This window comes from Sinohyriopsis cumingii, chromosome 11, assembly GCF_028554795.1.
Source record: "Sinohyriopsis cumingii isolate HCF-2022 chromosome 11, ASM2855479v2, whole genome shotgun sequence".
Classification (NCBI taxonomy): Eukaryota; Metazoa; Mollusca; class Bivalvia; order Unionida; family Unionidae; genus Sinohyriopsis; species Sinohyriopsis cumingii.
This window is the reverse complement of record NC_142971.1, coordinates 53,196,325-53,268,413: the sequence shown is the minus strand read 5'-3', so window position 1 is coordinate 53,268,413 and position 72,089 is coordinate 53,196,325. Positions and strand designations below refer to the sequence as shown.

Here is a 72,089-nt window from a genome sequence, read left to right as displayed (position 1 = left end):
TTCGTACAGGGACAAGTACGATCTCAAGTAATTCTTCTTGGTAAAGTCAGGTTCGAAAGGTCGGGTACACAAGGTCTTGCCATCGCGACTGACTTCGATTTTGGACACGCCAAAGTGTTGAAAGTAGAAAGGATTTTTTTCGGCAGCTCCGTTGAAGGCTGTATTCTCGACGATACCAACGATCAAACGTTTGGGTAACTGTCCTTGGAACAGATGATCTTCGATCATGGATCGCTGTCCCTTGGGAATGGTGAAGGTTTTCACTTCCACGCGTCGTATGGGATACTTGGCGGTCGTTCTACTCAACGTCTGACTGATGTCGTTTCCCACTTTAGGTAACACTTCCACACGGCGTACGTAGAGTCTGGCTTCTAGGATTTTGGTTTTGTAACCGTCACTATCAGCCATCAAATGGAAAGCGGCACTGCTACGATTCAGTCTCAGGCGGACATCCACCCCGTTCAGCAAATACTTTTCTTGCAACCACATGTCCAAATGCAAACGATCCATCAGTTCTAAACTTGTGTCGGCTCCCGTGATTCCCTTTCTTCGTTCTAGAAATCCATCATTGTTGTCTTTCTTTTCATCAGTTTCCAATATTTCAAACTTGGTAGGTTCGTCAGCTTCCCATACCACACAGGCATTGAGATGAGTGTTCTTGGCATCTATTCCGTACGTTAAGAGATTTTCCAGGTAGGCACGATAAGGGTAAGTATCCATGCTGCTACTGACCAGTTTGTTATTCAAGTACAAGTCCACTCCACTGAACAAGGAATGCATGAAATTGTTGACGGGAGCTACTGCTTCATCGTCTATAGCACCTCCAGTCTTATATAGAATTTTGACTTTCAGGTACAAGTAACTGCTATTCAGATCGATGTAATCTTCGGGCTGTCCTTTGATTTCAAACTCGATGAGAGCGGAATCGGTCAGTGAGGAGACGGGGTGAAATTCCACCCACTGGGATTCTTGCATGGTCATCATGGTAGGGGGCATGGCAAACAGATCCAGTTCCGTCTTGGAACAAGCGCAAGATTCTCGGTGCATCATTTTTTTGTCTCTTTTCTCAATAATCGAAAACGTCTAAGTCTCGAACGGTTCTTCTTTTCTTGGCCTTTCTCGCTTGAAGTCTGGTGAAAGGGTGTTTTCTTCGTCGTCTCTTTCTGCCTTGTCCTTGCTGAATGCCTGACTCGGTAGCGTGCAGGGCATTTATAGGTGTTTCTCGTTGGCCTAAAATGTCTTTGCCCGTTTGCAGCAAGACATTTTTGCCTGCCCTCATGAAGGCTTCTTTAGGGTTTTGTTTGTCGATGATGACATTTTGGAGAAATTCTTTGCCTTGCGTCAGTGCCGCATCTTTCAAGGCGTGCAATCCGCGTGTCACCATCGGTTTCAACACCGTGGCCACTGAACGAAAGGCCGATTTTAACATGTCTCCTAAGCCGTGTCCTCGCTGTCGAGCAACCCCTCGGTACACTGGATACATGACTTACTTACGAGTCGTGAGAGAACCGTTTTCGAAAATGGAGTTTCACCGTGACTTTTCCTTTGGTGAATGGAATATTTTGTCCCAGATCTCCTTTTATAGCAATGTTGACCGTGTCCAAATACGACTTACTGACAGGCAAATAGTGAGGATGTACAAATTCGCGGTGGACGTGGTAAGTGTTTCCACCTTCCTCGTCAGCGTTCGTGGCAGAATCTACTTTGAAAGGAATGACACGCAGTAACGGTACGGAGGTGTGTCCCACCACGTTGTACTCCACCACATCGGAATACACGAACATCAAATTCAGTCCTTGGTTCAGTTCTACCGGGGCACGAAATAACTTGCTAAAAGACTCGTTGTCGTAAACGATGGGTAATTCGTTTTTCTTGAGCATGGCCTTTCTCATGTCCATGTCTCCGCCCAACATGTCAAACAATTCAGGACAAAATAAAATGGACACGATTTTACTTCGTTCAAATTTCATCAAGAAGCGACGAGCTGTTTTGTGGTACTCCATGGTGACACTTTTGTTGACATGCTCCAAATCTTTCAGAAACACGACATTAAACCTGGAGGCTATGGTGCTGACCAAATGTTGACCACTAAAATAATAGCCTGGGGGAATGAACAAGTGATAGGTGGTGTACTTTTGTGTACGGGTTTTCTTGTCATATTTGACATTGCTATCCATCCACTGTTGCATTTGCTCGTCATGAACTTCCACATCAAAAAAATTTTGATTGGGAAGGACATTGAGGACTTGGGTCGGGTGAATCATTTCTACTAAAGCCACTTCCCAATTGGCTTCGTGATCTAACTGAATGGCTTGAGGTAATTTGGCCGTGTAACAGCACAACGTGTTCTTGGGAAACACCTCCATGGAACTGTCACTGGGTAAAGTTAAGTAAAATTGGTTTTGGTGACTCATAATTCCAGAGTTCTGTGGCTGTCCGAGGGGATATTACTGGACGTCAGAGGCGTGTCTCCGTCTAAAATGGGGTTCTGATTGTGGTTGAAGTGGTGACTGGCACTGGCACTGGACACAAGGTTCCCGGGGTTCCCGTTCGAGGAGAATTTCAGGGAGGAATTAGGAAGCAGGTAACCGATGCAACTGCTCAATAAAATGGTTCACAATTGTTTGTCTCCTTGTTGCAAACTCAAATTGGCGATGGCTGCCCCGATGACACAATACACCACGAAGATTTGGCAGAAAAAGACGATTTGCGTTTTAGGCACACGTTCTCCACACCACACCCACAAGGGTTGTTTTTGTAAATCTTGCACAGAAGAACTAGGTGAAGGAGGAGTGGTCGACGTAGCTGCGTCTGCTGTGTGAAAGGGCATGATGGTCACTTCTTTTTATAGTCGATGACTTGCGAAGCGTCGATCCAAGAATCAAAACTGGGTGGATATCCTTTCCAACGTTCTTTGACTTCTTTGACACGTCGTTTGCCCACTTTACGGGTTCTGCGTTAAAGAATGTTTTCGATGTCGTACACGTCGTCTTCTTTTTTGGTGACACGTTGTAACTCGGGCAAATAAAACGTTCCTTTGAGCACTTCTCCGTTCATGTCTTCCAATTTATAGACGGCAGGATGACGGCCATGCACTCGTCCAGTGACGCGAAACAATTCGGTCGTCCAGTTAGGTAAGTAACCTTTGTCGAAAGTGCGTTTGGTTTTGCCAATGCGCACCCAATCTCTTACGGCCAACATTCCACTTTTCTCGGGGACAGCCCTCGTCGGGGACGTACCAAACAGACGCTCAAACACCAACACTTCGTTGTCGGGAGTCACGTCTTGCGGGGCACGTCGAATGCTTCGATGGTAAGATTGGCTGTACGCTTGCACCAGGTGCGGTAAGATGTCGATGTACTTCAGAGTGTGGTGATGCGTAAAATATGTCCACATGCGTTCTTTCAAAGTGCGTTGAAAACGTTCCACGATGCTGGCTTTGGTTTCGGGATTCTCGGTGGTAAAAAAATGAATGTCACGTTTCTTTAATTCTTTTTGGAAAGCTTGGTTCAGAAATTCGGTGCCTTTGTCCGTTTGCCATCGAAGAGGGTGACGACCGCTTTGTTTCAACACCCGTTGCAGGGCTCGCACTAACTCGCTGCTCGATTTGGAAGTCAAGGGCACGACCCAGGCAAATTTGGAAAAGACGTCGATGACACAAAACAAATATTTGTAGCCACGATTGTAGCTGGCCAAATGAGAGACATCGGCTAAATCGGCTTGCCATTGATGATCGATGCCTTCCACTCGGGTGCGACTTCTGGCAAACTTGCGTCGAATGGGTTTGTGTAAAGTGTAGGTAGCTTGTTCTTGTAACCATCGTTGCACTTGAGGTAAACGGAGACTTTTCAGTCGCGTTTTGGCAGCACGATACAATTTTTGAACTCCTGCGTAACCTGCAGGATGGGAGGGATCGTAGTAAATGCTGGCTAAGACTTTTTCCATTTTTTTGTGTTGGTTGGTGTGTTAATAAGACACTCACTCTTGGAGGATGCTACTCTTGTTCTCTTGGGGTATTTTCTTGGATTGCAATGCTTTGCGTGTGCGGCCAGCAATAGGTGTCGAAGAGGAGAAGGATGTCTGAGCGGGGGATATCGGTTCTTGTTTCACTTCTGTCTTCACTTCTGTCTTCACTTTCTTTTTCTCTTGTGAGGAAGAAGGGGTGGCCATCATCTTTTTAATCCATCCAATTCTGGAGGTAGGTGGTGTTGTTAACTTGCGTACTTTTTCTGGTGGAGTTTGAAACCCTTCCTCTTCTTCTCCTTTTTCTGTCTTGGTCACGGGTACTGGTGGTACTGGTACTGGTGATGGTGCTGGACTTTTCATCAAGGTCTTAAAATCTTTCAGAGTGGGTAGAGCTGTTTCGTCTAAAGCTTTCTGGTGAAAGAGTTGCAGTCGTTGCAAGAGTTGACCGTACTTTTGCGATTTTTCTGTTTCGGACAAATCTTGGCGATCCATCAAGGACTGCAATTCGTGTTGTAACTGGGACATCTCGCTCAAATGGGGATTGGGAGGTAAATGCGGGGTGCGTTGTTCTTGCCAACGATGGTATTCCATCCATCGTTTGTAAGGCACTAAAGCTAGTTTTCGTCCTTCCATGGGGTTGTCAGGGGTCGATTCTGAGATCTTGGGACTTCCGAAGGCCTTTTTATCTTGCTCCCACCAGTCCTCCCAACATGGTTCCCAAGACTCCTTTCAGTATGGGGCCTAACAAGAGAGGTAAAATACCTCCACGTTGCACTAACATCTTCTTTTTTTGATGAATGGGAATTTTCTTTCGAACCATTTGGCGAAGAACGTGACGATGTTTGCTTAAGCATTGTTTCTGGTGTTTGGACAAAGGGATCGTGCCTTTCAAAACGTTCAAACAACATTCGCACACGGTATCGATGACCTCTTTGGAGGCCGTTTGAATGAGTTTTTTTCGTAGGGGTGGAGAAGCTTTGGACAGGACAGATAACATGTCCCCATGTTTGGCTAAACGTGGTGGCAGTCCTTTCCTTTTCTTTCCTTGGGGTTTTCTGGAGGGTGACATCTTTGAGTCTTCAGGAGCACCGAAAAAACACTGATACCCGACTTGGTCACAGGCCTTTTTTATACTGGAACGCGTCGCCACTGATTGTCTTTACGTCGTATCAGTTTGAGGACAGGCATGACACGTCGTGCAGGGGTACGCAACGGACTAAATCGAGCCAGTTCTTGCTTGGACAAATCCAGTAAACTTTGTAACATGCCCGATCTTTCTTGAACTTTGATTTTGGGAGAAGGTAGTTTGTGGGCAGCAGCCACTGCCACTAAATTGGAAGGTCCTGCCACTGGGGAAGTTCTTTTGGGGGTCATCAACGGAGAAGTTCTTGGTGTGATCAACGTCTCCAAGTACTCTTCAGTTCTGGGTGTCATTAACGGAGAAGTGGACAAACGTGAAGCTGCCGGAGACGCAGTCACCGCTGTTGCAGGTCGTGGTTTGCGAGTGTAAGGTTGCGTCCTGGCCGAAGTGCCTCTCTTGCGACTAGTTTTCTGTGGACTTTTCTTTTTCTGGGGGCTTCTTTTCTTTTTACGGGGTGGTGGTGGTGTCTGGTCAGAGGAGGGTCCTGCCACTGGAGAAGTTCTCCTTGGGGACCTGGTCTTTTTCTTCTTGGGGCTTCGTTGGACTTTTGTCTTGGGTATAACTTTGGGGGCATTAGGATCCCATCTTAAGAGTGAGCGAATGATGACCCCTCCTAGAGTACCGCTCCCTCCAGGTTTCAAAATGATTTGTTTTTTGGTTTGAATGTCGATGCGGGGATCGGCCAGTTGGACCAAAGCGACTTTGTTTCGATCGAAAAAGCGTTTGGTTTGATGAGGAATCTGAATGATTCCTTGGAGTAATTGACGTGCCGTCACCGTGAACCATCGTAAGACTTCTTTGAGACTAGCTTCTAAGACACGAGCTCGTGTTTGTGGATCTTTTTCTCGACTGATGCCATACAAGGCACGAATCAATTTGACGGGAAGATGCGACTGAAGGGACGTCATGTTCGCACTGAGAGTGAGACAGACGAAAAAGGGTCTGAGGTTTTTATAGATTTTTTTTATGGGGAGTGAAATTAAGTCGAGGACGGAGACGTGTACAGGACAGGCCCTCCGTCTTGGCACCAGTGGTGAAACAAGTGGGTACGAAATCGCAAATCCTCGGGAGTCGTAGGTTTCAAATCGACGAGTAAATAGGCGTGTGGAGTTTGAGTGGCATCGTCGTACGCCTGAGTCAGCCAAGGCGTTCCTAACTGTTTGGCTAAGACTTGCACTTGCGATTTATCTCGAGGGCTTTTAAACAAGACCACGTAATGCGCATTGAGACTGATGGTGCGATGGGCTTTACTTTGTTGAAACAAATTTTGGGTGATGTAAACGACACTGGCATTACGGTGATGCCCTTTGCGCGTGAACCACAGTTTAATTTCTTCTTCGTCTTCTCCTAACATGTCGTCGAAAATGACCAAATGGGTTAGACGGGAGTCAGAGACGATGCCATCGTCTTCTTTAGGAATGCCTTCCACAAACACGATGGAATCGCCTTGACTTTCTCGCAAGAGGCTGTACGCCGATTGCCACTCTTTGTAACACCACACGATTCGTTGAGGGGGCCGATCGATCAAATGATGTTTATGTTCGATCAAACGTTTGACGAATTCGGTTTTGCCTGAACCGCTAGGTCCAGCAATGAGCATGTTAAAGGGATGGCGAAGATACAAAGCCTCCCAACTGGCACGATCTAAGTGTTCGTCGATGACTTTGACAGTAGAGGAAGAGGGAGCAGAGACAGCAGAGGTAGCCATGGTGTGAGAAATGTCACTTGTGACAGGAAAAACAAACAAGACAAGAGTTTATATACTTTTTCAGAACACGTTTATTGAATGTTTCAAACATGAATACGAAAGACAAAAATGCATAAAAGCCAAAGGCTTAAGTACAAGAATAAAAGGCACATGATAACAATGAACGTGGAATAAACACAAGTGTCTGTACAACATGTTTTGGGTAAAGTTCTAACCAGTTCTATAGTAGGGGTAAGGTCACACAAGTGTCCTCCCGAAAGGGTCTTTCAGGCCTGTCCACGACAGTCCTGTCCTGGGTGACGGGTTCTTCTGGCACCGTCACTAACACAGGTTGAAAAGTAACTTTTTTCCTTGAATAACTCTCGTGCATACTGGGCCACCTCTTGTGTCCAATCCTCAAAACCCTGGTCTCGGTGATGTCCAACATTTGACTCCTAACCAATTTGGTTTCTTCTTCGTCAACGACATGGTAAGTTACTTCAATGAACAATGAACTATCGATCTTGCCTAGGGTTCTTTTTCATATACAGACCAATACCGACGTGACCGTACGGTAAGGTGAAGTGATTGGGAAGTCGCACTCGCTTCTGGTATACAATTTGATAGACTTTTTCCAAGGGTCGACTGACGATGTGGTGAGTGGGTAAACGTACAATCTTGTTCGGTTGATAGGTGGTCACTTTAAAGTTTCCATCCTCTCCCGATTGCAAGGCTTCTTTCAATACCCCAAAGTTGACCACTCGACTGGTACGATGATTCAGAGTCAGTCCTTTCACTTTGCACGTCGTGTGCACTTCTCCTTGTTTGTCCCGGTATTCGTAGCCGTAATTTTTATGACCACCACTGACGAAACTTAGAATCTTGTCGTCGGGATGCTCGTCTGTCCAGGCTCCTAAACGGTCTCCTTCGATGTCAGGGTGCTGTTGAATCGGGTGATGGATGTAAATGCAACTGTCCGTGTCAAAGTACAGGACGCGTTCTTCTAACAGTTCTAAAGCTTCGTACAATTTTAAGCGAGCATGAGCTGTCACGTAAGCCGCAATGATGACATTTCCAAAAGGGTCGTCTTGTACAAAGTCCAGATCTTCTTCGTAATTGACCAAGATCAAATTCTCTCGAACGACGTCCACGTGTTTCATGTATTTGGTTTTGTCGTGAATCATCTGGAAGTAGCGGGAAGGTTCTGTCAAATATTCCGTCTTGGGTAAACACGGTCGTTGTGCCATTTTACCCCACAAGCAATTTAACATCACTTTGGCAAACGATCGCCTGCCTTCGTTTTTTTCGATGTGGTCTAAAGAGATGCCTTCTTGTGCATAATATTTCTCTTTGAATTGTATTTGGTCTTCGGGAGTGTGACACCAGGAAGGATAGCCGCTGGCTTCTTGTTTCAGTTTCAAAAAGGCATCCACGTAGTCGGCGAAAATGCCTTTCTGAGTAGGGTCACCCTTGTGGTACTGTTGTGTCTTGGGAAAGTGGCAAATTTCGTACACTTCTAACAGTTGGTATCCCATGTCCAGAGCTTTGAACAATTCTACGCTGACCCAGGTTCCCGTCAAGGCACGTTCTTCCTGGCTGTGATGGCAAGGTTGGTCCTGGTTGCACGTTTCGGCACAAGTACGGCACAAGGGAAACATCAGTTTGCCTTGACAATGGTGAGGTAAGACGGGATGGTATAGGTTCGTGGGAGGCAAAACTTTACACTTGATCAAGCCTTCGTATTGTCGAATGTTTTTCAGGTCGATGTGTTCCGTCAGCAATTGTGGGTGCCCTACAGGAAAGCGACAATATTTGCACACGTAGGGATACAGCGAACACACGTCCAAGTATTTGATTTCTTCTCCTTTCTCTTCGTCGGCTTGGTACAGCAAACAGGTGGCATTGGTCCTTCCTCCGTACAAACTATCCCTCGGGTTCAGCGGGTCCATGAACTGGTAACTTTCCACGAGGCGTTTAAACTCGGGATCGGTTTTCAAACGGTGATCGTACTCGTGTTCCCACATTTCCACCACTCGGTATCCTTGCTGTTCCAACTTTAGGCGTCGCTGACAAGTGTCCTGGTACAAGTCTTCCATGGTTCGTTGCAAAAACTGATTTTTAGTGTCACGGTCAGGGTAGCAGACGGGACATCCGTGAAATAAGCAACCGTTAAACTCGTACACGATCTTGGGGTTTTCTAAGTCCCAGCCATCGACAGAATACGTTCCGATGGTCTTTTCGCCTCCTCCGTTGCGGGCATGCTGAATCCATTTGTCTTCCTTGTCGCACAAGTAATGTAACCAACGTAGGGCTTTGACCGAGTATTGACGCTTGACATAGTGGGTCGTTTGAGGACTGATGACAGCCACGGTGTTTTCAGGCATGAATCGTTGTCGATACACTAAGGAACACGCTTTGGCAATGGTGCAAGCTTCTTTCAAAGGATCGACCCCTCCGTGTTCCATGAACAGTTCTCGAAATTTTCCACAGCAACGCCGTAAAATGTCCACGTCGGAACGACAATACTTTAACATTTCTTCCTGAAAGTCGAAAGGGTCCGAGGCGTGAGCCTGGTACCAAGCGTAGAAAGCTTCTCGTTGTTCGGTACGCATGTTGTCGGGGTCGTAATAGTGAGCCTCAGGCAAATGGGGTAGAACGGCATGTTGATTGGCTTCCGTATTGAAAAAGTGTGGAAAGTACCCTTTAGCCATTTCTGTCATTCCAAACGTTTTAGGCATTCGGCTCAAAGGCATGGCCAAGTAACTCATCGAATCTTTAAACTGTACTTGTCCCACTTGCATGAAAATGATTTTGGCTCCGTTCAAAGTGACTTTAGGACGTTCGGTGCCATGTTCCGTATAGTATCTGAGAAGAAACTGTCCATCGTATCCGGAGAAATTGTGAGCCATCACCGTGGCATGACGATGACAATCTCCGTAACGTTCGATGTCCTCTTGGCTCCACGTCTTGTCGATGGGGTCTAAGACCCATTGGGCAAAATCGGCTAACGTGTTTGGTCCCCGAAAGATTTTTTCACGTCCTCCAGGAATCTTGCTGCAGTGAGGGCAATGACTGAAGATAGGTTCTTGAATGCACTTCTCGCACGCTCGATGAGCCACGCAGAAATTAGGAATGTGAATGCCAGTCTCTTGCATGCATTCGAAATCGAAAAGATGAAATTGCCTTTCTTCTTGTGACCGTCCTCTTTCTCTGGTGGGGGTTGGTATTTTTGCACGTAGCATTGGTGTTCCAAGTCCACGATGTGATGACAAATGTGACATTTTTTTTTCCTGAACATACGTGTGCCTTGGTACTATTGGTACGTATGCCTTGTCTACACGTAGGGCACAATCTCAAGAGTTGACAAGCACATTTCTGCTGTGAACCTTGCGTCTTCAGATGTTGCTGGTAACAGGTAGGACTGACAAACGTGCGCAAACAAGTGGAACAAGGCACTGGTCCTTCGCTCAGACAGGGTGGAGAGGCCAAACATCCTGGGCATTTCATTCCACAATGCTTGTGTTGCTCTCGATTGTTATAACCATAGTCACATTTCTCACAATAATAACTGTATCCCAGGAATCCATTGATACTGGTAATGGTATCGAAATGGTCATCGTGATGATAGACATGAATGTATTTTCCGTCCTTAAAATCTTGGCCTCGAAACAACAGAGTTCCACGCATTTCTTGAGGGTGCACTTTCAAGGTGTAGCGTGGAGCTAGGGCATCTTGCAATTTTTGCATCTCAGAAATGCCACAGGGTGTGTCTTTGGACAGTCCGGCTTGTTGCAACAGGAGTTCTGCTTCGTTTCGTTGTTTGGCTCGATCGCATCGTTGAATAGTTTTCCAGGTTCTTTTCCATTCTACCGTGTCGTTCTTGTTGGCATAGGTTCGTCCCACCACGATGGCACGGGCTAAACACATCTGGTCTTGAGGGTTGTTAATTCGGACGAGACTCTTTTTGGTGTTGCGAAGGTCGTCCACCAATAACATCTTTTTGCATCCAGTTCCTTGAGGAGGAGAGACGTGGGCCATTTTCAGTGTGGCTTTACCATCGGTGATGTCAAACTGGTCATTAGATTGTTGCACCTGTTGTATCTTGTCCATGACTTTGGAAGGGTTCAGTTCTGCGGGTCTGCTAAACTCGATCCAAGCAGGGGATTTCAAACCGTCGTGATCTATGGATAGTGTCAAGCGATCGTCTTCTTTGGCTTGACATTGTCGCTTGAGTGCGGTGAGCAAAGAATCCCACATCTCGGTGATAAACCCTTCTGCTTTCTCCAAGGGTACGTCGGCCTTGAAATCTTTAAACTTCACCGTGTAGGTGTAAGCCGTGGTTCTAAATTTTCTAGAGGAGCGCTTTTCCGTCTCTCGAATGGAATAGTACTTTTCAGGGTTGACTAAGGGTGGTGAACTTGGTTTAGAGGGTTCGGATTCTGGTTCACTCATGTCCTCTTCAAAATCACTGGCATGAATTTGTGCCAAGATTTCGGCCCTGGTACGAGGCGATAGATCACGTTTCTGCCTCTTACTTTCTTCTTCTTCTTCTTTCTTCTCGAATGAATGGGATCGTTTCATCTTGAGTATAAAACGTCAAATGACTCAAGTTTAAACACCACAGACTAATTTATAGTCTTGGCAAACCAGCGTATATAAAAAGGGTGTGTCTTGTCCTTTCACTATTCATTTCACTCTCAAACCGAGGAGAACGATGGAAAAGACTACCCAGATGGAACGTTTCGTCAGAGCTTTGCGAGGGGTCATTAGAAAATTCTCTTCAGACCAGCCGACGGACTACTCTCCTTCCTTTCGAGATAAGAGTCAGGATACTTGCTATATCTGTCAGAAGAAAGGGCATTGGTCTTCAAAGTGTCCAGACCGTCAAAAAAGAAAAAAAACAGGGGCTAAAAAAGACAAAAGTCAAGATACCTGTTATTATTGTAAAGAAAAAGGACATTGGTCTCCAGATTGCCCAAAAAAGAAACAAGAGGAGTCAGAAGAAAAGAAGGATTCTTCAGAAGAAGAGAGGGATTCTTCGGAAGAAGAGAGGGATTCTTCGAAAGAAGAGAGGGATTCTTCAGAGGAAGAAGAGGAAGAAAGAAGACAATTCTATTTAAAAGAAGCAAAGAAACAGGAGAAGAAAAGAAGAAGGGAAGAAAATGAGGAAAAAACGGTGAAGAAATTCAAAAAACAGAGAGACTAAACAAGGAGAAAGAAGAAGTCAATGAACTTTTAAGTAAAGTGTTCTGTGGTGAATTGTGAATTGGATTGTAAAAAATGGATAAAAGAATACATGAATGATATAAGGTAAGTGTCTTTGAGTTTTGATTTTAAAATAAGAAGCTACACTCACGCACTCATACACAGACACGTACTATAAGGGTAAAATGGGTGGGGTTTATTTTTGAGTTATTGGCAAATTGAAATTGTATTTCTTTTCGAGAAATGTGGGTGGCCCTGAAAAGGGCCTTTTTATTTTGGTGTAGGGGTGAGTTTAACCAATCAACTTTAACTGCCTTAAGCCTTTGCCACGGCCAAGGCCTACTTCTGATGATTGGGTTGAAATCACTAAGGGTGGTACGATAGGCTTAGTCACAGGGTTGGCGTGTTTAGCTCGGGAAGGTCGTATTCTCTTCGGTCGTGATAAAGAGGTCTGATACATTTGTTTCAGACTTCTTAACTCCGCTAAAATGTCCAACAGTACCGTGACCGTTTGATTTTCACCCTCTTGTTTCTTTGCTGCTACTTCTTCTTGCTGTTGTTGCTGTTGTTTTTTTCTTACCTCTTCTTGTTGCTGTTGCTGTTGCTGTAGGAGAAAAGCTTGTTCCGCTTCCTTTTGTCGTTGCATAAATTTCTCCAATTCTTCTTTCTGTCTCTGTCTAAAATTCTCCATTTGCGGTAATGAAGAAGGTAACGAAGGTTCCGGAACAAATTCTTGCGAGGTAAAAAAATCCACAAAATCCCAATGTACCTCTTCTGAAAGTAAGTCCGGGTTCCCTTGGGCAGTCTCCCCTGCTGGTGCACCCCAATGGATCGTTTTCTGAGTTTCCGTCATGTTGAATCACTGTCGCATAGATTGACTGCACACAAGCGCTAGCGAATCTATATAGACCAACTGACGTCACAGACTACTCTCTTCGGATTGGATGCGGGCTGACTGAATTTTGTAACGCGTGTTTGGATTGGTGAATAAACTCAATCCGTTTCAATCCTGCCTCTACCTATAAATAAGCGCAGTTCAGTGCACTGATTCACTTGTTCTCGTCGCTTCAAGATGTGGACCGATGTGCAATCTTCTACGCTTGTGTCTTCCATGATGTTCCGGACGGACATACCCATGTATGTCCGATCCAAGTGGACCGTTGTCCACAGGACAAACACCAGCCTGTGGATACGTAGGATCTACGTAGAAAGACAAGGATGCCTGAAAAGAGTGCTGATTTACGGACCAACAGTGAGACGTAGCCTAAGGACAAGAAGAAGACCAATGCGGTACCATTTATGTTAATGAATACATTAACATAAACCCAAAGGCCCTTTTCAGGGCCAGCCATATTTCTCGAAAAGAGATAGCCTTTCCATTGCCTACCCCTTTTTTTAAATTTAAATTTAAATTTAAATTTAAAAAAACTTTTTAAAAAAAAAAAAAAAAAATCCCAAAAGCCCAAACTCTATTCCCCATGTTAATTTCCCTTGTCCCTAGACAGACCCAAACTCTGTGTTAAATTCCCATTGTCCCTAAAGTGGCCCAGCGTTTTTCTCCATGTTAATTTCCCTTGTCGCTAATCTGACCCACGATTTTTCGCCATGTTAAATTTCCCTTGTCGCTAATCTGACCCAGGGGTCTCTGTAATGCTAATTCCCATTGTCGCTAATCTCACCCCATTTACTACTTCTGCTTCCTTGTATCTTCTGGCAATTTCTGCAATTGTTAATACGTATTAATATGTGCGTGCTTGCGCACAATCATATGCAAGAAACAAAAAGTTAACATTGTCAGTCATTTGGACATCAAGCTAATCAACGGAAATATGTATTGGTGTACGCTGGTAAATTTGCCATAGCCTGTGCTTTCCCAGCCGAGTAAGAGCAACGCTATGGACAACTTTTGATACGCTTGCTAGTTTTTCTATAGCTTCGTCTTTCTAATAACCACGAGGACTATATTATATTTTAGATACTGTCCACTCGGAAACCATTTTATCAATATATTTTACCTACAGTGAATGGACTTTTCCACTGGAGGTAGAGCATTTCACTGCAATATTGGCCTCCATGCATCCGTTGATGATGTATCTGTCGATTAGTTGTCCTAGTGTAGGATTAATTGCATTCAGGTAATGGACGAGATCTATAATTACACGTAGACGTGCACGGATATCATTTTATGCTTTTAAAACAAGATCATGTCGATAACATGCATTATCAACACAATTATATTGGATTCACCAGGCTTTGGTTGGTTGTTAGAATCAAGTCATATATCAAGCTGTATAACAATCCCACAGTAATTGAGTCTATTAATGTATTTTTCACCATGATATTTATCCACGGTGTAGTTTCGTGTACATCACAGCTGACTATTTTTTGTTTCCACCTGGAAGGTCCGATCAAGGTGAATGTCTTTGCTCCACATTTAAAACATATTCCCGAGATTGCGACTTTAATATTAAATGCTTGAACTCGAGTGGATTTGTAGCACCAATCTGCATGTGACATCGCACAAACATTGAAGACATGATTGTAATATACAACAATTTTATTATTCATATACAACAATTTTATTATTCAATAACTGACCAGACCAATGCTGAGGATATTAAATAGTCTGCAGGAGCAGCCATGGAACAGGTAGCAGAGCTAACGGGTTCAGTTCTTAAGATAGTAAATACACACAAAGGATATTAATAAAGCCACGAGTGCATTCGCGGAAACTGACGAACATTTACCAGAGGCGATTTCAGAAATCAAACAAGATGTCGGCAAAAATGGAGAGGGTCTTGGTGTGAACTCAAAAGGTACCCGTGTACTTGATGAAGACGTTAAAGAGGTATTTGCTACGACGCCGTCAGTACCATCCGAGTAGAACTCGCACAAGCTAACGTCTCAACATATTAAAGATTAACTTCGCAAGTCTATCTTAACAAATCCATATTTATGTTCCCCTTGACAGCTCCCTCCAATGGAAAAATTAAATATTAAGTATATCATCAAAGATACACGATAAGCGTATGGATATTGAATGCCTATGATAGTATTCATCGAATTTGCTTGTAACAAAATGACACCTATCATCGATGTAAATATTGTGTTAAAACTCTTAATACATTTCCGAGCGGAACAAGTAAAAACGGTATAATTCCTATAGCCACAACATATGAGAGAGAAATTATCTCATTGCCACGACGATTGTTGGTCTTGCCTGATACATTGATAATTATGCAAGATTCAGTGACCCAACCGCAATGCCAACCAAAGCTTCTTCCGATAATACTGAATCTCATCCGTATACGTATAGTGAAATAAACCACAAAGCACCCCTTCTAATGGTGCAGGTACAGAAGACGTAGCCATGGGCACTATCAATGATTGCACTGGTAGATCACGTGCATGGTTAAGTTCAACTTCGTGGAGGCTCGTGCAGGTCTTCGTTCCTATTCCTCTTGGTCACATATTTGGCGTGATGGAGCTGCCGCTGCTGATAATGTTGAGTTGTCTGTATTAACGTCATGTGTTAACCCCTTCGTTAACGACAAAAGACGGATGTCGTTTATGAATTCTTTAACCGCATTGTTTGTCGCGGATACCACAGACGTGCACCCGGAAAACTATATTGTGGGAGAGTTTACATGGCCAGTAAGTATTTAGCATGGTCTTACAGCACCAAAATACATATTCCTGGCGTTTCAGGATATAAATAAATAGTATGGCCAAACCTGTAATATGATTATATTTGACGAATCAGAAGTGACCGAAGTATCTTTCTGGTCAAACGGTCATCAGGAAATGTCCTGAAGAAAGTTTTCTTTACTAAACAAACAATTATATTGCAGGTGCATATCATAATCTGTGTTCTTATCTTGACCGGCATCAAAACGATGGCACAGAGATGCAAATTCCCCAGCACGACTTTATGCGATGTATCTGATATATTACTTTGCACTGGAAAACATAGAGTTTTTAGGCAGTCTGCGATCGACATGTACTGTGATGCACGTGTAGGTGCTGAAGGTACCGACGCTTACAGATCTAATGCTATGATTCTCTCCGACAAGCCTCTTTTGTTGGAGGGTGTGGGTGGACAACTTACGCTTTTTAAATAGTAGTGACCTACCTCAAATGTAATGTTGGCCTTAGCAAATACTAGCTTACGAGAATAAAAACGCAATAAAACAAGGACTGTGGGATTAGTGACACTTCTGGAAAGATTAACTGGAATAGTCATAGTGTGCTTAATCCAAACACAACTTAATCAGTTTTGTGCGGCCAAATGAAACAATATCTCGATGACACTAAAATTAACAAAGTCAGAGTTTATGCAAATACAAAAGGCCAGTGGCGATTCCAGTCTTGTTAGCGGCTGACCCTCCAGTGGCTGCAAAAGCGGATGCCCTAGGAACTGCATGCGGGATGGCTTTTAGAAATAATGTTGGATGAAAAATCTTAGATTTGTCATCTCGTAAAAAGAAAACAAAATGAACAGGTCTTCGATCGCAATGGAAACCAAACTCACACAATACTCCCAGGTAGAGGTCTTCGACTACTCTGTACAGCTTGCAGAAGGCTTCAACGGCAACGAGTTTTGATTTACTCGCGATGGTAAAGTCAGTCAAACACTTACTAGATGTCTTTACGCGTTTTAAACAAGTAGCAAAAGGTTCAAAGGCAATGATTAATAACACAAAGGAAGCCGGCATCATTAACCTGAATTCATCAACAGGACCAGCATACATAATAGCATCTCAATATCATTTACATTTTTATTTGCATTGGCTTGTATTACCACTCGATGTTATTGATTCCGTTGACGACATACATCTGTAGTCGTCTACCAATGTTTTATTCTACTCTACCGTTATCAACTTGGTTGAAAGGAGCAATATGCATTCATCCTGTTTTTGAAGAGTTGCATGCACCATGTGGTATCAAAGCTTTCTCATGTCAGTACCTTGAAGAGCTCGTTGATTAAATCACATCTAAGTACTCTTAAAATTATAACACGTTTCTGATGTGGTTTTTGGTAGCTTTGCCACCAAAGCTGTTTTGGCTACGTTTGCCAGCTGACTCCGGCGAGCTTGTGATTTTTGAAGATCAAAGTGCAAAGCAAAATTTAAAACTTCTAACGATGGCCTTTCAAGAAATTCTCGGCTACGAGGCGCTGTCCCCCTAAACTCTCCCCCCCCCACCCCCACCCGAAACATGGCGTGATCAGTGAAATCAAGGGAATCTAAGACATCTACGTGTTGGTTGCTTTTACCCGATACCAGCTCTACATAAAAACACGTCTGAAGAAGTGATGTTACAACAGAAACACAAGGAATAAGAATGACTCCAAAAATAAGAATGAATCTGTTTGCAGAATTCTCTCCTTTAATAATAATAATAATAATAATAATAATAATAATAATAATGATAATAATAATGAGGACTTTGTATAGCGCCTAATCTTATACATTAGACAACACCTATAAGATAAAAAACAATAATATTATTACAAAAACAAACAAAATGAAATTAGAAAAACATTAAAAAATAAAAAACATGCTGAGAATATTTAAGGTAGGAAACATTATGAGGTCTTTAAGTTTGTTCTTGCAGTCGAAATAAGTGAGCTTTGAGAGCCCTCTTGAATGTGATCACTGTGTTTTTGTGTCTAAGTTCAGTGGGCAATTGTTGCTTGGCCCTGGTATGCAAAAGAACGCTGTCCATATGACTTTGTTTTCATAGTGGGAATAATGAGTATACGATTGTCAGAAGAGGAGCGTAAGTATCTTGCTGGTGTGTACACATGGGTGAGGTCAGATAGGTATGTTGGACTAGAGTCCGACAGCGAAATGTAGCACCGAGAACAAATTTTGTGTTTGATTCTGGATCGAATGGATAGCCAGTGTATGGTACAGACCTTCAAGATTCTATTGCGAGTATATTTCGCAATATACCCCACGTGACGGATTTTACTGCTCAATCTAATATTTCAAAATAACTATTCGGATGACTTAACTCATCCAATAAGAATTAACTTTTTTCTTCTAAAATAGTACCTGATCGATCAGTCCAATGGGGGAAAAAGCCGAATTTCGTAAAATATTTACTAATAATTGTATTAGTAGTAACTGTAAAAACACACGTATTGATATATCCCATGCAAGTGTACGTTCTTTAACATCATAAAATAGACCCTTTAGATGTGTGAAAGCTAGCTATAGTCAATACAATCTTAAGCCATGAATAAACATTACAAAAATGAGACAACATCATGTACTAGAATATATAAAAAATATAGATATACATATCAATATACATACGGGGGCTCCGAGTGGCCGAGTGGTCTAAAGCGCTCTCCGTTACAGACACTGACATCTCACATCTGTCTGCGTGGGTTCGAGTCTTGGATTCGGCTAATGTGGGTATGTGAGAAAGCTTGCCAGTAGCTTCTCGTGGATATGTGGTTCTTTCAGGGGTTTTCCCGGGTTCTTCCTCCACTATTAATACTGGCCGCCATGTATAGCCTATCGTGTGCTGAAAAATGGCGTTAAACCCACAACAATAACAACAACAAAAATCCTCCACTATTAATACTGGCCGCCATGTATAGCCTATCGTGTGCTGAAAAATGGCGTTAAACCCTACAACAACAACAATATGCATACGTACGTGTGTGTGCGTGCGTGTGTGTGTGAAATAAAGGATCTTTTCTGTATCTATTATCCAAACTTTGTATGTTTATGCCTCAGAAGTTATTTTATTTCATCATCCACCTTGACTGACCTAAAAACATAAAACTATATGATATTCTTTGTGAAGTGTGATTTCCTGCGTTCTATTTCTTTAACTGTTTAATAAGTTGCATGGTTCTCTTGCAAATATCATGAAAATATTAATTTTGTATGTTTAGTTTGTGCCAGGTGTGTGTTTTGTCGTCGTAATTATCACATATCACCTTTCTTTTCCCACTTTATCCCTTGAAAAATAGCTTGACTATCCCAACACGCTGCAAACCGATTTCAACGCTCTGATAACTTTTGTTATACACAGGTCGGTAGAGACGAAATCAATTGTATAAACAAACAATATGAATACCATCCTCAGGTATGTGTCGGGATGCACGTAAAGACCAAAACAACAGGCAAAGGGCCTGGCCAGAGGCTATATCAAGGAGGTCTCTAATTTCACGTCTCACTATTCTATTGAAATAATACAATGGAATGAAAGCTATGGATGAATGGATTCAGTGGACCAGAAACCCTCAGTCATTCCAGTCGCATCCTGCTATAGTCGTGTAGCTTTTTCTCCCCCACTAAAGTATTTTCGTTGAGCATCGTTCGAGGTATAGACGTGTTACAAGCGAATTCATCTCTTCGATCTATAAAGGCAGATGCAACGTAAAACCTGATAAGAGAGACTAATAAGAAGAAAAAGAAAATCTGCACGCTTTTTGCGTGATAAAAGCTGACGAAGGACAACACACAATCACATACATTAGGTGTTTAAAGGGCGTTCCATCATGGGGCACACAATAGTTATGGCTGTTCTCGACACCTGTTTAATATTTACCTCAGTCATAGGGTTCATACTTTTGGTGATAGGGTACTCGATTCCAGATTGGTTGTATGTAATCCGTACCCAGGGGAGCGGAAACGAGTCATCCATCCATATGTCCATCTGGTACGACACTTTGTGTGCAATCGGTCAGAGCAACTGCAGACACTCAAGTTCCCATGGTAATCTGCCTGACGAACTGGTGCAGCTCAATAACAAAGGTAAGCTAATTATTTGAGTATGCCTTCTCACAGCACTCAATTACGAGAAAATGGCAATCCGGTTGACAAGGATTAGGTTACTACTATTAAATTACTTACAGATTGTGTATTTGTATGAAGAAAGGAGTATTATATATTGCTTGGAGACGGCAGACACTTTTGAATAACCTCTTGAAAAGATGAATGCGTGGTTATAGCAAAAACTGCTTATTTTCTAAACTTTCTACTCGCAATCAAGTTATTCAATATGTTCCATTGAAAAATCAATGGTGGATTATGTGATTGAATAATAAAGTAATATTGTATGGTTCACTCGTGGATACATTACCAATCTGTTTAGAAAGAATGTGTTTACATTTGTCTTTATGTCCATTTTCCCCACAAAAGATATACCATGTAGGTCTGTCAAAATTGATTTGAAATGGAAAACATATACGTATACAGGTCCAATTGCATATGGCTATATTGAGAATCTGTATCTTGTTTTTCCAGGATTGTACCACATCGGCTTGGATATTGTTAACTCGTACACCTATCAATTGATTCTCATTTGTTTATAAAATTTTCACAATGCAGCAATGGATTTTCACTTTGAAAATAGGCGTAGATGACGTGGTTATAGTGAAAAGGTCAGACGGGGGTCAGTTAGGAGAAAGAATGTTGAAGAGGCGAGAATGAGCGAGAAATTTCTTTTTTTAAATAATATTTTTTGGTGAACATAGTTACCATATATTCGTTGTGATTTATTGTGTAACGTTTGCGTTAGTTTCTTATTGTGCTAAACGAGTACTTTAGTTTCGTAGTGTGCTAAACGAGTACTTTAGTTTCGTAATGTGCTAAACGAGTACTTTAGTTTCGTAGTGTGTAAAATGTGTACGTTTTGATTAGTATTGTTTATTTCGATATACATCGGAAATATCTTGCGTCAACCGACTTTGAATTAGCCCCTTAAACATGTAGCTGGTTAGTTGAGGTTACGCCCCTTAAACATGTAGCTGGTTAGCTGAGGTTACGCCCCCTAAACATGTAGCTGGTTAGCTGAGGTTACTCGTCCATAACAATAGTGACTACTAGAATTAATGCATGAACAAAATGGTGTGAATACGTTTCTTTAAAGTGCTCTCTTGTACATTTATCAGGGCTGTTTCACTTGATTTTCAAAACGTTTTTTCCTGATATTTTATATATATAATTACAAAATATTAAATTGATTGTATTAGTAACAGTTAAAGACAGTTTAACCTATTTGTAATATTACAGTGATGTAATGTGGTTACTTCTATTCGTATTTCACACAGCAATGTTTACATTATATCATATTCAGAATCATATGGGTGTGGCCCGGGGTGGCACAGTAGTCTAATGCGCATGCCTTTAAAAATCACTGACATCTCACAACTGTTAGCGTGAGTTCATGTCTTAGGTTCCTCTAACGTGTGTATGTGAGAAAGTTTGCCACTAGCTTCCCGTATGTCGGTGGATCTTCCTGTTGCAGCACAATTGGTCACCATGTATAGCAGCCTATCATGTACTGAAAAATAGCGTTAAGCTCACATCAGTAACAACAACATAATACTAGGACATAAAAACACCATGCAATTGACGTATAAATCCTAATGAGTAGTAGTACACCTTGGCGGCCGTGTCATTGAAGGATATATCCTTTTTTCACTGCATTAAAATGACAAAGAACATTGACACAGACAGTAATGTATATCAGGCACCGTTTATCCGGGGTTTTTTTATGTAGTTAAAGTAGCATATTTTTCACACAGAAAACCCAATATGTTTCAAGCAAAAGTGACTTAAATTGACTTTTTCGTGAATATTTGTTAGGCAAATATTACGAAAATCTTGGAGAAAAAAGTGTACATTCATGCAAAACATATAAAAGTAAGAAGCAGTTTTAATGCAGAAGATTGTATTGTCAAGCTTGAAAACAAGTTTCATGAAAATGGTTTCCTTCGTAGAACATCAACATGTTCATACAACATTCAAACAATCAAATTATCTCCATGTATTTGTTCTTCTATTACAAAAATACAATTCCTACAATGTAAAGCATCCACATCATGTTATCGTCTTGGCCCTAATTAATTTGTTTTAAAACTAATTACAGAGGAATCGTGTATAATTAATATGCACTTTTTGCCTGCCTGTCTGTGTGTGTGTGTGTGTATATATATATATATATTTATTGTATATGTATATATATATATTGTATATGTATATGAATATATATATTGTATATATATATATATATATATATATATATATATATATATATATATATATATATATATATATATATATATATATATATTAATGGTCAAATTTGTAGAATTATGAATGCTTATATGTCCATCTCTCATGTTTTGTCCAAATTAAGTAATGTTTTTTAAAAATATGTATGTAAATATTTCTTTTTCTATTCCATTTTCACTCTGTTTTAGATATTTTCCTTTCATCTTACAGTGACGAAGACCAAATGTGTCGAACTAGATATATTTTTGCCTGATTGTTGACAAATTGCCCGAACACATAGGCATCAAAATGTCAATAGCCTGTTCCAACAATATTGATCAAAACAAAAAAAGGGTATAGATGTGGAATTTTGCACTGTTTAAATTTGTTATGTGAAAATAAATAGCTATTCATCATCATAATTGTTATGTATATCTTTGTTTTTTGTAACTCAAGGTACATTATTTTCTCTAATTTTTTTAATTGTTATTCATAGATGTAAATTGCACGGCTTATCTTTAGTTACATTATTGCGCTTCGTGACTAAGGTCTATTTTAGGAATATTAAGAGCGGAAAATTGCAGAGGATTTATAAATAGATGCATACGTACGTCTTGACAGTTACTAGTACTATAATTATTAGTAGGCAAGTTAGAGATATTCGATCTTTTTCCCATTGGACAGATCGATTAATATGGTTTTAGGAGAATTAAGTTAATTCTTATTGGTTGGGCTAGATCACATGAATAGACATTGCGAAAGAAATTGAGTAGTATTATCTGTGTGTGTGTTGTAAAATATAATCATAATTGAAGGTAGACAAGGTCTTGAAATTTGTACGGAGCTTTTCATTCTTGTGGATTTTCATAGAACCGTATCAGAATTGTTTTAGATTCACTTCGTAATGCTGTACGTTCCTCTCACTTTTTCATTTGCCAGGAAAGCGCTGTGTTGAAGTTTGGTCAATTTCACCTCAGGCAATAACTCTTTTGTGAAGACATCTTGGTAACGATTTATCATCCGCACTTTGAAGGGAACCCTCATTGTATATGAAAAAAAGACACTGGATGATAGGATAGACAATCAATTATCATGTAATACAAAATGTGCCGCCCGTCTCTAATAGCCTATATCATATCAGCCATTCCTGGGGGCCCCAAGTGGCCGAGTAATCTAAAGCGCTATCCGTTACGGATCAGTGCCATCTCGCCTCTGCTGTGTGGGTTCGAGTCTCGGATTAACCCAATGTGGGTATATGAGAAAGCTTGCCAGTAGCTTCTCGTGGGTCGGTGGTTCTTTCCGGGGTTTTCCCGGATTCTTCCTCCACTATTAATACTGGCCTCCATGTATAGCCCATCGTGTGCTGAAAAATGGCGTTAAACCCTACAACAACAACACCAATCAGCCATTCCTTGAATTTCGCCGATAGCATAGATATCTGAAGTCCTTCTGTTTATTTTTTTTTACTAAACATATTCCCTGTCGCCAAAATAGCCAGGAGGTTGCGTGACCATAATGTCGGAAGGGATTTTATTTATATCAAATTAAATTAAACTTCACGAAAAAAGTCAAATTTCCTGAAAAAGATATGTAATAGTTACAAATAATGCCACTTTAGAGACACAGTACATTCTGATACAAAAGTTTCACGAAAGAAATTGTTCCTTTTAAATTATATGCATTTTAAAATGACGAATATAAATTTCTTTGCAATAAAACTTCCCTTGTACTTCAGCGCAAATTTGTCAAAAATATGTTCTGTATTAGTGACAAATGAACTATTTTTACGTAATAGATATGATTCCTTTTACGAGAAAAGTAACCATCTTTATGAATACAGTTTATTTCATGAATTAAGAGTACCATCAAAATATGGAAAAGAGTTGATGTTTAAGATGTTCGGTTAATGCACACATTCAAATAAAAAAGTAATCTAAATAATACGAACCAAATTTACCTCAATATTTTTTTCAACAACCGCGATTCATCTCTACAGACAGGGATCCGTCGTCTATTAATTGTTGTACCGCTCCGTAGGGCCTAGTGGTTAGAGCATCCACCTCAGATGCGGGAGGTCGTGGGTTCCATCCCCGACCGAGTCAAACAAAAGACTTACAAAAATGGCACTAACAGCTGCCTCGCTTGGCGCTCAGCATTAAGAGGTTTGTGTTAGTACTGGTTGGCTTGGTGTCAGTATAATGTGACTGGGTGGGACATCATGCTACATGTCTGCGGCATAATGCCCCATTGCTAGACATCACTATAAACTGCCACATTGCAGACATCGTAGCGATCTGACTGAACAATTGTTAAAGCTACGTTAAAAATCCAGATCACATCACATCAGTATTCATTGTTATTTAATATGACATGTTGGTATTTGCTATAAGCAAAACAAGTGATTACATTTCTCTGCGTTTCTTTTTTTTTATAAAAAAAAACCGGTTTGGCATTGTTGATTTGAGTAACTTACCTGTAAGTCGCAAATCTACTACCTTTAAAACTCCTTTCAGAAAGTAGGTTACGTCTGGGGATTGTTGTCAGTGATAATGGTAGCCTGGTAAATAAGCTGTAAGACGTGATGAGTTTGTAAGTTGTCAATCATATGTTAAGCGACTGCGGATTTATTTTCTGTATCTTCGATGTAAGCAGACATTAAGGGTTGTCAGAACAGGTCATATGGCGTGCAAAATGTTTAATCCCTGTAGACCAAAGACGGATCAGCTCTTATGAATTATAATAATTAAATTTCCTTTAAACGGTTCGGAAATTTAAAAAAAAAATCGCATTTAGCGATTTTAGAAACTGAAAAACTCATGAAACAAATTAACAATCTGCATAATTACCTAAACCTGCATAATTAGCTAAATCTGCGATAATAATCCCCAATAGGAACTCTCCTTGTCGTCCGTCAACATTGAAAGATGCTTAAGATGAAAACATAAAAAAGAAACGAAACAGAAATCCGAAAAAAGAAACGAAAGAGAAAAGAAAGATGAGATAAAATAAAACGAAAACAGTATGAAATTGTATAAGAACATTAGGGACCGCTCCGGTGGCCTAGTGGTTAGAGCGTCCGCCGCCTTGGATGCGGGATGTCGTGGATTCGATCCCCGGTCGAGTCATACCAAAGACTTACAAAAACGGTACTAACAGCTGCCTCGCTTGGCGCTCAGCATTAAGAGGTTAGTGTAAGGACTGGTCGGCCTAGTGTCAGGATAATGTGGCTGGGTGGGACATCATGTTACATGTCTGCGGCATGATGCTCCAGTGATAGACATCACCATAAACTGTCACACTGCAGACATCGTAGCGATATGACTGAAACATTGTTAAAGCTACGTTAAAAATCCAAATCACAGACACATAAAATCATTACGGCCTTTTTCTTTTAACTTTATTCTTTATTTATATATTTGTTTTTTATGCATCACCCATAATGAAGACATGACGAACTGGTCAAAGTGTCTGCAATGTTCGTGGATTAGTTCATGTCCGCTGGCATGATGAAACGGTCGAAAATGTCTTAACTTCTGTGAATTAATGTACCATGACAAGAAGAAATGCTTGAAATATTTCTTTAATGTCCGTGTATCACTTAATATCAGCTGACATGAAAAAGAGCCAATAGTACAATAAATGTCCTTGAATAAGTTAATGTCTACATACCTATTTATTTTGATGGTGTATTTGTTTCATGAATTCATGAAATAATAAAATACATATGCTGTTTCGAAAGAAGTTTAGGTTAGATTTGAAACAGTCCAACTGATAACCTATCCTTATTAAAAATGTTTGAAACTACCCATTTTTTTTTCGTCCGCTGATATTACAAAATTAATGTCTCTCTGGAGCGTTCCGATGATGTTGACAACAAAGCTTCCTAAAGTTATGCCGACGATTTGGGAGCTAAAGTAACTTTCCCAAGGACACACCCAGGCAGCCGGACCGGGTTAAACCGGTCGAGTACTGAAAAAAAGCATAGGTTGCCCAAGATCGTCCGCTTCCATAGGATATAAAATCACGTGGCTACTAAAGGCGTGCTCAACTTTAAAAAAAAATATATTAAAAACTATTATTGTTGGGACTTTGAAAATGTGTCTATTTAAGACAGGTGATTGCTTCATGTGTTACGTTTAAGACTGGTTCGACTGCACGACTGAATACCATTTTAGTGTACTTCTCACATACACTCTTTTTCACTTGATTTATGTCACAGGTCATATAAATTTATTAATACAGTTGCTGAATGCATAACCGTAGACGCACGAATGCGTGATTGGAATATACTAAAAGTGAGAGAGAGAGAGAGAGAGAGAGAGAGAGAGAGATTTAGACATGTGATAATATAAATTCATTTCTTGCCTCGTATACTAAAAAGGTGATAACAATGCAACTGTAAGTATTAGGTCTTCAGACGTCAGACAAATACACGGCAGCATTATATTACCGACTGATGTGTGTCGGATTACAAGAATACACAGACAATAAAAAAAATGTATGATTTAGAAGAGATAACACTACCGGCAGCCTTGCATAAAGTTCAGTGGGGATGGGAAATACGAACGGAATCCTTATCTAAAAAGTTTCATAGTTCCGTCCCCCCCCCCCTCGATAATGTTGGGACGGCAATACAAAATGCATCCATTCATACCAAAATGCAAGCATTCAGTGTGAAAGCTTTTATCCGACTATATAATTACGTGGATCTTTCAGGTACACAATCTTTTTCAATGCCCATATAAATTTCACTGTACTGTACAAATCAAACGTATCTTTCAGATTACAAGTCTTTTGTTGACTCCATTAACAAGTTGGTCGAGGGCAAATTGGCGTGGTCATCATGGCAAGCACTGTCAACGCTGTCCCTCATCCTCGCCTTTCTGGGAGTCATCTTCGCCATAGTTCTCGTTATCTACATAAGATTTCACCGACATACCTACTACAAGGTGTTTGTTGTCCAGGGGTTCCTCATGATGCTCGCTTCAAGTAAGTAGTACTAAAGTCTCCTATCAAAACAATGCCATAGCCGAAGACAAGATTTCAGCATTGTTGACTCAAGTTTGCATCAAGATTTTCGTCTTCTCGATTAAATTTATTGGTACCTATTAATTTCATCTCATGTTGAATACCTTAAACCATTGTCGCAAAAATGCCAACATAATAGTGATTCTTACTTTCATTGCTGTAAAAATTCTTTTAATTACTTGCGTGTGATCTCGGCTATACACCTACAACAGGTTGTTTGTCCTTCAGCTTTTTCATTATACTCGCGTCGAGCGGATTTTGGTTCCAGCGTCACCTGCTTGATTTTAGGACTGAACATTTAATTGTTAGGTTTGGGGGTTGGGATAGGATTCTCCTTCGAACCAGAATAATGTAAGTTTCTTTCACATCAAGATAGTGTCTCTTTTTCATTATAATATCATAGATATAAAACATTTGTATTTCTTGCAAATCAGAGCAAAATAGATTTGAAACTATTTGGTGACCGGAAATTTTTAACCCTTTCCCCAATTGTGAAAATGAAATGGTCTGTTCCATGGAGTGCAGTTAAAACCACTGATTTATCAAACTTAAGAAGCAATATAGTTTAAAAAGATTGCTAAATTCTAGACTTAAGCAAAAATTTTCAACCTAACTTGTCTAAAAAGTATTTGTAACCCAGGTACTCTTAGATTTGTTTTGGGACAAAAGACTCCGTTGTTAATTGGTATTTTGTATACTAGTGAATTAAGTTCATTTAAGCTATATGCCTACACATACTGTCCTCTTCACGTGTTGAAGATCGAAGCTGAACCTGACATTGCATGAATGGAAGCAATATTATCTTAACAGTATCAAGATGAGAGCCGTAACATACTAATTACCCTGGAATTTATGAAGGTTATTTCAGTATCAATATGACAGCCGTAACATACTAATTACCCTGGAATTTATGAAGGTTATTTCAGTATCAATATGACAGCCGTAACATACTAATTACCCTGGAATTTATGAAGGTTATTTCAGTATCAATATGACAGCCGTAACATACTAATTACCCTGGAATTTATGAAGGTTATTTCAGTATCAATATGACAGACGTAACATACTAATTACCCTGGAATTTATGAAGGTTATTTTCATGTTAGGAATTATGTAATGACTACAATGCATTAAATGCTAATTATTAACATAACAATTCCTACAATGTACTAGGTTGTTTCGGACCGAATGAATTCGAATTACTACACTTCCCCGCTCCCAATGTAACTATGGCTGGAGTTCTGTATTCTATAGGCTCTAAAATTAATTCGGTGCCCTATATTTCCGCAGGAATTGGAAAAAGACATTTGAGTGAAACTGATTTATGTACAGAAAATGGCAGTCAATCCCTTTGTAAACATGGCTTACTGAGGATTGGATTTCCTTGCCCATCCTTACTAGTTGAATTCATTTCTCACTCGACTCGTTCGTATTCAACATGCCTTTATTCATAACCTTGACACGTCTATTTGCATGTACATATGTTTGTTTGTGTTTGTGGTCACGTTATATTTTCATAAATCCCTTTTTGTGTCAATGACATTTTTCAAACCAATCCATCTCTCAAACTTATCTATATCTCATTTTTATGGTCGCAAATAATGGTATGAAAACTTTCTGATCTCGACTAAATATGTAGCTTTCTAAAAGACCAATATCGAACTAAATTATAGTTACCTTATTTCCAAGGATATGTGTGAGAATGATACTTACGTACGGTATTTATTTTTATTTTACCTGAGTTTTAAAGGGTTGGCGCTGGCTTTAAAAAAGTTGTCCAAAAAATGGCCAACCTCAATATTTTGTCAACAATATTCAAAAATTGTCGCCATTTTCATAATACGGTACTATCCGTTTATCTTGAAACCATTGGGACCAAGTCCTACATGTAAGACCTCGACGCTGTTATGTATGTTTTGGGCGGCTGGCACTAAAACATAAATAACATGTGGTACGTCTTACATTGTAGGCCTACATTGGGACCAGGGTAACACTGTCGAATACAAATGGATGTTTAGATGGGGGTGGGGTGAAAATAATTGAAATTTCTCATACAAGTGAAACTTTTGAGGTAACATGTCATCAGTGACTAGGGTTTACACAGAGTAAAAAATGGAAATCTTGATTGAATAAAGACAACTAATACACTTGTATATTGACAACTTACATTTATGTAGTACACTCCACAATGTGTTAAATAATGTACATGTATATGAAAAAATCCATGAGTATTAGATCATATCCTAAAAATGCATTTATCAGTCAAATCCCGTTAGAAAACACAACTACCACATATGCATAAAGAGATGGTGGCCCTAGTTTGGTCTAGACTATATCCCATAGTCAACAAACCCGTTTCATGAATTAATTCACACTGATATTATTATACTTCTAACATGTGGTTGTCTAGTTGTTTATATGCTACATGTACATGTACATAAATTGGCTTTGATTTTGGTCAGTCAGAGATAACTACCATAGCAGCAGAGAGGGTAAACAGACCACTTGCTTTAAAGTCCATTTATGAAAATAAAACTTCGTAACGAAAAAAGTATGAAAATATAAGCGTAATAACACAGAACCGAAGCCTCTAACTAAACCGGGAGTTTCTCTAATTGGGTTGTGTTTTTTTTTTGTGCTGTTACTTCACTGTTGTCACTCGTGTTTTTCTAAATTTTAATGCGTGTTTTTGTCTACCCACCGTGACACTTATTTGTATTTGCATCCTCTCTGCTGCTGTAATGTGTAATTAAATCATTGTTATATTAGTCTCTCAACCAAAGACTTTATCAAGGCCTTTACGATATCGTGATCGAGGATCATGTAAATTTATCGTCATAAATCCGTGTGGGGTAGATTGTGCTTTTTTTAAAAAAAAGTCTTTGAACTTAGTCATGTCCATGTTACTACTATACCAACTCTGACGAATATTTCGCAGAGTATGTCTATCGACTCCATTAAACACAACTAAAATATTGCAGTTATCTCTGATCACTTTAGGTATTTGTGTTTATCGCTGAGTAAAAAATATCACAATGGTGTTTTTATGTCTGCCTCGAGAAAATATCCGAGCTGGATTTGATTGTTTGTCCAGCATCACATCATCATATACTACGAGATTATTAATACATCTATCGAGGTAATCTACGGATGGGGCTTCATCAATATCGGTGATAAAATCAATAATATCATTACCATTCTCGTCCAAAGTTTTGAATTTTCATTAAAATCTTTATGCACATCGTATCATCTCTGTTCATTTACGGATGGTGCCACTAAATATAATTTATTCCACTTGAGCCATCTCATTATCAAATTAAGCAGTAATTGTGTTTTGCCCGGTCCAGATGGACCTATTATTGTCATTTTTATAGAATTTGGTAATGCCGAAATATGTTTTACTAGCTCTTGTTTTCTTGTTGCTGAAAAATTAATGACATCCATGTTGCACAAATACAATAAATAATAGGAATTTATATTGTGTTCGATGCAAAGCATTCACCATCACCAGTGGATTAACAATAACAATAACAACAAATAAAAGACGTGGACGTGCATTTACAGGTAAATGTGTACAATGTCGTACAAAAAATATAAATTTATCTCTCTTGACAAATCAAGGAAAACGGGTGGTGATATCGCTGCTTCGTTAGGAAAATTACCAAGAGCTCCATGAGTTTAGTATCTAGAAGAAAACATCTTTCCGGATATAATTATTGTGGTTCTGGAACTCGACTTGATATCCGACGTGAAGAGCGAGATCAACCATGACATGGAGACTATCCAATACATGCAATTGATCAAGCATTTCACGTTGATGATGTAGCGTATAAAAAGCAAAATCTACACCAACGACACGATGTAGATGTCAAATTGATTCACTTGATAAATTCCATAAAAAATAAATCTTTCAGAGAATCATTAGCTAATTGGTTGATAAGATATGTGATGAAAGGTAAACTAGTGTTAGGGGCAGGTAATTAATCAAACGATTATTAGTACTATAGTGGAATCGATGTATTAATGCCCAAGAGGATATTGGAGGGGTAGAGCAGCGATTAGCAAGCTTGCTGGTGCAGGAAATGTTAGTTTTGCTGCTGAAAATTGGTTAGCACGATAGGCAATATGGAAAATTTTACCTACCACCACCAAAATAAATTCAGCATGCACATTTTGATATCAGCATTACTATTAGTTCATCAGGTAGATATTTTATTTTTACCACACGATGCTATTAAAATTGGTATATGTCAATCACCTACATACAAATACGCGTTAAACGTCGTTGATATTGCAAGTAGATATAAAGAAGCAGAGCCACTATCAGCTCAAACAGAAGCTGAAGTTGTATGTGTTTTTGAACGCATTTATCAACGAGGACGCTAGCAATGGCCACGGTTACTATAGGTTGATTCTGGCATAGAATTTATTGGTGCAGTATCATCTCTTATGGAGAAACATAACGTCGAAATCAGACGAGGACATACCGCAATTCATCACGATCAGGCTATTGTTGAACGATTTAATTAAACACTTGCCTTGAGATTGTTTTGGATATCAATATGCGAAGGAAAAAATTCGGAAAAGTACGAGATCTCGCAAATGGGTTGCAAGACTACCAAGTGTGATAACTGTGTTAAATAATGAAATTACTTGTGCATTTTCTTCGAAACCCATCAATGTAATTAAAAATAATAATAAAAACATACACGACGCGATGACTCCTTTTCAAAACAACCAGTATTAGGTAATGTGACTGTCAGATATTTATATGAACCTGGTGAACTTGAAGGTGGTAAGAAAGAGCGACTTATCCTTTTCTGAGTATTACGACACATACAATTTCTAGCGTGGTAAGATCCATTGGTAGACCTACAGCCTACAGATTAGATTCAACTGCTCCTCAGCGTGGATTTGTACACGAACAATTACAAGTAATTCCTGAAGCCACAAAATTAGCGCTGCATTTACTTTAGTAAACTAGCACCGTGACGTCGATTACATTCAAGACAGGTCAGCATCACATTTATACGTGTGTTTCCAAGAACTACTATTAATTCTATCTACAGTAAACTCTCTTGAACTATTATTTGAATACTGCCACAACATTTCCTGTGTGACAGATTGCAAAATGTTATTCTATTGTTGTTTCAGCGTCATGATAAATTCAACACCGAGATTAAGGTCACGTTTATTTGTTTTGTCACATTGTTTATAAATTTTTTTCTTGCTACATTACTATCAATAACATTATCGCTATTATCAGCAGTTTCTGCAAAGTCTATGATAACCATCCGTAGCTGAGATATTCTTCTGAATCGAGACACTGAGATAAAGTGCAAAGTCTATGATAACCATCCGTAGCTGAGATATTCTTCTGAATCGAGACACTGAGATAAAGTGCAAAGTCTATGATAACCATCCGTAGCTGAGATATTCTTCTGAATCGAGACACTGAGATAAAGTGCAAAGTCTATGATAACCATCCGTAGCTGAGATATTCTTCTGAATCGAGACACTGAGATAAAGTGCAAAGTCTATGATAACCATCCGTAGCTGAGATATTCTTCTGAATCGAGACACTGAGATAAACTAAATTTGACGATCAACAATCAAAATATTAATATCATAAATAGTTAATAATTATGACAAATCGATCGATGTAACATAGTGTAGAGTCCACGGAGTTTTATCCATCGTTAATGCGCTCTCAACAACACTGACAGGAACTAAAACAATATAATTTAACACAAGATTGTTTTTCTGACAATCCTGGTATATGAACTTGAATGTTTTTCGTCGCGTATCTGCTTGTCTATGACACAACGGTACGGGTAAATTTGAAATGTGTTCTTTAGGAACATAAGTAATTGTTGTTGAAGTGTATAACGAATAATCTTTCTACTTGCATCTGTTAAATTGTCTGGTCTCCATAAATTCACAAAATTGTTACTAGGATTTTATTAAATTATTTCACGCATTTTTTCACACTGAATTTTATTTGTTTGTAGTCTAATAAATTTCTTAAACTCTTTTAACTCTGGATCAAGTGCTGGACGATAATCATTTATTTCTCTTTAATAATCAACAAAACTCTTTAACCATTCGTGTGGAGACAATCCAACAAAAGGTGGTGGTTGACCATGATCGCCGCACATTATTCCATCAGTAGATTTTGTCAACAACCAACCAAGAATTACGTTTAGTGTTTGTAGCGGGACTGTACATATTTCATTCCAGATAATAATCATTAAAATATATTTTTCACCCATTCGTCCAGGAGTCCATGTATCTACCTTACATCGAAAGAAGGGGCCCCGAGTGGCCGAGTGGTCTTTGTTGTTGTTGTTGTTGTGGGGTTTAACGCCGTTTTTCAGCACACTATAGGCTATACATGGCGGTCAGTATTAATGGTGGAGGAAGAACCCGGGAAAGCCTCGGAAAGAACCACCGACCCACGAGAAGCTACTGGCAAGCTTTCTCACATATCCACATTGGCTGAATCCGAGACTGGAACCGACGCAGAGGTGAGATGGCAGTGATCCGAAAGGGAGAGCGCTTTAGACCACTCGGCCACTCGGGGGCCGAGTGGTCTAAAGCGCTCATCGTTCCAGATCACTGCCATCTAGCCTCTGTCTGCGTAGGTTCGAGTCCAAGGCTCGGCTAGCGTGGGTACGTGGAAAAACCTGCCAGTAGCTTCTCGTAGGTCGGTGGTTTTTCCCTGGGTTTTCCAGGGTTCTTCCTCCACCAATTATACTGGCCGCCATGTACAGCCTATCTTGTGCTGAAAAATGGCGTTAAACCCGAGAACAACAACAACTACTACTACAACGAAAGAAGCTGTGATAAGTATGAGATTTAACTCTTCGTTAGTTCATTTCTCTGGCAAGCCTGTGTGTAGGTGTTAAAATAACCATATCAATATAACTTGAAGAACTCTGACGAAATAACTTAGTCACAGATCTTGTTTAAACAGAAAATCCAGGTCCATCGAGATAAAAAGTTGTATGTCAGGCGACAGGATCACATACCGATGATGCTGATGTAAATTTTGATATTTTGTTTTATTTTTTTAATAAATATTTTTTATTTCAACGTCAGCAGATTCAGAATAACGAAGTATCTTGTTTTATTCTCCATTCGCCCGACGCTGCATAAGCGCCTATATGTAGTTGTTCTAACAATCATGCATGTTTTTTATTGATATAAAATGAAAATGTAGCGACTCTAACGGTAAATTCAGGAAATCTGTTTATCATCGATAATACACTTATCGAAACATATGAGAGCCTTGATGATCTTAAATGAGTAAATTGCGGTGACCATCAATATAACTCACAATTGTACCTAATTTAGTTCCATTTGGCAAGGAAACTTTTTCTCGCCTTGTAAATATATTTTTCTTCGTTGTATCAGTGATTATAAAATCTAGTTCAGCAATATTTATAATTAACCTTGTACAGTGTCGTTTATGATCATATAAACCTCCTTGGGTAAATTTACCAATTATTTTTCTGCCAAGATCTTTTGGAATTTTGTTCTCAAAATCGGTTATATAAGGATTTTCGTCATCAGAATATTTATTTTGCTCTGGTAACCAAACTTGTTTTTGCGGACTAAAAGATATAATGACTTCACTTACTGTTACCAATAATAGTATTTTTACTTCGAACATAAATCGTAATAATACTGTTGGGGCCCACATTTTTAAAAAGAAGTGTTTACCAAACCAGACATAACAAATTGGATGAAGATTTTTGCCAAGCTTAATTGACTCGATACAAGCGAATTCAGTCAAGGCAAAATCTTGATAGGGGCCATTTAGCGATACTCTTGTCATTGCGTTTGTTGGATGTCCAAATCGCTTAAATTACTTACAACACACTCCCATTCCAAGAAAACATCCCGTATAACATACAACCATATGAATCAAGATAACATATTTATAATCGTATCTAGTATTCCATAATCCACCGTATCTGTATTCAACACAACTCGATATTATATAATCGAGAAAATCTAACATCGTAGGCTTCCACGGATTTTCTCTCTAGCAAAATGAGCAGCGATTGATGGAATCGTAAAGCAATTACTGAGCAACCTTTCGTGATCACTGGTATATTTCAGCGCAAGATTTTTCATTTCTTCGTGGAGAGATTTTGTTCGATAAATATCACCATTAGGTCTTAAAAACTGATCAAACTGTTTTCGAGGCATGTACTTCCATCAGGTTTTATTAATTCGTTGTGATTTTCTTCAGAACTCTGAAATAACCATACTGATACAGGATCACATTTACTCATTTCGATAATAAAATTAAAAGGTAAAATGTAACAGTTCGATTTCATGGAAATATTGTTATATCCGATGTCCACGCATGCTCATTATAATCAACAATTTCAATCCAAGCTCCTTTAGATTTATATTTCGATGTGTACAAAATCTCTCCTGTTATTATTCTTTATTGGGAATTTTAGTTTCTTTGGTAATTCAGTGACATCATTTATTTTAGCTCCTTTATCCTTGACTGATTCAGCCCATTCATTTGTTACGTCTTAGATCAGTTAAACCATTTCCACGTATCGAGTTTGTAAACTGTTCCATAACTCATTAGGCTACACAATTCATTTCCGAAAAGTTCATTGCTTTTAGATCATGAACGCTGGGTTTATCATGCAGCGGATATATTGCATAAATAACTGGGACCCCGAGTGGCCAAGTGGTCTAAAGGGCTCTCCGTTACGGATCAGTGCCGTCTCACCTCTGTCTGCGTGGGTTCGAGTCTCGGATTCGGCCAATGTGGGTATGCGAGAAAGCTTGCCAGTAGCTTCCCGGGTTCTTCCTCCACCATTAATACTGGCCGCCATGTATAGCCTATCGTGTGCTGAAAAATGGCGTTAAACCCAACAGCAACAACAACAACACCACCATCATAACTGCGTTCACAGGATACGCTCTTCTTTCATAATAAGGTTAGTCAATAACAGTCAACATTCCTGGTTTGGAATTTTTATTTAATTTTACATTATCTACAATGCCGTAGTGTAATCGAACAGGTCCACGTTTGTCACGGATAATCCAAGTATATTCTAATTCCGTAATAAATTTTGATCTGAAAAGAATATCATTGATTGTCGAGATAATTCATGCTCGTCGCTGCTCGTTGTCATTCACTGTAGCATCGATGACTTCGTAATCGTTAATAATTCTAAATGTTGACTACACATGAGATGCGCCATCGTTGCTAAATTCTTTCTTGGTGTCATGAATACTTTTAATCGGACTTTCCGTCGGATCATCCAGAGCTATGCTATTTTCAGTTGCTCCGCAAGTCAGTGATTCTTGTATCAAGATCGAATCTAGATTTAGAAGGCTTGGTTGTAAATAATCTCCCAAAGTCTTCCATATTATAATAAGGCATATATATATATATATATATATATATATATATATATATATATATATATATATATATATATATATATATATATATATATATATATATACATATATATATATATATATATATATAGAGAGAGAGAGAGAGAGAGAGAGAGAGATAGAGAGAGGAGTGATGTGATCTTGATTTTTAACGTAGCTTTAACAATTTCTCAGTCATATCGCTACGATGTCTGCAATGTGGCAGTTTATAGTGATGTCTAGCACTGGGGCATCATGTCGCAGACATGTAGCATGATGTCCCACCCAGTCACATTATCCTGACACCGCGCCGACCAGTCCTAACACTAACCTCTTAATGCTGAGCGCCAAGCGAGGCAGCTGTTAGTACCGTTTTTGTAAGTCTTTGGTATGACTCGGCCGGGGATCGAACCCACGACCTCCCGCATCCGAGGCGGACGCTCTAACCACTAGGCCACCTGAGCGGTTTAGAGAGAGGAGAGAGAGAATAAACGAATTCTGTGGACTTAACTTACAAAGTGTACGAAGAGGGAGTTATGGACCAAAAGCCGTGTTTGAAGTGTGTGTTGGGGTTAAAGGAAAAATGCAGATGTATGTGCTATGTGGTGGTAACAAATACAGAGAGATGAAAAGATATGATAAAAATCTAACACCGAGAATAATGACAAGATTATAAGAAATACTGAAGATTATCTCACCAGATTTTCAAAAGAATGATTTAGACAAATAGTATTATTATATAGAATGGAGCACAAAGAAAGAATTTGTTAAACACTATCATCAAGAATTATGAGGCATCTCGTGATGGCGTAATTAGGCGCTGTAGACAAAAAAAAAACAAACAAAAAAACAGTTGGTAATGTCAATGACGCTGATTATCTCATGTCCAATACTAAGGGGAATAAACATTATTCCTGTCATCAATTCGTATACCAGTGTTTCAATGGATTAATCGAGAAGGATCTTGTGATCGCTCGTATTGATTCAGATAAGAAAAATATTTCGTTAAATAATTTCGAGCCATTACACAAAGTCAGAACAGGAAACTTGGAAAAACAGGAAAACACAAAATTGCGAAAAAATATTTGTAAATACAGAAACTGGCGAAGAAATTATATTTTCATCGATAAATACTGTTGGAAAATATTTTGATATTAACTTGCGTTCGGTAAAACGTGTCGCAGATACTATGAACAAAACATAATATTTCATTATAATTTAATTGATATAACTCTGTCAAGCTAAGCTTTCTCAGGTAGAATATATCAAGTAGTTATTTCGCTTGTTACTGCGTAATATTTATACGATTAATTAAAAAAATTGTGTCATCTTAACTAATTATATATAATTATTTAAATGTCTGCGTGGTAATTAACACAACACAGTTCAAGAAAATATTTCACTTACCTCTGTTTACTTACGTATACGCTTCCAGACTGACTGGGTGAGAGAAATTTTGTCTGTCTTTTATAGTCATGATAACGCCCACGCAGAATATTCAAGAAACGACGGGAATTTCCAAAATAACTCATTACTACGTATTTTTGTTCGGGAATTTCCAAACCTATTTTCTAGAATGGTTGGAATTTTCCAAACGTATTTTCTAGAATGGTTCAGGAATTTCCAAAATTACTCATTCCTACTTATTTTTATTCGAGATTTTCAAAATGTATTTTCTAGAACGGCTTGGGAATTTCCAAACGTATTTGCATGAATGACTTGGGAATTTCCAAACGTATTTTCTAGAATGGTTCGGTAATTCCCAAAATAACACATTGCTACGTATTTCTGTTCAGGAATTTCCAAACGCATTTGCTAGAACGGCTTTGGAATTTCCAAACGTATTTTCTAAAATTGTTTGGGACGCTATAAAAGGCAGCCAGATCTCTTCGTGGTCCATTCAGCATGTATATTCGCGGAGGTAAATAGGTAACTAAAACATTCGTTTGTTGTGTCTATACTAATACAGTTGTTGTGCCGTCCTTAGAACTAAGATTATACATAATGCTGTAGATATGCTACTAGGTGTTATGTAATCATTCTTTTATTTTAAATATATATTTAAAATACAATGAACTATGAAAATATTAATGCTATTAGTTGTGCAATTAAAAAATAAAAAAGATGACGGTATAAAAATATGATTATTTAAATCCTGAAAAAAATTATTTGCGATTTTGAATCATTACAACAACGAAAATTTGATTATAAGTATATACTACCAGCAGAATATATATTCATTAACCTGATCCAGCAGTCTATGTTTCAATCCTTGGCGAGAATGAAAATACAGAAGTTGAAAAATGCGTCTCACTTTCACGCGTAATTAAAAAAAATTGATCAGAATTAGCTAACGAATACGAAACAAAAAATTATTGACACACATGTGAGGCAATGGAGAAAGATTGTCTGATCCTGAAAATAAAGCAGTGTCAGTAATTGTGAAAGTGAGCGTTTCAACTTTGTCTGGTGTAACGGATTGTGAACTGACATTCAGATTTATTTCTTATAATAATTTTTATTCTATAATTATCTGTTTTCTATGATTTTAAGTACCGTATAACCCCATCAAATTATAAAATCTGTGAAGAATACGATTTTTTATATATATTCAGATACTAATATTTAATCTGACATTTTTTTTTCTTTCTGAAAATATTTATTCGGATTATAATATTTTTCTGATTCTGATAATAATATTTATTCTGATAATAATAGTTATTAATGATGCGGATTTTTTATATATACAAAAACGGGAGATTCTGATGAAATTTAGTCAGAATTTATCGTTTTTTCATTGATTTTAGTCCATTTGTTGGTAGAAAATCTGGTCAAGCCTCATTCAGTTCTCTAAGTGGTTTTAGGATTAATTTATAATTTTGTTAATTTTATTCATTTTTTTAAAGCAGAAATGTAATCAGAATGAGATCAAATAAAAAGCGTTCATGAGATTTGAAAAAACACTTAATCAAAGTCAGTTAGAAAAGTACGCGAGGTTGACCCTGCGAGGATTAGTAATTTAACAGATTTGCGATGATCATTTGATAATAATAATAATAATAATAATAATAATATATTCGATTATTCTTATTAATAATAATAATAATAATATTATTATTATTATATTCTTCTTCTTCTTCTTATTATTATTATTGTTATTATTATTATTATTATTATTATTATTATTCTGATAAGAATGTTTGTTATAAAATTTTTTGTTTTTAGTAGGGTTTTGCCAATTACGGGTACCATATGCACCATCAAATTATAAAATCAGACTGATTTTCACAATTTCGTATAGCATATACCATATGAAATCTGACTGAATATTATTATTTGAGTACCATTCACCCTATTACCGCTCCAGTGGCCTAGTGGTTAGAACGTCCGCCTCGGATGCGGAATGTAGTGGGTTCGATCCTCTGCCAAGTCATACCAAAGACTTACAAAATATTATACTAATAGCTGCCTCGTTTGGCGCTCAGCATTAGGAGGTTAGTGTTAGGACTGGTCGGCCTAGTTTCAGGATAAGGTGACTGGGTGGGACATCATGCTACATGTTTGCGACATGATGCCCCAGTGCTACACATCACTATAAACTGACACACTGCAGACATCGTTGCGATATGACTGAAATTTTTTTAAAAGTTACGTTAAAAAATCCAAACCACACACACACTCATTCCAAACCTCACACGCACTCACTAACTCCAAGCGTGTCAAACACAATTTGATTTGTTTCCCTGGTAATCTACTGAAGCATTTTCCTGAAATGCGATGAATATTGGCCGTGGTGCTGAAAATCCCTGCTTTGATGCCATCTGCGATGTGAAATAACCCAGCAGCTTTAATTTGAACGCTATCTGTACTTACTGTCAACCATGACATTTTTGATTTACAGTTTTGACCCATGAAAGATAACAATCGTTGTTCTTCGTCGATCGATGGAGTCATTACTGGCATCCACAGTGAAAGTTTTGTTAGTATTACTTTACCTGCATCAACTACGCCAGGTCGCCAGATTGCGTCACTGTCGGTGGCTTTTCTTACCAGTACCACAGTGTTTGTTTTTGTAATAATATTATTATGATTTTTATCTTATAGGTGTTGTCTAATGTTGTAAAGCGCTTAGAGCTTCTAAAGATTAGGCGCTATACAAAGTCCTGATTATTATTATTATTATTATTATTATTATTATCTCCAAATATATGTTCTGACATTTCTACAGAATCCAAATATATGTGATAGTGGAATCAGACATGAAATATGTTCTTCTCCATTTAACATTTGTCTTGCGAGGCATATCCTAAGTTGAAATCGTCATTCATCGATGCAACTGCGTCCCCAGCTGAATTTAGCCTCACGCTGCTACTCTCGGAGTGATCAGTGGTATCCTTTGCAAACATCATTGACGGACCAGCTGACCTCGAGTAATCATCACTGTATCTTGCCAGACCCAAAATCATCGCTGCAATATCAACATTTTCGAGACATGGTTCAATATTGTTTCCTTGAATCGTGTATATGGCACTGCTAAATAATTCCATAACACCATTTTTAACAAAACCAGTTCGATCTAAAAGTCCGTATGTCGTATTATCTGCTTTCAAAAGTCTACCTTCTACTTCAGTAAACGCTTCAGCAGGTAAAACATATCTACTTGTACCTTGAACTTGTAATTCGATTCGTCCACGTGCGTTAGGTACACGTGCGTTATATGAATAATACTGATAATCGCGCTCAGATTCATTTTTCAGAATTGTAAGTCCATGTCAAATGCGGGATCAGATACACGTTTAAACATTTTATTTTAATTGTTATCGTCTAACACGAAGACCACTTCCTACTATTAAACTTGCCATTATATTTGTTTTCTTTTACTGAAATGGGTACACCAGCCAAGTCTGCTAGTGTTTGATTTGCAGCTGATGTTTTATTTTATTGACATTGGCAGGAATAACTTCAGTGCTGGGTAACTTTAGAAACACCGTCACTCCAATGGTATAAACAGTTTCACATTTACGTAGAGACACCGTCACTCCAAAGATAGAAACAGTTTCATATTTACGTAGAAACAGGGGCCCCGAGTGGCCGAGTGGTCTAAAGCGCTCTCCGTTACGGATCATTGTCATCTCATCTGTCTGCGTGGGTTCGAGTCTCGGATTCGGCCAATGTGGGTATGTGAGAAAGCTTACCAGTAGCTTCTCGTTGGTCGGTGGTTCTTCTCGGGGATTTCCCGGGTTCTTCCTCCACCATTAATACTGGCCGCCATGTATAGCCTATCGTGTGCTGATAAATGGCGTTAAACCCTACAACAACAACAAAAACAACGTAGAAACACCGTCACTCCAATGATAGAAACATTTTCTTATTTACGTAGAAACACCGTCATTCCAATGATATAAACATTTTCATATTTACATAGAAACACAGTCACTCCAATGATAGAAACAGTTTCATATTTACATAAAAACATCGTCAGTCCAATGATAGAAACATTTTCATATTTACGTAGAAACACCGTCACACCAATGATAGAAACATTTTCATATTTACATAGAAACACAGTCACTCCAATGATAAAACATTTTCATATTTACATAAAAACACCGTCACTCCAATGATAGAAACATTTTCATATTTACATAGAAACACCGTCACACCAATGATATATATTTTTTTACATGTACCTGAAAACCACATCACTCCCGTGATGGAAAAATGCTCACATTCACCTACTTGTAATGCAATATTATTACTTTGACATTCAAGGACATCACTGACATATATGGTGGTCACGAAACAGTCGTAAGTATTTTCACATTGAATACTATTTTAATGGTTATGTTATATTATTAAACAAAAACTAGGACAAAGTAGGAAGACCGAGAGCAATGTGTACTAAATTATAGACGACCGCACTTGCTAAGAAGTACATTGTTGAGAAGTGAAGCAAGTATCGGGTTTTCGCGTCTCGGGTATTCAGAAATAAAAAGCACCTTAAACGATATCAGTTTCAAAGGAGCGTGCTTATTACACATAAATCTGACATGAAATATTTCGCTGTCGCTCTGGCCAGGCAAAAGTTCCGCTACATGCTGAATACATTCAGTGCGCTCAAGAAAGGCAAAACCGTCCCCACTGTTGTGGTAAGAGAGACGTGTTATGCGGGCATATATTACTAAAACATTCAAGTTACCTTAGACTTATCATGCATGCTACTTATTATAACTTTGAACTCTTTCTACTCTTTAGTTTATCTGTTTAGCCACAGTTTTTAACCAATTTCTTCCATGTAATGTTATTCCCTAGATCTCACAATTACACCAGAACTAATGGAATAACCACTAAAGTAATAGAACCTTTATCACACAACTTATTTCTAGAATCGATTGAACAAACCCTATTATAATCTCTCTCTCTCTCTCTTCATGATCATCGTCTGAACAGGCTGAAAACTAGTAGTAGTTAGATTATAATTAATAGCAATAGTGAGGACTTTGTATAGCGCCTAAGCTTTAGAAGCTCTAAGCGCTTTACATTAGACAACGCCTATAACATAAAAACATATATAATGATATCATTGCAAAAAACAAACACCATGAAATTAGAAAACATAAAAAACATGCTGAAAATATTTCAGGTAGGAAACATTATTAGGTCTTTATTTAAGTTTGTTCTTGAAGTAGAAATAAGTGAGTTTTAAGAGCACTCTTGAATGGGATCACTGTGTTTTGTGTCTAAGTTCAGTGGGCAATTGATTCCACGTTGCTGGGCCCTGGTATACACAGAGAACAAATTTTGTGTTTGATTCTGGATCGAATGGATAGCCAGTGTACGTTTAGAGCAACTGGGAAGTGTGCTCTGATCGTGGTACTCTAAGTATGATCCGAGCAGCTGTATTTTAAAGTTTCTGGAATAAATATTGAGGTGAACCAGTGCAATGTGATAGTACTATTTTTGATGTGTGGTAATTTTATGAAATTTTTAAATTAAACTATGTAGTAGAAAGGAAAAGAAACCTATCGGTTGAGTCAAATCAAGAAATAATTTATTTCTCTTGATTTCAAAGTGAAAATGAAACGAAAACCACTTACACAATTGTGAATTAAATTCAAAATAATCCTAAATGTTCCATCGCTATTCCAAACGTATAGAATGTTCCGAATGAATGCCAATAGTCTTGAATGTCACAACGATGTTATCCAGAACGTTTTCTAATGTGTCCTCAGTAATTCTGAAAGTGGTGTTTTGGTCCCAAAAATATATGAGCTCCTTGTGATTCCAATGAATAAATTAAATAAATAAATGTAAACAATGCGAGGTTGGTGTGCGGGGAAAAACTCCATTGTGCAACAGCATGGCGGGCTTATATATAATTCCTCTATTAGTATCATAGATCAATAAACAACGACACAGGTGTATCTTTGCAGTTATAAAAATATATCAACGAAAATAATAAACAACTTCGTTATGATTCCTCATGGGACGCCATGCATCAATATTTTTACTGTTTCAGACTACAACGCTCTCTATTTCTAGAACACTTATTATTTCCTAGACTATTACGGGATATATATAAATACATGATCTTAGCCTACTAGACGATCTATCCGCGTATGTATAAGAAAGGCAATGTCATCTAGGTCTTTATTATCCATCCCTTACCATTAATATATTCGTTGAATATGGAGACTTAATTGATGGCAATGACATGCGTGACAAAATAATATCAAAATACAATCACCTAGAATTTTTTAAATATTTTTTTATATATATTTTCCTATGGAGATATTACGCCCACGGAAGCCTGACAGTAATCGAATATACTGAATATTACTTACACATTCCAGAAAAATCTTATCGATGGCGTCTAGCTTGAAATCGACTGGATTGGATTTTGCTAGTCAGTTTGATTAAAACACATGGCGGGTTAAATTCCACATATCGATTTTGTGCGTTTTTAATTATCAAAGAGGAATCAAGATTTGTTAGATTCAATATGTCATCGATAAAAGTTAGTCCCCATTAATATAAAAATAATTTAATCTTTCGGATGGTGGGCTTGCCATAATACGAAGGATCATTATGAGGAGTGGCATACGACTATTTTTTCCATAGCGAGTTAACCCTCTAACCCTCTATATTAGATTTAATTTACTTATATATGAATGTCGCCGTGGCGCAAATGCAGCATAAATTGAGAGAGCATACATCACAGGATCGAATCACGCTAGGGAAGATAAATATTTTTCTATATTAATTAGGGAGCCAGTCGAGTTTAGATAAGTTTCATATATATATAGATTGAAAGTCAACTTTAACAAAAGTATAGATTGATATTGTTATTGACTTGTATTTTTGATTTTGTTGAAGCTGTTAAACACGGCCGAAACTATGCTACATTCATCTACGGTAACGGCAGCGTCATCAGTGGCTTCCGAGCAGTAGCGTACTAAAGAGGCGGACGAGGAGATCTTGGGGAGCTAAAACAGCTGATATTTGTAACCAAAAGGACAAAATTGTGTTTTTAAATTTGTTCTTGAATCTCGACCTTACAGCAGATTTAATAACGCACCCGTATGACAAGAATTTGCAAACACATATCTCTACCAGAGTATGCTTCATGAACAAGCTGCTAATATATTCCCCAAACCCCCCACTATTCCTCTTTCACATCACAGCGAGTGAGAGGGACCGATACAACAATTCAAATTTTTTCCCAGCCACAATTTAGTTAACATAGACCTCTATCTTCTAATCATCAGACAACCACTTGTAGTTATATTTATGGGAAGCGATAAGAGGGAAGATATTTTTTAAACGCCTGCATATGTTGTTAATTTGAAATAACGCTGATTTCTTTAAATATAAGTTGTCTTGCAGGCATATCTATATTATTGTAAACAAATAGTCCACACATAATCGATTTTTAAGTTTTGCTGTTGCTGATGTATTTATATTTAACAGTAATATTAATGGAATTAATGTGGAAATGACAGACATGCATACAATGGTGCTTGATTGTCTTGTGTGAATGAAAAAGTTTATATGCCAGAAAAGGCCCCATGAAAGTATTAAATTCAGGAAAATCGTTGGCCGCCATGGCTCCGGCAGGGACCCACTAGGGAAGCTCACTAGCGCCCTCCCAAGAACCTTTCCCCGACTTAGGCCATTCTGAGCTCGTATTCTGGTCATTTGGGCCATCATCATCGCCCTGGGAACCATTAAAGCTACTCCCCTACCCCCTCGTCGCCATTTACCCTTAGTCACTGCGTCCGAGTATAGTTTAGTGACCCTACACAAGCTACTTCCGCTCGACTGTCATGATTTTGAGATGACTCATTTATGAAATCACGTTCATAATATTTTTCGACCATCACTAACTGCACTGGGCACTAGTGATACAGCACCGATGTCATCAGGGTGGCTATTCTAGAAACAACAAGGCCCACTGTGGGTGCACTGGCTATGCAGTATGCAACTATAATGATAGAACTTATACGTTTAACGCAAAGAAGTATCCGCTCACGTTTATTAATCTCGGCACGCAATTGTGTCTCTGAACCGCCACTTTTTCCATGTCGATGTTGTTAGGGATTCATTATGCGCATATTTATGTTCTAGTGCTATCATTCTGATTATCGACTTGTAATTGGAATGTTGCCATGCTATAACTATCACGCGATTACGTATAAACGTTCAATAAAATAACATAGTTTGCTTGTGCTATAATTTTATCAGAGACTAATTTAAAACAGCATCTAACTATAAACAACTTCCCCTCTCCGATCACATCCAGAGTTCTTTCCCATTTTTATTAACCCTTTATGGAACTCAACGTGGGTGTATCTGATCCGAGCGGGGTAGGGTACGTTAATCACGAATTCTGTCTTACCGTGTAATGGCAATCAAGAAATAGCACTGAGTTTCGGTATAAAGGTAAAATACTCGTCTTGTGTTATACCTTTCCACGCCCCCGTTCCATATGCAGCTAAATGTGTGAGTCTTTGCTCAAGTTTATTGATTACCCCAGTGACTGGTTATATGCAGCACAGCATCAAACTACAGCTGAGTTTATTAGGATTGTTCCTGGTGGTCATTAAGTCTCAGTGACACATCAGACACACTAAGTTTATAAAACGCCTTGTTTGTTTTCTTCATGCTAGTTCAATAAATGAGCATTTTTGAAAAGAGAAAAAAAAGTTGTCGCGGAGTAGAAACACCCTGTAGTTATTTGATTTTCCACGTAAATAACCCACTGATACCACTTGGAACTATATCTATAGTCACTGATATCCATGATAACGTTAAGTGACCACCACCCTGCATAAACTGCGTAATCATTGTTCTTCCGACTACGACGGTGTCAGCGTGGCAATTCACAGCGACGGTTTGACACTGTCACCTCTACAGCACCAGCTGCATTGTCAGGATGAATTGCATTATCGTCTACAAACCCAAGATGTATAACAGTGGATTTGTACAACTAAACTGACCTCGGCTTTTAATCTGTGATTGACGGACTATGAATCCAAGATTGAAATTTGTATTAGAACGTTTGCCGGAGTATAATTAATAAGGCCCCGGGACTCGATGAATATTCGACTGGATCCTGCAGATAATGAGACCTGGCAAGAATCCACTTAATAAGATAGATAACGCCATGTTATCATCATGATCTCGCGTACAGGAATACTTACACGGCTCAATGAGATATCGTAGACCGCAACTCTGATTGACGTGCTAAATGCCGTTGAGTTCACAGACGATACTTGAAGGATTGCATGATGGCTAATAAAAACTTGGTTATATTAATTTATCTGTGTTTTGCATTGAAGGCCAAATTCAAAATCAAAGGCAACAAATTTCGTGACGTATCGACTTAGTTTCTAATTATTTATTTTATTGGGATTTATGTGTAAATTTCAGACCAACAATTTGGCGTATCTTTCGGAGCAACACATGCCCTCTATGGAGGAATACCGGACATAACTTCGATGGAGCGATACCAGACATCTTTTATGAGGCGAAACTGGGAGATAAAGTGGCCATACATTTATGTATGATGCTACCTAGCAAATAAAACACTTGTGTGAGTTTGGCTGTTGGTTCATTCTTTTCCCTTATTTCCATGGACTTTTAGACAACAACCGTTGTCGGCTGAAAGTTCTCAAAACTCGCCAAGACTATAATCGATCAATGACCACAAGTTTCACAACCTCGCTATTTCATGGCTTCTCCTTGTTAGGATTTTGTAGGGTAACGTAAGTACTTCACATCATGAAGTAGAAATCACAACTCAAACGCCCAATGCAGGGAACTACTTTCCCATTTCATCCTGGGTCAGCCGAAACATAATTCTAAACTACATTTCCCATGCCCCCCCCCCCCCCAAACTATCTTCACAGTAACAATAATATGCACCTCCAAATAAAAAATATAAAACCTGTTCTTGGCGATTCCCTGGCGCAGAATATTAGTTCCTGTCACGAATATTTCACAGTGAAAGGCAAAACCAATCAAAACCTTTAAATTAAGATAGGAATTTCTTCGTGACATGGCCATTTATTTGGCTCTAACTTGATATAAAACTACGAAACTAATCCATGCCATAATATTATTTCATGAATTCTGTACACTATGACGTATGTTCCTAGATATTGGCTGATTACTCGGACCGAGAAATGTTTTCCCAACACTGACTTTCTATAATCAAGCAACTAGTCATTAATAACTAGAACAGCTATAAAAGGACACGTCAATACATATGACACATACCATATATATATTGCAATATTTACTGCAATCGATTACAATGTACGAAGGAGAGTAATGGGAAATAACTTCAGCAGTTGTATTCAAATATGATGACTAACCCAGTCTACAAGTACATATATTGCGTATAGTAAGCCCATTCAGCCCCCCCCCCCCCCCACGACTGCCTGTTGTCGTCATGTCGTTCCGCGAGAACATGCACAGCAGAGTGTGATTCAATGGCGCAACATCGGAGGCCTTCCCAGTCATCATGAGAGTCTAACAAGGCTGTGTCCTTGCGCCGACACTCTTCGCCATCATCTTCTTCTCCATGCTTCTCCAGTACGCCTTCAAGGACTTCAGCGAGGGAGTGTACATCCATACCAGGGCTGACGGCAAGCTGTTCAGCATCGTCCGTCTCCGTGCTAAGACTAAAGTCACAGAGGTACTCATCCGTGAATTGCTCCTTGCCGACGATGCAGCCTTGACATCACACACGGAAGATGGAGTTCAGCAGCTTTCATGCCGCCTCTCCCACGCCCGTAAGAAATTTGGACTGACCATCAGTTTGAAGAAAACGAACGTCATAGCGCAGAACGCAGACTCCTCTCCCTCCGTTACCATCAATGGGTGCAAATTGGAAGTTGTTGAGAGCTTCACATACCTCAGGTCAAACATCTCCAGCTCACTCTCCATCGATTCCGAGGTAAAAGGCAGGATTGCCAAGGCAGCAGCAGTGATGGCCGGACTTAACAATAGGGTCTGGAACAACCACAACCTCACCGAGAAGACAAAACTGCTTGATTACCAGGCCTGCGTGCTCAGCTCACTCCTGTACAGCAGCGAAACATGGACCACATATGCGAAACACGAGAGGAAACTCAACAGTTTCCACCTGAGATGCCTGCGGCAATTTCTGCACATCCAGTGGCAGGATAAAGTAATCAACACAGAGGTTCCAGAACGCGCTAACATGAACAGCATGTTCTCCATTCTCAGCGAGAGGCACCTTCTCTGGCTCGGCCATGTCAAGAGAATGGACCCAGGCCGTATTCCCAAGTACCTGTTATATGGGGAGTTAGCAGAAGGTGCACGAATCAACTGGACGACCACGTCTGCGCTACAAAGATGTTTGCAAGAAGTACAAGAAGACGGCCAACGTCAATGTCAACGACTGGGAGAGCTGTGATAACGACCATTCCACATAGGGCCTAGCTATCAGACAGGGAGTTCAAAAAGCCGAGATAGAAACATAAACCAAGCTAAAAAGAGAGCTAGAAAGAAGGAGAAACTAAAGCTTACTCTGGAGCTACACCATCGTCGACGGACGGATGCAAAGGAGAAGCACATTCAAGACTGATATGATAATGCAAATACGATCAGGGCAAATCAAATGAAATTGTTGGTTGTAAATCGATCACAAAGTGAGTAAAGAGTTATAAAACTACAATTAACAGACTAAAACACCGCATGACGTAAATGCATATATAATATACATCCAACAAAAGCATGGTTACACCCCACTCGTTTCCTTACAGTTAAATCCATTTTCTAACGGTGCCACTCTGAAACACACCCTTCGATGAAGAAATTCAAGTAACTAGCATTGGTTCTCTGCGTTCGACGAGCCACACAAGTCATGTGCAGCCGTGGTTTCTAGCTCAAAGGCTTGCTGCAAGGCCCTCTGTCCGCCTTAAAACCATGGCTGAGCGTCGCGCGTGTAAAATTACAACGATGATAACTAAAAATAAATTCGCGAAAGCTCGTTTGAGAAATAAATTAAGAGACGAATGAATTGTTCACATTATTGTAATCGGATTAAATGTAAGTTTACTTAAATCTAAATCCATTTTATCTCTTAAAATAACCCGCCCTACCTGAAATAGTTTGCCTTGTGTACTTGTATCATGCGTCCAATGCCATCATCAAATAAACATCATTATTATGTTGATGTCGCTGCAAACGTGACAAAATTACTAGAACTTTGTTATGCATCTTGCAAGGAAAACCCAGTGTAAAGTGATTTCAATATTTTGCCTTAAAGTATTTAACATCTGCTTCGAAGTCTATTACAATAACAAGTATTATTTTGGTTAACAGGCACGTTGATGTGGATACCGGTCGGAATGATGGCTCAAGTTCACTATGACCTAAACCATGACCTGTACAAACTCAGTAGCGTAAGCGGTGGAACAGTCACCAACGCAATGGTCAGCACTGGGTCGCCATCAGGTCTGATAGTAGCTGGAGTAGGAGCTTTCCTTGTCGTAATAGCTGGCTTCCTCTTTCTGTTCTACCCCTGCTTTATAGAGACTTCTGACTCGGAGTCTTCAGAATCCATTCGTGAGGGTAGGTCGCACTCCGAGAATGCGGAAGAGGTTTTGTTAGAATCAAATGTTGCATCTAAGAACGTCATGGATATTTTGCTTCTTTTGATGACTGGCTTAGCATTGCTGTTCTTGGCTGTTGGATATGCGCTTCCAGACTGGCTCTATATTACGTACACAGACAGCTTGAGCAGAACATCCTCTGTCCATATGTCTATCTGGTATAACACGTTGTGTCCAGCTTTCCTGCCCAAATGCATCACAACCTCTCACGGAGGGCTTAATCAGGACCTTACAGGTTTGAATGACACAGGTATGTCAGGTTCTTATATACACTATTAAATCTCAAGAGGCCATTTTATTGTGGTTTATTTTCCACATATTTTATATATGTATTATTCGTAGGCTTCGATGTGTCGCAGGAGAAACGATCTTACTCATAAGTTCAAACAGCAATTTTGAGAAAAATCTCATTTAGTATTTTTGCAATGAAAATATTGAATAAATTCATCACCACCGATCACTGTTTAGAAATAAGCGAAATGTATGTAATGGATAGTTTGTCATTTAACATTTTATTTTGGAAGTAGTGTTCACATATTTTGAAGAAATTTATATACTGACCAGTAATAGGAAAGGATTGTGTAGGTGTTTACATTACTGACCAGTAGTACGAAAGGATTGTGTACCTAGTTACATTACTGACCATTAGTACAAAAGGATTGTGTAGATAGTTACATTACTGACCAGTAATTTGAAAATATTGTGTAGGTAACTATATTAATTACGTCGTGTCAGTGTATGTGAACTTGGATGTTTTAAACATGGTTCGTGTCTTGACATCAAGATTATTTTATTTGTTTTGTGAACTTAATGATAGTGTATATCTGTCTTAACCTGCAATCATAATCCTTTGCAGGTTAGGGGACTTTTTTTCAGAAATCACGTTTCTCTCGGATAGTAGGTTCTTTTGTAAACAACATATACCTATTTCTTTCATAGCAGGTTCTTTTGTAATCAGCATATACCTATTTCTTTCATAGTAGGTTCTTTTGTAAACAACATATACCTATTTATTTCATAGTAGGTTCTTTTGTAAACAACATATACCTATTTCTTTCATATTAGGTTCTTTTGTTAAACAACATATACATATTTATTTCATAGTAGGTTCTTTTGTAAACATATACCTATTTATTTCATAGTAGGTTCTTTTGTATACAACATATACCTATTTATTTCATAGTAGGTTCTCTTGTAAACAAAAGATACCTATTCATTTCATGTTCTACAGAATATACGGTTCTGGTAAACAAGATAATTACTTCAACGAAAGGGGACTTGGTGTGGGATGCCTGGCAGGCGATGACTACTATATCAGTGGCAATGGTCGTCTTGGGTTTATCATTGGCCTTCTACCTTGTCTGGTACCTCCGGAGCAGGCGGATCAAGTACATCAAGTTTTTAGCGGTCCAAGGTTTCTGTCTTATGCTGGTCTCAGGTACGGGAATATCCACTTTCATCAATAAGTTATTTAACAACGCGAGAAACAGAAGCCATTTTGTCAAATTATGACGTAAAAATATATATTTGTATATATATTTGTCTTAAATTAGAAGGAGCGTTGATCATCATTATTAAGAAAACGTTACACAGTCAGATTGACCGCAAGACTAGTCATCATTACAGGTTATATTCGTTCTTGTGTCTATTATAAACATGTAGGTTTTTTCAAGCTTTATAAACTTTATAGACCGGGTATAACACGTGTACAATACTGTATTTTGGAGTCAACTATTTCTTCCAGACATCTTTTCTGATGTACCATTGTGCTTGATTAATTTGGGAAACACTTTATAAGAATTTAATGGCGATTTTGTTTGCCTTTTCTTTCTCTGCTCTGATTTGATTACAGCCACCGATCTATGCTGAGTACAGTCGAAGGCTGTCAAGAAAATGATACAAACATTTCAGATCGAGAGCGTTATTCAAATGTATTGAATACAAAAATAGATAACTAACGAGATTACGAAGCCATTTTCCTTAAAGGTGCATACAAATGACAAAGCAGTGTCATTATTTATATCGCACTTTACAAGTCATGTTAGAAAATAAATGTACATGCCATGTTAAGAAATAATGCATCAGAGTTGTATTCAATTCACTTTGTGCATCAGAGTTTATTCAATTCACTTTGTAAACCTTTTTATGAGTTTGCAGACGAAATAGACTAAAAGAAGCAAGACGAGATGAAAGGTATGCTTTTCCAAAGCTAACCATGAAACGAACATGAAGCATTCAATATGCTTCCAAAGAAATTAGCACCGAGAGATTATAAGTTCTTCGGTGAATCCAAAAGAACAATTTAGCAACATGTTGTGGGTCAAGAACAAAATGGGAATGATATGCACAAAATCGACAGGTAGTTAATTAGAAAAAAGAGCATTATTTGTCAATATAACATTTGTATATTTTGCTGATTAGTATCGCCTACATCAACACATTCGAATCATTACTACCGCAAAGCAGTGAATACACAAACCGGGTTCCAATAATAGCCACAAGGCATTGAATACACAAAGCCCTTTACAATAACAGCCACAAGGCAATGCATACACAAAGTCCGATCCAATAACAGCCACAAAGCAGCGAATACACAAAATTTGAAATTAAGATCTATGCAGATCAATCCAACTATTAATCCTTGCCAGAGATGATATATGGTTTTACAATTTTCTTATGGCAAATGTCTTGAGACCAGAATTATTAAGGATCATTTACTATGCGTCCCTGGCAAATGGGTGAGTTGTTGATGGAAACAGCAGTCAGTTACAATGAAGGTTACCAACCTAAAATGTCCATTGATGAACTATCGAAACTGAACAGGCCCATTGTAATGTCTGATTTCGCGATTGACAAATTAATTGCACAAGGTTTGTTACTAGCCATAATTATTTCATAATCTGAGTGCACACATATACGTGCTTAATCAGTATCCGATTGTTTTTGTAGCCTCTGTTGTAATATGCACATCTTTTAATGTCTTTCATACAGTCTGTACGGTATTGTAACTCGTGTTGCATTCTACGTAATGGATATATTGATTTCTTTCACATTTCCAATTGCGCAGGATGTTCCGGCTGACACAATTGCGAGTTTGTCCAAATTGATGTTCTACCAGTCATTTAAATACAGATCACGCTAATTATCAAATTGATGTTCTACCAATACTTTAAATACATGTCACGCTAATTATCAAATTGATGTTCTACCAATACTTTAAATACATGTCACGCTAATTATCAAATTGATGTTCTACCAATAATTTATATACATGTCACGCTAATTATCAAATTGATGTTCTACCAATACTTTAAATACATGTCACGCTAATTATCAAATTGATGTTCTACCAATACTTTAAATACATGTCACGCTAATTATCAAATTGATGTTCTACCAATAATTTATATACATGTCACGCTAATTATCAAATTGATGTTCTACCAATACTTTAAATACATGTCACGCTAATTATCAAATTGATGTTCTACCAATAATTTATATACATGTCACGCTAATTATCAAATTGATGTTCTACCAATAATTTATATACATGTCACGCTAATTATCAAATTGATGTTCTACCAATACTTTAAATACATGTCACGCTAATTATCAAATTGATGTTCTACCAATACTTTAAATACATGTCACGCTAATTATCAAATTGATGTTCTACCAATAATTTATATAGATGTCACGCTAATTATCAAATTGATGTTCTACCAATAATTTATATACATGTCACGCTAATTATCAAATTGATGTTCTACCAATAATTTATATACATGTCACGCTAATTATCAAATTGATGTTCTACCAATACTTTAAATACATGTCACGCTAATTATCAAATTGATGTTCTACCAATAATTTATATACATGTCACGCTAATTATCAAATTGATGTTCTACCAATAATTTATATACATGTCACGCTAATTATCAAATTGATGTTCTACCAATAATTTATATACAGCTCAAGCTAATTATCTTTTTTTATAATTCTTTTTTTATCCTATTACATTTTTTATATTTATTCAGCTATGATTAGATTGACCAAACTCAAATGTATAAAGTATTATATAGGGATTTATTTTCTTTTTAGAACGGTGAAAAATAATAATTCGTTATCATTCAAATAAAGCGGCCGTTAAAATCAACCAGCATCGCTTATACACATTCACGGCGTTCTTAGTGACATAGGTGTAAAGTCATGATTCTGTTTGTTGTATTATTGTTATTGTATTTCTGTTGTTTTGTTTTCTTTTGTGAGGTTGGGGATAAAAGTTGAGATAAATGCAGGGCAAAAATTAAATTTATTGTCCATTTACACAAGAAAAGACTAGTGCTGAGCGTTCAGGTGAAAGCAACGTTTAACCCGGCAATATCATTCAAAAGTTATTTACTAAAATATTTGATTCATCGAATATCATGTGATCGGAGGCACTCGTACCAAGTCTCCGGAACTCTTTAAAAAAGCTATTTGTGGTTTTCCGGGCTTAATGTACATTCTGTACGAGTTCATTTTCATGGTTTTAAAATGAATAATCTTTGTTATTTTGGTAATCTTTCAGCCGTTCTGATGTGGGTTCCGGTGGGGATGGCTGCAGATGTAAACCGGGATCTCAGCAACGATTTAAGCAATTTGAACTCCCAAATCAGGGGTGGTTCCACTTCAAGCAGCAAAAATATGACAATGAATGCTCCCTCCGCTCTCATTCTGGCAGCCATCGGAGCTTTCTTTGCGTCTGTCTCCGCTGTTGTGTACCTATGTTACCTTTGCAGGCCGCATGGACGTACTCATCGACGTAGCGACCGACACCTCAGTCAGAATAGTGACCATGAAGAGTACTCTAACGACAGACCAGTGAGATCTTCTGCTCTCCATGGGGTTCTTATTGTATTTACAATGTTGGGATTCATCCTGCTGGCCATTGGGTATTCTATACCTGACTGGGTGTACGTGACAACCACCGTCAATACAAACATCGAGGCCTCCGTTCACATGTCAATTTGGTACGATACGTTCTGTACAAACACTCAGAACGTCTGCAAGACTACTATCCATAGTGGATTCAACCAGGAACTGCAAATGTTGAATCAATCCAGTAAGTGTATTTGAGTTGTGCATAATCATTAATACAAGTAATGCATTCGCACATCAATGTCATATATTGTCGTTTCAAAGCAGTTTCCCAAACTTTCTTGTTATTTAAACTTTTCGTCAGGAGAACAAGCTACTTACATTAACAAACCAAATATGAACGCAAAAACAAATTAAAAACACTTACATATTTGGCAAGTTAACATATTTTTCTCGGTGATAAACGCAATACTTTTTCATGAGCAGTTAAGCTTGTATTTTAAGCCACGATGCCTTGTGAATATTCTGTGTAAAATGCCTTATTAGCAACTACGATATCAGCTAGATAAATCATAAAGCAAAATTTATTAAGACGATTTAAGATGTTGAATGCCATGGAGCATACTTGTTCCTTATTGTTAACGCAGGTTCGCCAATAATTGGCGATATTTGTTACACGTTGCTTCTTAAAATCAAGAAAAAGCTAAATAAGGCTGCCGTAGTAATTATAGTAAGTCGTGTTTATTTATGAGTATTTTAGGAATGTTGTATAACATTAGTACAAGCTATGAATATCCATTTACAAAGGTTTCATATAGCAATTTTTCGTCATGAAAGGCATTGCACCACTTTTTAATAAAAATGAATATTTACTCAAAATTTCTGCGTCGATAAAATTATTTCGATTTCTGCAGGCAAGAAACTTTCACTAAATATACGGACAATAACTTAGATAGTAAGAACTTTGAGAACTGGCGATTTCTTTTACATTAATGCTAAAGAAAAAATGTGACACCTTTTCTGAATGTTTCTGTTTCATGTTTAACTTTCATGCGCTTTCTTGGATTCACAAAACTTCATTTAGGTGCATGAATTCTGATCATTATCCTTGTACTAAATCTCCTAGTCTAGCGTACATGATTCAAAATGTTTAATTTAATATTTGGATATACTCTAATAAAAGGGATGTAATCTAATAAAGAGGATATGATGTAGTAAAGAGGAAATAATCTAATAAAACTGGATGTATTCTAATATAGAGGATATAATCTGACAAAGAGGATAAAGGGGATACACTCTAATAAAGGGGATACACTCTAATAAAGGGGACACACTCTAATAAAGGGGATACACTCTAATAAAGAGGATACAATCTAATAAACAGGATATAATCTACTAAAGGGGATATACTATAATAAAAGGGATATAAGCTAATAAAATGGAATATAATTTAATAAAGGGGATATACTCTAATAAAGGGGATATAATCTGACGAAACGGGATATCATCTAATAAATGGGATATACTCTGATAAAGGGGCTTTAATCTAATGAAGGGGATATAATCTAATAAAGGGAATGTACTATAATAAAGGGAATATACTATAATAAAGGGAATATACTATAATAAAGGGGATATAATCTAATAAAGGGGATATACTATAATATAGAGGATATAATCTAATAAAACGGGATATAATCTAATAAAGGGGATATAATCTAATAAAGCGGGATCAAAAATAGTATTTTGGATATGCTACATACTTTGTTGTTAATAGCAGTAAATGTCAAGCTTAAGAAAGAATTTTTCAGACTTATTCACAGTAGGTCGTCTGAAAAAAGAAAACTACTAGGAATACACGGAAATATCTATAATTCGATGGATTTCTTACGTTCTGAATAGTAAAATGACACATTTACAGAATCTCCATTAAGTCAAGATTCGATGCAACCGATAATCATGTTTGCTCCTGCAATACTTTTCAACTTCTCCATTTCGCACAGGTTACACACAATTCGTGGAAAGGGTGATGTTGCTAACAGATGGCGACCTGGCGTGGACGGTATGGCAGTCGTTAACCACCATATCCGTTTGTCTGGTGTTTCTCGGGCTCGTATTCGCCATCTCTCTGGTCTGCTGTATCAAGAAAAAGCATTACAAGTACTACAAAATGCTAGCAGCTGAAGGATTTATTTTCCTATTCATAGCAAGTAAGAATGTTTCGTATCATTGTACACGTCTACTATCTCTACCCACATGCAAAACACACTGATATGTTTCAATAATGTCTCTTTCCTCAAGAAAAGTAGGAACATTGGTGTATTTCATCTGTAAAGCTTAAGACGCGAGTATCAGCTAAAGATTAAAAACAAGAGAGAAAATGACTGTGAAAAATATGTACTCGAAGAGCGAACACCGCACTTCTACTAAATGCCCTGAATTTATTTTCAATTGAGATGAAAAACTTGCCTATTGCTTTCAGGCTAATATTTTTTATTAGCTTATTTGGATGAAAATCGCATGTAAATGGTATCATAGCAACCTGGTTCAAATCTGTTGTTCACTTCGATTTCTGGTTGTCTTTGCAGATATCAACGAAACTGTTGATCTTTTTTAAAAAGTATAAGCAATGCTACACTTGACGATTCTTGAGATCAATGCTTTATATATATTACTAACATAGCAGTACAGTAAATAAATACAGTAATTTTCAAGATACAAATCACTGATATCTACTGAGGTTTCCATTACGGTTATAGCTTTAAACATACATTGATAATATTTAAAGATCTAAAGAGAGAGAGAGAGAGAGAGAGAGAGAATAAACATACATTGATAATATCTAGAGAGAGAGAGAGAGAGAGAGAGAGAGAGAGAGAGAGAAATAGAATAGAATAGAACCGAACCTTGGGATTCACTAGCTCTTGAACATTATTCCCAATATTCGTTTAGATCTAGGAATATCCCTGTGTAACGCTCGTCTTAATTGTTTTTTCTGTGACCTCATTAGCATAGCTTTGGCTTCCAAAACAGCCAGGTGTTGCATCGTTTTGTGTCAGCAGGAAGTTGCTGCTACTTTAAGAAGACAATATGTCTGCAACCTCGTTATCAATTGAAGCAAGGAGCATCCAGAAACTATAAAAGAAACGCTTCCGATTACTTTTTCTTATGTAATTTAGGCATGTCTTAGGGATAAGGTAATAAAGACAAGTTGTTTATCCATCTATGCATTTGTTCATGTCTTTCGTCAGCTCTAGAAGTAGCTTAGCTCTGGGCATAAATATAAGCCTTACTTACTTTTCAACATTATCATGAGTCTTGTCGAATAAAGTTTTCTTTTCGATGGTATTAAAGTTTTGTCCAACGTACAATCCTGGCGAGCTAAACAATTTCAGTTTCCCTGACCTCTTTTATCCAATGTCTGTTTTGCAACTTTACTCTGTGCCTGGTAGTGACTGTAGATTACAGATGTTTTCCGTAGCTCTCTCGTACAAATTATGACGTATCATATTTACATGAAGACGTAAGAAATGAGTTGGCGTGATGATATTTAAGTTTTATGTTTGGGACAACATATTCTGTTCGAAAATAAACTATGTCGAATGTTCTAATTCTTTGGATTTAAAAAAATAAACTATAATGAATTTTTTTAGCCAGAAGAATTATGACAAATATTTATATAACATGATATGATCTATTAGAGGAAACAAATTTGCTATATCTAGTTTTTGTATTTTTTCTATTAAAATTACTTTTAGTTTGAATTGCATACTGTGCAAGAAAGTTGTGGTATCTTTGCTAGTTTTGTTTACTGTTATAAATGCTATTGATGATGTATTAGGGTTGGTTGATTATATTTTGTGGATTATTGATGGGAGTATTAGGGTATGTTAACTATACTTTGTATGCTTTTGATGAAATGTTAGAGATGGTTAATGATTTTTGTGTACTTTGATGGAATTTTAGGGATAGTTAATGATATTTTGTGTATTTTGATGGAATATTAGGGATAGTTAATGATTTTGTGTACTTTGATGGAATATTAGGGATAATTAATGATATTTTGTGTACTTTGATGGAATTTTAGGGATAGTTAATGATTTTTTGTGTATTTTGATGGAATATTAGGGATAGTTAATGATTTTGTGTACTTTGATGGAATATTAGGGATAGTTAATGATATTTTGTGTATTTTGATGGAATATTAGGGATAGTTAATGATATTTTGTGTATTTTGATGGAATATTAGGGATAGTTAATGATTTTGTGTACTTTTATGGAATTTTAGGGATAGTTAATGATATTTTGTGTACTTTGATGGAATATTAGGGATAGTTAATGATTTTGTGTACTTTGATGGAATATTAGGGATAGTTAATGATAATTTGTGTTCTTTGATGGAATATTAGGGATAGTTAATGATTTTTGTGTACTTTGATGGAATATTAGGGATAGTTAATGATTTTTGTGTACTTTGATGGAATTTTAGGGATAGTTAATGATTTTTGTGTACTTTGATGGAATATTAGGGATAGTTAATGATTTTTGTGTACTTTGATGTAATATTAGGGAGAGTTAATGAGTTTTGTGTACTTTGATGGAATATTAGGGATAGTTAATGAGTTTTGTGTACTTTGATGGAATATTAGAGGTAGTCAATGATAAATTGTGTACTTTGATGGAATATTAGGGATAGTCAATGATAAATTGTGTACTTTGATGGAATATTAGGGATAGTCAATGATAAATTGTGTACTTTTATGGAATATTGGGGATAGTTAATGATTTGTGTGTACTTTTATGAAATATTAGGGAATTTTTTTGTGCAAAGTTAAATTATTAAGGATAATACTTTATTTCAAATGATTATAATAAAATATGGATAGGTCGCTTTGTTCATAATATATGTCTTTCATTTAGATCCTCATTGCTAGTTATTGTTTTAAGGAACAGATAAATGAATAATTACACAAAGACTGATAGCAAGATTGATACCAATCATTTTACTCTAAGAATAGGATTTTTTTAAAAAATGTTGTTTAATTGTCTGAGTGATTTCTGAAATCAAGATTGGGAACTAAGTCAGCTTTAGGTGTTTACAACTGCAGAGTCAAGGTCAAACTCAAACTATTTTCTGAAAAAAGACCGAGTTCCTAGTAAACAAAACTTTAATATTGTGACATGTAATGAAATTAAAAATAAAAAGATTTGAAAACTTACAAACAATTAAATCAAATCAAATATAAATTAAATCAAATATACGTAACAACGGCCAGTATATCTACATTTCTTTGACTGAGAGAAATCACCAAACAAGCTCACGAGAGAGATTGACAATTCGGGGATAAATATCTTAAACCGCCCTAACCACAAACAGATTCATAGAAATAGAGATATACTGAATTCTTTTATTTTTTTTTTTACAAAACAAGATTTTCACAAAAATTGAAGCATATAAACTTTTGAGTATGATTTTCCTTTTCCTTAGATGACTGATATGCAAGACCAGTTATACAATCTAAGAAAAAAACCATTGAAATCTTACATATACTTTTTTTTAGGTTTCCTCAGTTCCAGTTGTATTATTCAGTTGTAAAATGCTGAACATTTTATTAATAAAAAGGTTACCGCTTATGATATACTTATATGATTGATTAATATGTCATTACAAATCGATAAGATAATATGTCTGCTATAACCGCTCCTGTGGCCTCTTGGTTAGAACGACCGCCTCGAATGCGGGAGGTTGCGGGTTCGAACACCGGTCGAGTCACACCAGCTGCCTGCTAGACGCTCAGCATTAAGAGGTTAGAGATAGGTCTGGTCGGCCTAGTGTCAGGATAATGTGATTGGGTGGGACATTATGCTACATGTCTGTGGTATGATACCCCAGTGCTAGAAATCACTATAAACTGCCACACTGCAGACATCGTAGCGATACGACTGAAAAATTGTTAAAGCTATGATAAAAATCCAAATCACTCGCACTCTGTCTGCTAAATAGGTTAATGCAATTGTTCTTAAAGCATTTAATGTAAAATGTCATTTTTCTTTCTATGACTGAGACAACAGCATCACACAAAGTACGTGCAACACAAAAGATTCAATTACATGTGCTACGAATTCAAACAAAGTTGAGTCAGAACACAAAACGAACAGTTTAGTATGTAATTTTAGGTCACATATATTCGTTCTACGCATTATTACAAAATCGCGATAAATGCAGTTAGAGAATGCTCGCACTTTTCCACGAAAACAATTCGGATATGTTACTAGCCTCATGCCAGATGACGCTTGATTTACAATCACGTCAGGGGAGATCATCTTTATTACGTGCATGGGAGATACTCAATCATTTCCTAAAACATTCTCAACAATAGTTGTTCAGTACTAAACGTTTCCAAGTCCCGATAAATCTTATGTTAGTCAAAAGTATCCTCATAGACAAACTCATACCAGTTTTTGTCATAGGTTATCCGTCATTTCTTTTTCTTTTTCTTTTTGGAGAGGCTGAACTGTTGCAAGGTGTCATATGTCACAATTTCACGTCCAGGGTAGAATAGGTGTTTGATTATCCACAGTGCACCGTATCCAAAACACCCACTGAGAATTATACCAAAACACTCATATTCTAAAATTTAAACAATTTCCTTTGAAGAAAGAAGGAACCACAAACACCGACAATAAAGTGAAAAAAAATCATACTCAAAAAATAGATACCATTACTGACCATGAAGTGATATTTGTGTGCCAAATTTTAATTGAATTTCAAAAATCTATTTTAATAATTTTTGGGAATATTACAGGGTTATAAAAAATGAAAATGGAAAGTCTCTAATAACTCATATGTTTGTTAGTGGTCAGCTTCAGTGTTGTCAATATTGCCGTTTTTTTAATATTAAAATTTTACTAAAAATGTATTACTTTTCTGCTAGATGTCTTGATGTGGGTGACGATTGGAATGGTTGTCGATGTTAACAGAGCACTTGATACCGCTTTTATGACGATGGCCAGGCCCTTGCCCGCCGTATTTGAAGGGATGAACCTCAAACCTCCATCTGGCCTCATTCTTGCCGCTATAGGGACCTTCTTCTCCTTCATCGCCGCCGTCATCTTCCTCAGCTACCTCTGTACCTCTCGCAAGCGACGCAGTACCCAGCGTAGTAAATATTACACTTATACGAAATACCCCAACGCAACTCACAATATCTCCTACGTGGAAGATCCGAGATACATCTACAGTCGTGGAGCTCCTCCGGCATACTACGATCAAAGAGTGGTGGCATATGACGATCAGCCGATGGTAGAGTACTTGAGGCAGTCTAAGAGAGATTTCCGAGAATACTATGATAGCCAAAATATCTCTGCCGGTCCCTCCAGGTTCTACCGGTATTATGAGTACCCTCATCAAAGCTATAAATTTTAAAATTAGCGGAGTATAAATGTTAAGGAAACTTAATCTTTGAAGCATGCAGTATTAAAAGAATTCTTACGAGGTTTTATTCAATCTTTAGCAATTTAAAATTGTCGTCGTAACCATGTTATCCTTGCATTGCTATCCTGCTATAGCATTTCTACATTGTTATCCTGGCTATAACGTTTTAAATGCTCGAAGCTTAAAAAGAACCCAGCAAAATGCCCAATCATCGAAACCCTGCTTGATTTTTCTCGTGGGATACCATCGGACCCGCTATGTATGCTGTTTTCCGTTGGAAAAATGGAACATGATAATATAAATAATAATAATAACGACAAATTTGTAAAAATGGAACAATATACCATGTATAGCAATAATAACAATACATTTGTAAATATTAGTTGTAGCAATGAATGAGCAGTATCGCTTGTTTGTTTTGTTGATGACAATGGAAATTTATGGTAAAACTGACAATCCTGTTTGCGTTAATCTTAAAAGTAGACACCAATCAAATGCCCCAAAGAGTAAGAGTTATGACAATCCGATTGGTTAGTTTACAAACGATACACATCACCTGTACGCGGTAATTGCTGTACCCTACATGTCATTATTACCGATCGTAGAAATAAAATCAAGTGTTTATTTCTTTGCATGAAATTACTGCCATAAATTCCAAAACTTAAATGCTTGTTAAAAGAGTCAACAGAAATTTTACGAAAACAAACATGCATGAAACCTTAACTAAATTGTATCTTGCCAAAGAAAAGGGAATGTCCTGGAATTGTATTGGTTATATATTTTACACCCCACCCCCAGCCAGCCTTCCACCCTTCGTCCCCCAGCCCTGTGCCAAAAATGTTGCTTAAATTTGATTTTGTTGCGGTCATTTCATAGCAATAATCATAAGTAATATTAAAACATGAAAGGAAAAGAGGAAAATCTGCTTAGTTAGGCTATCCAGGAAAGAATTTGTTATTCATATATAAATATATTTTTCCTTATACCACCAGACTGAGTTTCAAATTTAGACCATTTTCTATTTTTTCAAATTCTTATATTTGTTTCTGCCGGGGCATGTCAATTGATAGGTTTTTTTTATATCAATGATGTGATATAATTTACTTGGTGTAATACATACGCGACTACAAAAGAAAGCTGCTTATTTTAGACAACTACTTGAACAAATAAAAAATGCTCCGAGTTTGCAACGCGAATGATGTAAGATGCACCCAACTTTGCATAGTAGAGTACTACAACACTTAAGACCTGCCCAGTATATCCATAATCTTATATTTTACTTACGTTAAATATACTCATGTTTATATATATGTGTGTTTAATAGACCCATGTCCATGTATATGTATTTCACAGACCCATGTTCATGTGTCTATGTTTAATAGACCAATGTTCATGTATATGTGTTTAATTTTCCTATGTTCATGCATGTGTTTAATAGTCTCATGTTCATGTATGTGTTTAATAATCCCATGTTCATGCATGTGTTTAATAGTCCCATGTTCATGTATCTGTGTTTAATAGTCCCATGTTCATGCATCTGTGTTTAATAGTCCCATGTTCATGCATGTGTTTAATAGTCCCATGTTCATGTATCTGTGTTTAATAGTCCCATGTTCATGCATCTGTGTTTAATAGTCCCATGTTCATGTATCTGTGTTTAATAGTCCCATGTTCATGTATCTGTGTTTAATAGTCCCATGTTCATGCATCTGTGTTTAATAGTCCCATGTTCATGTATCTGTGTTTAATAGTCCCATGTTCATGTATCTGTGTTTAATAGTCCAATGTTCATGTATCTGTGTTTAATAGTCCCATGTTCATGTATCTGTGTTTAATAGTCCCATGTTCATGTATCTGTGTTTAATAGTCCAATGTTCATGTATCTAAGTGGATACTCATACATATCCATTGTATTAGTCAGTTTTTACATATAATATGTTATTGTAGACATATAGTTCCTGGTAAACAATGTAGCCGACAGTTGTTTTTAATATTATACGTCGACTAACGCTGGGTGTAAGGAACAATCACTAACTCAGTAATTCAGAATGATTTTAAAATTTAGTTCATGGATTTGCCTTCTTGTTTCCTTTTTCTTTAGTATTAATAAACCATTGAAAACATCCAACCTGCTCTGAGCTTTTTCCTTTTGAGATTTTGGCAAAGGCCTCCAGGAATAGCTGTCTTTTAAAGTAATAGGATTTTAAAATTCAGATAAATCATATGTACAGCAGATACTATTTAGGGGGTATGTGAGAATGTTTGCGTTTAGTTTCTCGTGGGTCGGTGGTTCTTTCCGGGGTTTTCCCGTGTTCTTCCTCCACCATTAATACTGACCGCCATGTATAGCCTATCGTGTGCTGAAAAATGACGTTAAACCCTACAAACAACTTCAACAACAACTACTATTCAGGAGTAAATTATGTGTTCATCTGAATTACCTTTTTTTCAGGTAAAAATGCTTTTTTTATTTTATTTTTTACTATATTTTGCAGTAATGACAAATTAATATTCTTAATTATCGGTGTGGCACCTACACCGCCGGATAGTTTTGTTTTACGCATAAGGTCAGCGTTTATGCTATTTAAAGATAAAGGCAGGGCCGTAGAGAACGATCACGGGCCCTGGGGTAAGAAACACACCGGTCTCTTAGTTCTCGTTCAAACAAAATTGTTCTTTTAAAGGGGCCCCGAGTGGCCGAGTGGTCTAAAGCGCTCTGCGTTACGGATCACTGCCATCTCACCTCTGTCTGCGTGGGTTCGAGTCTAGGATTCGACCAATGTGGGTATGTGGGAAAGCTTACCAGTAGCTTCTCGTGGGTCGGTGGTTCTTCCCGGGGTTTTCCCGGTTCTTCCTCCACAATTAATACTGGCCGCCATGTATAGTCTATCGTGTACTGAGAAATGGCGTTAAACCCTACAACAACAACAACAACAACAAGACCCATATTTGTTGTGCAATCTTTACTTGGCTCCGACTCGTACATGAGTATATACGGTCTTTAGAATTTAAGTTTATATGTACATATCAACTATTGATAACGCTTGTTGATAAACAGGCCAAATGTGTTCAGGTCGGCAAAAGTGCATTCGTTTAGTAACGCCTCAGTCAGTTGGCGGCAGTTTGCATTTTTGAAGATTTAAATAGAGTAAAATGAAATGACCCAATATTTCCAAAAAGTTTGATATTTCTTTTTAAATAATCAACTAAATTTGCTTGTTTATTCAATTTCAAGAACTTAAGAACTAATTGTTTACATCTTGTAAAAAAAGGCATCTTTTCAATTCAGATAATAAGCACATTCTAGAGGGAACTGCTTTAAATCTTCGACCCTCCCTAAGGAAAAGAAATTTGCATTTTTATCAGCTCAGCCGATATTTCTTCAGTATGGCATATTTACTCATTTTTTCCCGTATGGTATATCCATCGTTGTATTCCGCAAGGATTTCCCTTGACGTCTATCCGCAAGGATTTACCCTTGACTTACATACGCAAGGATTTACCCTTGACTTATGTCCACAAGGATTTACCCTTGACTTACATACACAAGGATTTACCCTTGACTTATGTCCACAATGATTTACTCTTGACTTCTGTCCACAAAGATTTGCTCTGACTTCTGTCTGCAAGAATCTATCTTTGCGCAACAACGTACAGTTCACGCTTGAAATACTGCATCTAGAAGCAAGGCGAAATGTAAGACCATAGTATGCAATCTTACTTAGATCACAATCCTTCACACAAGTTCTGTCAAAACCTGAAACTATGGAGACTGTCAACAAGAAGGAAGGCACACAACGGACTAATTAAAACTACAGTACGGAACCCATCTCACAGCTATCGATATCATCTGGACAGAATGTTGTACGAAAACTATTGTTTGAGACTTTACCAATACATAAACATGATCATAAAGTCGGCTCATCATTTTTCTGTTCACCAAAAAGAGCCGGGTGTATGATCACATATACATTTAGTGATTGCCGAACCATATATGATAATTGTCAAGTAGAATAAGGTGACCAGTGGCTAAGGATCGACCAATGGTCGCCTTTGACCAGAAATAGATAATAAACACATTTCTAACACCGTAAGTGCCAATTAACTGGACTGACTATTTCCTATTTAAACAAAAGCGTGGCACATTATGACATCATTCCACAGCTTTCATTCAGCTTGTACATCTCTGAAGGAACGTTAGACCATCTATAGGTTTGATGTGTTATAATAAAAAAACTAAAACATTTCAAACCTTACAATAAAAAAGAAATTGGTGCAAATGTCATACGGTATCTCTCTTTCCTGCTAGACCGCTCCGGTAGCCTAGTGGTTAGAGCGTCCGCCTCGGATGCGCGAGATCTTGGGTTCGATCCCCGGCCGTGTCATACCAAAGACTTACAAAAATGGTACAAACAACTGCCTCGCTTGGCGCTGAGCATTAAGAGGTTAGTGCTAGGACTGGTCGGCCTGGTGTCAGGATGGGTGGGACATCATGCTACATGTCTGCGGCATGATGCCCCCGTGATAGACATCACTATAAACTGCCACATTGCATACATCGTAGCGATATGACTGAAAGATTGTTAAAGCTACTTTAAAAATCCAAATCGCACAACACACTCTTTCCAGCTTGCAGAGCGGATCTAGAGAATATGGTGTAAATGGCAGACGGTTACCTCCCTTTACCGTTTGAAGAGCGGGCCTAAAACGTTTGGTGTAAATGACATACTGTGCCTATCTTTCCTATCTGTAGAGCGGAACTATTCACGCAGATTCGGTAGATACAACCATCCTTATATATATGCCAGGCTGTCAGAAAAAAATCTGGATTGAACGGAATCGTGTTTATTATCTGCATCATGGAAATTTTATTGAGCTGTACTTTGTTATATATATATATATATATATATATATATATATATATATATATATATATATATATATATATATATATAGCGATATCATATATATTTGATTTAATTATATCTGATTTAATATATATTTTTATTTCAATTTAAATGTGTGTCAGTTTTAAATTTTGTATTTTTCATTATATGATATTATAATGTGAAATTGTTCACTAGAGATGATATTTTTTTTTAGAAAATAGTTTGGTCTTGGCTGTTAGTTTATAAACACCAGGTGTTGATGTAAATCCTGATCTTGTTTTAAAATTTGTAGCAACCTTTGTATACAAGTTCCATTTTATTTTTAAAATGATTGGTTGTTTCCTTGGTCATGATGGGGCCTTGTCTTTAAGATATAAATAATTTTTACTATTTTTTATTTCTTAGAGTAAAAATGATTGGTTTTCGTCAGAGTCACACTGGGGAAACGTAATCTGAAACTAGTATTTGCTTCTATAAAATTCTAGATGATCACGTGCCCCTTGTTTGCGTTTTAGAAAGCTCATATAACCCATGTTTTGGATAATTAATTTCAGTAGAAGTTGGGCCGTTAAACTGTTCGTTGTAAGTTGTGCTGTTTGGAGTTATTTCAAATTACTTGTATTCAAAAGGGTTAATTCCATTATTTTTTCTGGAAAATACGTGTGCTCATGTAATATTGTGGAACAAGGACATTTTTTTATAAATAAAAATTTATTAAACTATCAGAAACCGGAGTGATAACTTTTATTTCTACAAGTAACTATAGACTTCAGCACTACAGATTGCAGCATTCGTCATCGTCTTAAATTTTGGATTCTTCGTCGGGATTCGAACGTGCAATCAGTAGAACATTTTTTATTAGGAATACTACAATTTTATTCTCGGATTATTTTTGGATTATTTTTGGATTTGATTCTATAAAACCGTAAGTTCATTTTTTTTCTTCATTTTTACAGAATTTTTCCAGGGAAATAAATTAATGTATTTTTAAAAGCTTGTCGTTTTCACTCTTTCTTGTGTTACTGTTTGTTCGCGCCTAAACAAGTGACATAAGAACTTATAAATATACAAGGTATGGGAAAGCCAAGTTAAAGGAAAATGACACCACAATACGTTATTCCTGCAAATTTCAAACGATTTCACTGAGTGAAAATTAAACATGTTGCTTGAAAACACGATAAAGAGTTTACTTGGATTAGCAGTATTTTACCTGCCTATTTACCTAAATGACGGTTAGGCACTGATTAATATCAGACAGATTTAAATCAGCGTTGCCTGAAGTCAAATATATTTATAGGCATGCTATATATAATTTCTCGCACACTGATATCCACATTGTGTGACATCAAGGCTATTTATATGCATGCAACGTGAAGATATGCAGTTTTGATCGTGAGTGTTAGGGAGAAAGTTACTAACAGTATTGATTTTCCAAGTCAAATTATCAACAGGTGTGACCCATCTCATTCAGCTTTTATTAAACGGCAAGTTATGTGCAACCTCTCCCTGTCCCCCCCCCCCCAAGTTAGATGTCGCAATTCAGGCAAAATTAGCTAAATTAGAAATTTGTAAACGACATTCGTCTCTTTAAGAGCGTTTGAATCATTTTGATGGACATGACCTTCTCTAGATTTCAGCCACCAAATACCAGATATGATGGCTCTCATTTTATACGCACTATTTTATCTTTGCATTCACTCACATGGACAAACAGAAACATTAGGATTATTTGTGTCCCCCAACACAATGGTTTGACACAAAATTCTATAGATTGTAGTGAATTTGTCTTCTTTTGAGGTCAGAATGTGTATAAATTTTGAAAAGATAACACACAAATGAAGAAACATTTTCATAAGAAAGAAAACTGTTAAAGGAAACTCCTTGTATTTTTGTTATTCATTAGTTTCAACAGCTTTCTTCTGACTAAAATCTAGCTTTAATCAGCGTCAGACAAGCGTTTGGGACTTTTAAAATGTAAATAGTAATGGGGGCACTTTATAGTAAATGGGACCATAACGTTAAAATATGGGGTTTGCACATGGGTGTCAATGGGAATTTAACATGGGAATATCACCTGGAGGACAATGGGAATTGAACATTGGGTGGAGTTATGGGGTTTATGGGGTCAAACCTTTTATAGGGTGAAATGAATTTGTAGGGACAAAGGGCTGATAGTGACAACATAGACATACAGAAACAAACACACATACAAAACACAGAAAAGAGGATAGAAATGTTATACAGAAAGGCTCACAGATTGAATAGAGACTCGAAAAAGAAGAGTCTATTGTATGGGTTCAAAACATTTATTCAAGTATATACATGGGCGTTATGGCTTGTACTTTGGTCTAAGCACCATCAATATAATACATAAACATTTGGATATGAAACAAACCTATTTACAAGTTGTTTAGTTCTTGGTTCTAATAAACTGCTGTTTAAAATTATTGTACACTCCTTCCTAAAATCACTTTATGTGCAATACATTTACGTTAAATGTTCATTCATAAGAAACAGTTAAAACAAAACAAGTAACAACCAATCAAATAGGAAAAGCCATGTTTTTCTCTATTTCCGTCACACACGTTGTCAAAAATCTGGTCAGCTACTATTTGTGTCAACGGGTAGATGAGTCCCATCACGTACTCCCTTTCATTCATAAATCTGCTGTTATGTATGTCGTGCTAAGTACACTTATCGGTAAGCAGATCAAAAGCAGTCATCGTCTTTTTCCCATGTAGGTACAACATATGCCATATAAAAAATCACTTTTCCATCGGTCATGTCAAATTTTTCTCTAATCGTTTGCACATCTTCTATAGCCCTAAAAAGGTTGGAAGAAGTTAGTTCTGTAGGTGTATTAAACCCAAGACATACAGGCGAGTTCAAATTGTCGTGATACATAGATAGGCTCAAACTACCTCGATCTTTGACTTGACAATGACATCTGAGTTCTTCTAACAGTGAATCAGGTAGGTCCGTAATGAAATTGTTTCTTCTTCGGCTGGAACGTCAGACGCGAAGTCTTTAAATTTCACCGTGTAGGTGTAAGTTGTCGTCCTCAATTTTCTCGAAGTCGCTGTCTGAGTCATTTGGATGCTAAATTACTCTTTTAGGTCTAATGAATCTTTCCCTTCTTGGACGCACTTTGCTTTGACGGTATGTTGGTGAAAGAAGTCAATGATGTTTATTACTTCTCTTTCTTCTTCTGCGTAGATTGATTTATCTTTCTCCTTTCTTATCCTCGCAATGAAGTGTTGTTCTTGGAAGTCGTCCTTTTGTATATTCGGTGATATCAGCATGTCCATGAGGTAAAGTTATTTGGTCTGGAAGTTGCATTGGTTACACGTTGTTTGTCATGGCGTTAGTAAATAAACAACTAAGATGTGGTACTGCATGGGTGTTATGATCATGAGGTATACAGTCACACATGAGTCTCTCGTTGGACTTCAGTTTTACGTTCGATACTTGCTGTGTGAAAGGGTTCATTTTTCTCGATTGACGCTGGTAGTGACAACGAACTATCGGTTTTGGACGTTGTCTTTTTATATGCTGACCAATATCGACGTGACCGTACGGCAAGATGAAGTGTTTGGAAGGCCTCACTCGCTTCTGGTACACGATTGATGTAGTTTTTCCAAGTGTCAACTGACGATTTGGTGAGTGGGTAAACGTACAATCTTGTGCGTTTCGTAGGTGGTCACTTTAAAGTTTCCATCCTGTCCAGACGGCAACTCTTCTTTCAATGCGCCAAAGTTCACTACTCGACTGTTGCGTTAATTGAGAGTCAATCCCTTTACTTTACACTCGGTGGGCACTTCTCCTTGTTTGTTCCGGTATTCGTAGCCGTAATTTGTAGGTCAGCCAGTAGCAAAACGTAGAATCTTGCCGTCGGAGTGTTCGTCTGTCCAGGCTCCTAAACGGTCTCCTTCGATCCTAGGGTGGTGTTGACCCAGGCGATCGATGTAGATGTAACCGTCTCTGTCGAGGTACAGTACGCGATCTCCCTACAGTTCTAAATCTTCGTACAATTTTAAGCGAGCATGGGCTGTCACGTAGGCTGCAATGATGACATTTCCTAATTCGTCGGTTTATATAAAGTCTAATTCTTTGTCGTAATTGACCAGGATCAAATCCTCACGAACGACGTCCACGTGTCTCATGTAATTGGTTTTGTCGTGAATCATCTGTAAGTACCGGGCAGGTCATTTCAAATACTTTGTCTTGGTGAAACACGGTCGTTGTGCCATTTTGCCCCACAAACAATTCAACATCCCGCTACC

The 72,089-nt window shown here is 37.8% G+C and overlaps 1 protein-coding gene across 1 annotated transcript; it reads left to right on the top strand.

Annotated features, from left to right (window-relative positions):
- Positions 1-19,134: 19,134 nt before the first annotated feature.
- Positions 19,135-65,045, top strand: LOC149788467 (uncharacterized). Its single transcript, XM_089974447.1, has 7 exons — positions 19,135-19,777; positions 26,804-27,010; positions 50,327-50,866; positions 51,848-52,054; positions 55,193-55,726; positions 57,486-57,692; positions 62,418-65,045. The coding sequence occupies exons 1-7, from the start codon at positions 19,522-19,524 to the stop codon at positions 62,906-62,908; spliced, it is 2,442 nt and encodes an 813-aa protein (XP_089830573.1). The 5' UTR covers positions 19,135-19,521; the 3' UTR covers positions 62,909-65,045.
- Positions 65,046-72,089: the final 7,044 nt, after the last annotated feature.

What these genes read in the sequence shown, in the direction of transcription:
- LOC149788467 (XM_089974447.1), top strand. Translation starts at nt 19,522, where the DNA reads ATGGGGCACACAATAGTTATGGCTGTTCTCGACACCTGTTTAATATTT. An exon ending in CCTCATGATGCTCGCTTCAA is followed by an intron (nt 27,011 to 50,326) that starts GTAAGTAGTACT and finishes TTTGGTTAACAG; the next exon opens with GCACGTTGATGTGGATACCG. An exon ending in TATTTTCCTATTCATAGCAA is followed by an intron (nt 57,693 to 62,417) that starts GTAAGAATGTTT and finishes CTTTTCTGCTAG; the next exon opens with ATGTCTTGATGTGGGTGACG.